Raw genomic sequence first — 72,089 nt, forward strand, 5'->3', positions numbered from 1 at the left:
CGCGCGACGGCCCCGGACCCCCTGGTCGGAGTACGGGCATGCACACTAGAAGGTCCGGGGGACACGTGGAGGTCCCGGACTCCTAAAGGGGGGAGGTCCAGGACTCCGTCCGTGTGTGCTGAGCGCCCCCTCTCAGAAGGACACGTGACATCGCCGGACCCCTCCCCCAGTGGGAGGCGGGTCCGGATGGTCGGTGTAGGCAGAAAAGTAACGGGAGCAGTGCCGAGCCTGTCTTGTCCCGCGTCGCAGGTCCCACAGTGCTGCTACAGCATCCGGGATGGCGGAGCGGTGACCGGAGTCAGCGGATGGCGGAGTGGCGGCCTAACGCCGCCTGTCCTTGGTGCCGTGGCGGAGTGGCCGGCCTTTAATGCCTTCGTACGGCGAGCGGTTGGGCGGCGGGGCCGTTTGTCCTTTGTGCCGAGGGGTGGCCTCGAGCGAGGCTGAGATGAGTCACTCACTCGAGGGTAGGTTCGCTACCCTCGAGCGAGGCGGAGATATGTTGTGCGGTCGAGGGTACCGAGGGGAGCCCTCGAGCGAGGCGGAGATGAGTCTCCCGCTCGAGGGTAGATCCGCTACCCTCGAGTGAGGCGGAGTTTGTCCAGCGGGCCCTAGAGGGACCCTCGAGCGAGGCGGAGATCGTTCCGCGGGTTCGAGGGGGATGCGAATGGGCCGCACGCTGGACTTCTTTGAGTCCTTTCCTTTCTTCCGGATGGGGAGCAGGCCGTGGGTCTTTGTGGGCCCAGTTGCTTTAACAGGTGTTTGCGTTTTAAAGTGATCTTAGTACCCCGATTAGGGTGTCCCTAATCGGGGTACCCGACATTTTTCTCCTATTTACCAACGCTACTTGAGGAGGCACGATGCTTCTTGTTTTCCCATTTACGAAGATCAATATACTTAGGATCTGTTGCTAATTTGTAGTCTTTACTGTAAAATGTGCCCCTTGGGTTGATCACTTCGTGCATAATGAAATGGCATAAATCGGCGACTACTTCTAGAAGTTCTTTCTCATGTAGTTGCCCCATGTTCTGTGGTGGATTGTTCTGCAATTAACGAGAATCCAGGGAAAAAGTAAGCACATGTTAGATTTACGCAAAAATAATGTAACACATGTAAATCTATCCCTAATAAAGAGTAGTCTCTTACACGTTCAGGATCAATTGTGTATCGCCCTTGCACCCTGAGATGCTCACACATGTAGTACCCGCAGTACACGGAACAAGCAGGTTGCTTGTGGCCCAGGAAGTTTGTGTGTATAGTCATTTTTTTTCTTGTCGAGGTTATGGACACCTTCTAATTTAATGTAGTGTTGGTAAGCCCTGTATGAAAAAGAAAGAGGTGAGAAGCCCTGTATAGAAAAGAAAGAGGTGACAAGCCCTGTATGAAAAAGAAAGAGGTGAGAAGTTAGTTTGTAAATGCATAATTTATATGGAAAGATTTGCATGAAATGTACATATGGAGGATAATAAGTTCACTAACATTCTGAGGATGAATAAGAAATCCTTGTAATTAAACGTCGGCCAATCTCCAAGGAGTCAAGTACGAGGATTCTTCCTCGCTTGGGTTGTAGCGCAAAAGCAATCCAGTGATTTATATAGTTTCGCCCTGGTTAGTGGTCAAATTTTTCCGAACCACGCCAAAATGAAAGTTGTAAGATATTTTCAGTAGATATCCAAGTTGTATTTATTTGCTGCATTTGGTTAAAAGCATCAAAAGATATTGTCAAAATAGTGAGCCTTGCAGCCGATAGACGAATATCTGGGTGACACCAGTTAGATTCGATTGTGGGATTAGTTCATGCTATCATAGTATAATTTATAGTCGTGTATCTTGTACTAGTTTATAAGTGTGGTTTACTCCACAGGTTGGTGTGTTATAGAGCCGAGAGCATTACGTCGGGTTTTCGCCAAGGTTAAGGCAAGTGCATGACGAACATATGCAATGATATGTTTGGTTGATTATTATTATTATCTGATATTTCTATGTTTCTGTTAATGGTATTCATGTCTCAATATTCCAGTTCAAGTTGTTCATTTACATTCCATTCATGTTCCGATGGATCCGGATGTGCAATTTGGTTCTTATATCCATGTTCATATGAGTAAGTGCTGGCCCCACTTGCGTAAACGCTAAAGATATTTCAGGTTGTGTCCGTTTCAGAGGGGAACTACTATTTCACTAGTGTTCATTCATTTATGTTTCATGAATCGTTGTCGTCATGTTCTTTCCGGTTCTATTTGTGCTTGCTGAGTATTTTTACTCAACCCTTGTTTTTATTTGGATTTTAGGTACCAAATGATTGCGGCATGCATGGGAATTGGAAGTAGCACGATCTTCAAGAGCACACACATTTATTTTTACCTGCGTAGTTTAAACCTTAATTAGTTCATAAAGTGTAATCGGTCAAACTTGTTCTCTTAGTTATTGTCTTGGTTGAGATGGCCTTGGGCTTGGTCGGGTTATTTTATTTTGTCGTCGGCTTGGACTGTGATGTTTTTTATCATTCATATGTTATTGGTTAATTTACATGGTTCTCCAGTATATCATACTTAAAGAGGAGACTGCCAAAATTTTGGATAATTTCTTGACTTGTGTGTTTTTTTAATGTTTTTGGTAGCCTCCAGGTTTTGAGAAAATCCTGGGTGTTAATGTGTTATAGCTTTGTTTTACACTTCTTGTTTCTTACATAGGGTACAGTGTACTCCCTCCGTCCTGAAATGTAAGACATCCTAGGAGTGTTTTACTGTGTCCAGATTTATAGAATATTCAATGAATCTGAACATACAGTTTGTCTAGATTCAGAGAATGTTCAATGAATCTGGTAAAATGCCAGGATGCCTTACATTTCAGGACGGAGGGAGTAGCTGCGCAGCCAGGTTTGCGACACATGCAACGAAGCTTCGGGAAGTTCTTGAAGTAGCAATCACCATCTTGATAGTTCTCTTGAATGCACTTCTTGTTGCACGCGTGCCTCATCTCCAATGAGGCGGAACAAGGCATCTGCTTATTTGGTGGGGTAAGGCATTCCGGATCAACTGCTGCAGCCTCCCAATCTAAAAATGTTGAAGGCCAAAATCATATCATATAAGAACCAATCTACGTGAAAATAAAAGAGATGGGAACCAAATTCATGAGAGAGAGAGAGAGATTACTTGATATTACCACCAGCAGTATGAGAACCATGAAGCACATATCTTTTTTTTTATTATAACCTATTCTTCAAGAAAAGGACATGACTATATACAGCCTAAAGATATGTCTATATATATATATATATATATATATATATATATTAGCAAGATATGTCTTATAGCCTAAACATAATGACCAAGATATTGTTTTCCAGATTAATAAAAAATGTGCAAAGTAGCAAGCATATTCATTTTTTTGCTTCAAGAAGATTATATATGAAATAAGAAAATATTGTGCATTTCGTTTCTTTGGATTGGATGAGGAAGGAAGATATATCATTATTGGCGGCAGGCGTACGTTCATTGCCGTGATGGGTTTTAGAAAATTTTTCATGCATAAGGTTCATGCGTTCCTGGTTGGACCGACCAGCAGCCCCACTCACGGACAGAATTGGCCCTACCTCTACCTGCTCAATAATGCTACTTATCAGTAGTACTGTCCCAGAGATTATCAAATCGTCATTGCCGTGGAGATTATCAAATCGTCCCAGAGATTATCAATTGGCCCTAGCTCTACCTGCTCAAGGATGAGCAGGGGCGAATGGAGGTAGTGGGGCTCATCTCCCTTCTCCTTCCTCCAGTCTCTCTTTTTCTCTTCATCTCACTCTTTTTTCTCTTTCTCTCCCTCCTTCCTCCCTCAAATTTCCATGGAGTTTTTGGGGGTAGGGGGGCTTGAGCCCCCGCCCCCCAGCCCCCACGCTGGCTCCGCTGCCGAGGCTGAGAAATGTGCAGACGCTGATGGAGAGTATGTTGCGAGCCGAGTCCGTGGAGGCCTCCACGTACAGTTGCCCTGTTGCATTCTTGTTGCTGACATCCACCTTGCATGCATCGTGTATGAGGAACACCTTGTTGACGGGCACCTTCACATAGGAGACTTTGCGACCACTTTGCCCGCCAGGTACAACTTCGAGGGTGACAAAAGTAGTGGAGTCAAGACCTTCATGTAGTGAAATCGATCAGCAGGATCGGAGTACAATTCATTCGCAGTAGGTACTAGGGCCAACTAGGGCCGTGAAGCCGAAAAGGCCCACCTTCCAGAAGTTAACTTCATGTTTCCTAAAGGAACCCCAGCTGCAGTACATCATGACCGCCAGCATTGCCAGTGTAGTGATCACCGAGGCGCGCAGGGAGACATGACCTACGGTAATATTAATTAAGCATCAATTAGCACAGTATAGTATATATAAGAAGTAATATATTGAATCTCAAGTGATTTTATTTTGAACCAAGGACATACACGTCCACGTTGTTGGAGACGAAGCAGAGATGAGGAAGTTTGGTTGTCATGTAGGGATTGTTCATGCCGCATCGGATGATCAGTGAGAAGGTCCAAGAGGCAATCATTGCCATGAAGTAAACGGGCCAGATGTACTTCCTCTCAAGATCCGCAGGTGGCACGAGAACAGCTAATGCTATGTCTAGTAAAGTTGTGAAGACGTTCGCAAACAGGTTTCTCAGGAAAGTGCAGTCCAGTGCGACAGTTTGCACCTACTCCACCACCTGAGTGATCTCATAAGCTGCAACACACGTACGACATGAATGAAAACATGGGCCATGCTAAGGGCCTGTTTGGTTCACTAGTTGAGCTAGTGGGGCACTCAAAAGTCAGGGGGGGGGGGGGGGTGCTGTTGGGATTAGCCCCCTAAACTGCATTTATTGGCTTGTATAAAAAGACCAAATTACCCCTAGTGGAGGGGAGGGGTGGCACGGGTGCAAGCGGAGGGGCAAGGAGTGTCCAAGAGGCTTTCTTTCTAGGGGCTTCTAGCCCACTTTCATCAGCTAGAGAAATGGAAAATTTAGGGGGCTTGGGGGGGGGGGGGGGGGGGGGGGGGGGGGGTTGGCTATTTGCTCCCAAGAAATCTTTAGAATTGCCCACTAGAATTTCTAGGGGCTGAACCAAACAGGCTCTATGATACTCTCTCTTACCTTCTAGGAGGTAAGAGATAAATACATCTGAACCATTGAATTTTAGCAATGGGAAAGTAATTATTAAAAATAAAAAATAGAAACTACCGGCTATAATTGGTCACCCTACACTTGGGGGGGGGGGGATTCATCTGCATGTCTGCATGTGGGCTTTTTTTGTCACATTTCTGATAGATCAATCTAGTATTCTAGTTAGAGGTATAGAGCTAGGAAATCCATGTATATATATTTTAAAAAATGTGTACATCATTCAAAAAAATATCGCGTGCACATAGTGTGTAATATTTCTATCAAATATTAGATATATCATTTGTCATTATGCCACGTTGCAGAAATAAAAAGTTATGAAATACCATGTCACATTTTTTAGCAGGCCATGTCACGTTTTTTAGTGTGCCATGTTACTTTTTTTTATGTGACGTTCACATGAGGGAGTTTCCTGGCCACGCACATTGTTTTCTATTCTAACAAATCCATGTGAACAGCTATGAGAGGAAAGAAAAAAATAAAGTTGAATCTAACACAATCAAGTTAGACCTAATAGGAAGATATTTTTCTATTTTTAGATTTCATAATATGTATAACAAAAAATTAAATCTATTACTCCATAGGAGGTAATATGTTATTAAATCTACGGTCCATGGTCATTTGGGACACAAGTACGTAGTACCAATATTGGCCGACAATGCAGTAGCTAACACGAGAGGAATAAAATACATACCAACAAGCAAGTTCATTATTAGAGATTTACTCCTTTTTAAGGTGACTTAGATCTTGTATTTGCATAAATCACAAATGTGGACCGTTGGATCCCATCCAGAATCGATCTGTATGTCTTGTTTTGTTTTTGTTTTTGTTTTTGTTTTGTTTTGTTTTGTTTTTGTTTTTTTTATCTTGTTTTTGTGTCTAGTGTTACAAGTGATTTACGGAATGCAATATCTAAATTACCTGGTGAGGAGCCAGATCCAATTAATGCAGCGCAGCAGGCGAATAAACATAATGATCCTGGTCTCATGCATGCATGTGGGATCAGCAATGCTTACGTTGTTCCTGGAAGAGTGGCAGAGCTAGCCCCGGTCCTCCTTTCAGTTTGCACCTGCTCCGGATCCGCCACCTCAGTGATCTCATCCGATGTTCCGGCTTCATCTTGGCCTGCCTCGCCTGATGACTTGCTGCCACAGCTTCATCTTGCTCTGCTCGGATTGGGGTTATACCAACCTCATCATCACGCGCTACCTCCTGATATGTTCAAATTGTTGAGGGTTTTTTTTTTTGGGGGGGGGGGGGGGGGGGGGGGGCTCCCTCACAATAATGATGATGGACACGAAAGGCTGCCGGCTAAGTTCGTTTTTTTTTAAAAAAAACAACCTGACTGAATCTAAGAAACCATTCAAACTTTCCAGGAAACTTTAGCCGTGATATAAGAAAAATCCAGGTCCCCTACGATACACTAATTAGCTAGAACCTGGAGCAGGAATCTGCAATACGTTGGAATTCACAAGCAGTTGCGCTTGTTGGACAAACGTTAAGTAGTATAGCATGCATGGCAAGCAACAAGAGAGCATCCCAGTTGCGCTGGTTTACTTATTTTGCCTTGTCATTTTAGTAATGTATATATGCATGTGTCAATCTATCTATCTATACTATAAAGATTCAAAAAAATTAAAATTAGCATTAACAAGACTAATCTAGTTATACCTCTCACAAATTATTTTTTTAGAGCTCACATGTAAGATGAAAAATTTGACAAAAAATGGAGTCGGGCACATTTCGTCGCCTATTTGTACGCCGCGCGCTCAATCCGCAAAATTTTTTTGCACCGCGCCCTTAGCTACCCTCCCGCCGTACCCGCCCGCCCATTGCGCATCGCGTGATCCCTTCCAAAAAAAAAAAAAACGCGGCGTCGCTCGCCAACCCGCCGCGCCGCGCACCGCTTATCCCCGCACCGGCGTCAATCTCGGATCCTCTCTCCCCACCCTTCCTTCCCGGCGCCCCTCGCTTCCTCTGCCGACGCCATCTCCATTTGCCTCCCCGCATGACCGCCCCTTCCATCCCCCCCTCCTAGCGCACCCTGGCGAGTCTCGGCGGCGGCGGCCCTTGGCACGGCGCGGCCTCCGAGCGAGCGTCGTGCGGCCCCTCTCACGAGCGCGAGGGGGGCGTGGAGTCCGCCCCCGATCCCGGGAGCTCCGGGTGCCACGCGCGGGGTTGTGGGAGCTCGCTGCCGGCGCCGCGCGTCAATTCCCCGCAGGTAAGCGCCCCAATCCCGCGGCCGCTTCGATCCGGCCCGGGTCTTCCCCCGCAGCTTCTCACCGCGTCGGGGCGGGCGGTGCTCTCTCTCTCTCTCCCTCTCTCTCAGATCCGGCGGGCGTGGGATCTAGCGGCGAGTACAACCGGCGTGGGAAGGGATCCGGCGGGGACGGGCAGGGATCCGGCCGTGTTGACTGCTGGTACGGGCGACGGACGGTGCGTGGTCGACCTCCGCAGGTACACCCTCTCTCTCTCTCCGCCGCCGCATCCACACTAAAGGCATGTTTGGTTTGCTACCTAAGGCGCCACGCCTAAGGTTAGCATGCTGCCACAGATGTGGCGCGCCTAAGCTGCCTTAATTGAAGTATGTGTTTGGTTCATTACTCCGCCTAACATTAGGCATCTTGTAAAAAAGTGTGGTAGCTGTTTGTTTTGCTACCACACATAAAACTAGCCACACAAATAAAAATAGAAAAATTAACATAACAAATTGATGAACATATCAAATAACAGAACCGCAATAGTTATAATCACAATCAATGGACATAACATATCCATATGCCCATATCAAATTGACAATGTCTCCACATCATGTCAATAACAACCTTAATTGGTTCACATTAGTTACATTATAGCAAAGTATGCATTAACAAAAGTGTGAAGCATCATCTAAGTGCTAAACAAATTGTTGTGAGCAACACCATCTATCTTCATAGCCATCATATATCAGCCTAGAAGAAGTGCAAAAGAATGAGCCTTCATTGACACCATCCATCTTCAGTTAAGTTCTTGGATGAGTCTACAATGCAAAACAACTCACTTTAGCAAAGTGCAAACAATGCAAGTAATAATTGACCAATTGCAACATATATCACCTGGGCACATAAACAAAAGCGGCCAACCACCTAGGGGAATTCACAGCCCCGTATCACTAAGAAATTTGAATACCCATGATTGAAATGTCACCTCAGCTGAACCAGATAGAAAACCACGCATACCCTTTTGATCTTTATGTGCTAGAAAGGTTCCTACCATCAACTTTTGATCGGTAGTTAGTGTCATGTTTTCAAGTCTTTGCCACAATATACCATTAGAATTAGGCATAGCAGGTGCAGGTGGCGCTGGCTTCTTGATTTCGTGTTGAAGGGTCACTAAAGTAGTTGCAATTGTATCTCCTATTTTTGACATACGGCTCTTTGGTCTCACATCTCTCTTAGCATGTTCAGTCGGAAACAGAGACTCCAGCTCGGGGTTAGGAGGTGTAGAGGAGGTGGAGTAGGGGAAATCCGACTCGTCGAAGACGACATGTCGGGAGATCAGGACGCGGCGAGTGGTGAGGTCAAAGCATCGGTACCCCTTGTGGTCAGGGGAGTAACCGAGGAACACACAACGAGTCGAGCGGGGCGCCAGCTTGTGAGGAGCGGTGGCGGAGGTGTTAGGGTAACACGCACACCCGAATACCCGTAGGTGGTCGTAGCGAGGAGGGGTACCGAAAAGAGCGTGGTGTGGAGTGGGAGCAGGAGAAGCAGTGGACGGAAGACGGTTGAGCAAGTAGGTGGCGGTGTGGAGGCTCTCAGCCCAGAAGCGCGGGGGGAGAGAAGCCTGGATCAGAAGGGTGCGCACGACGTCGTTCATCGTGCGAATCATCCGCTCGGCCTTGCCGTTCTGAGGAGAGGTATACGGACAAGACATACGCAGCTGAACACCCCGAGACAGGAAGAAAGACCGGGAGGTGGAGTTATCGAACTCCCGCCCGTTGTCGCACTGGACGGCCTTAACAGTGAGGCCGAACTGAGTGGACACCCAGGCAAAGAAGTGGAGGAGGGTGAAGAAGGTCCAATGTTCAAAAAGGCGCTAGGCGGTTTCTAGGCGGAGGGTCACCGCCTAGAGCTTAGTCGAGCTTAGTCGAGCCTAGGCGTTTCAAGGCGATTTGCTAGGCGGTAGCATATACACACATATACATACATATCTTACCCTATACATACATATATCTCCAAAAAAAAGAGAAAATAAGAAGCTGATGGGCCTAACTTGGGATAAAAGCCCATTAAAACAGCCCAGCCCAAATGAACAGAACATGTTCCCCTTATCCACTCACGGACTCACCCGTCGCCGCCACAGCTTCTTCTTCCTCCGCCGCCCGCCTTCCCCTGCCTCCTCTTCCTCTTTCTCCGCCCGCTCACCCGCCCCTGCCTCCTCTTCCTCCGCCCGCTCGCCTGCCCCTGTCTCCTCTTCCTCCTCCTCCTCCGCCGCCAGCCCTTGCCTCCTCCACTGCCCGCACGGCGGCACCCGTCCCCTGCCTCTTCCACCGTCGCATGGCGGCGCCCGTCCCCTGCCTCCTTCTCCGCCGCCCATCCCTGCCTCCGCCGCGCCCATCCCTGCCTCCGCCGCCACCACAGGCCGCCTAGGGGACCGCCTACCCCCATAGGCCAGGCGGGACCCCCTCGCCTAGCGCTTAAGCGCGCCTAGGCGGCCGCCTAATTCCGCCTTCTTGAACACTGGGAAGGTCTCAGACTTGGCACGCAAAGGAAACGTCCAAAAGTAATGCGAGAAGTCATCGACCACCACCAGATAGTACTTGTAGCCAGAGAGGCTGAGTACATGGGAGGTCCACAGGTCACAGTGAACAAGGTCGAATGCATGCGTCGCATGCGAGGAAGAAGAGGAAAAAGGAAGTCGAACATGACGACCGAGCTGGCACGCATGGCAGAGGGGCTGAGCAGGAGCCCTAGTACCAGGAACATCGGTACTACGACCGAGCTGAGCCAGAACGTCGCGGCCAGGGTGACCAAGACGACGGTGCCAAGTGGTGGAAGACGGCGTCGCGGCAAAAGCGGCAGACCAAGACGGCCAGGGCGAGGAAGAAGACGAGAGTGGTGCAGCGGTAGAAGGAAGGCGAAGGGTGTAAAGGGGCCCCGTGCTGTCACACCGGAGTAGCGGACGCCGGGAGGCCGAATCCTTTACAGTGAGGCCAGAAGAATCAAACTCGATGGAACAGGAATTGTCAGCTGTGAACTGACGAATGGAAAGAAGGTTATGAACCATCTGAGGAGCAACAAGGACATTGGGAAGGAGAAAAGAACTAGGAGCAGAACCCACGGCGGTGACAGGAAGGCAAGACCCGTCACCAATCATGATGGAAGGACAAGAGGGGTGTGGGGGTCGGACAGAAGAGAGGATACCGACATCTGGGGTGGTGTGGAAGGAGGCACCCGAGTCGGCGATCCACTCGGTGCTGACCGGCGTCGTCCGCCCCATGGCGCTGAAGGATTGCGCGAACGGGGTGCAGCTCCGGCAGTAGCAGCACCGGCGGCGATCGGCTGCCTGCTGAAAGCGTTGGCGGCGAACGGCGCGGCCGCGGGGGGCATCCCGAACGCAGGCCTCGCGGCGGCGAGGGAGGCAGTGGCCCGCGCGGAGTCCCTGGGCGCAACGGCCTGCGCGGCGTGCGCGGCGGCGAGGGAGGCGGCGGGATCCTGCAGGGGCGGGGTGGGAACCGGCGGCGGCACGTGCAGGGCTAGGGCCGCGGCGGCGGAAGCCAGAGCCGGGCTGCCCAGGCCCTGGCCCGGGCCTACCCCCCAGTCCGAGGCCCATGGGCCTACATCTGGGTCGGGAGGGGCGGCCCAGTGGAGGGTGCAGGGCAGGGGAGGGGCGCCGCCCAGGGGAGCAGCAGCGCAGGGGCCTGGGCAGCGCCCCTGGGCGGCGGCGGCGCAGGAAGTGCGCCAGGTGGAGAGGGGAGCGGCGGAGCGACGACCACGCGAGCAGGGGAGCTAGCGGCCGGCCCGGCAGGAGGAAGCAGTGGCGTCCACGCGCGGCCAGGCAGGGGCGCCGCGGCCGGCTGCAGCGCGCGCCAAGGGGCGGCGGCAGGGGCGGCGGTCGCGCCTCCCGCTTCCTGGGCGCCAGAGGAGGGTGCCCGGGCCGCACCCCTCGCGCCAGCCGCGCCCGCGCGCACGCCAGCGGCGGCGGCTTCGGCGGCGGCAGCAGGTGGATCCGGGGTCCCCGCGCCCGCCACGCCCCCCGCGCCCCCCGTGCGCACGCCGGCGGCGGCGGCGGCGCGGGGGCCCCCGATGCTCAGGAGCAGAGGAGGGAGCGGCTGCGGTCCAGGCGGCGCTCGGAGCAGAGGCAGCGGCCCAGGTGGTGCTTGGAGCAGAAGGAAAGGAAGAGAGGGGAGGGAAGGAGGAGAGGGAAGGGAAGGGCGGCGCCGGCGGCCGGCGGCCAGCCATGGAGGCCGGCGGCGGCGGCTGCAGGGTAGGGAGGAAAAATCTAGCCTGATACCATGTAGGAGGATAATAGTTGTTGTATTCATCCAACCCTAGAAGAGTGGGTATATATATAGTACCTACACATGGGCCTCTAGATGGGTCTCTATACACATGGGCTCAATATACTCCAACACTTATTTCTGGTTACCTGCAGCAAGTCTTACTGCTGTTTCTACGTCCGTCTGAAGCAGCTGTTTGAGAAGCTGGGAGCAAGCTTTAAGGCCATTGAGATGGATGTGGAAAGTGAGTGCACCTAATTTTGTTTGTTCCTTTCACGGTTCAGTGTGCAATTATTAGTTGGACCGTGAGCATGATGAATATTACTTACTGCTGAAGGCTAGCTTGGCATGTGGATAAATTTGGGAAGTTGGGATGTTTCTTTTGTATGATTTTGCTGAGTTATAAAATGGTTACTGGGATCAGGGACGGGGTTTTATATATGAAGGGAGTAGTACAGCAGCACTATCATTTGATTTTTTTAATGAAACTTGATGCTGTGGCTGGTCCTTCTTGGTATAAGAATATAAGATTGTGTGGCTAGATGGTAGTGAAACATTGGTTATGGCAATTGGCAGATAACTAAGAAAAAAGCTGCTAAGTGGTAAGTTTGTAACCATATCAGATTAATTGATATCTCTGTTGTGTGTTCCATTTGTTTGAGCATAATATATTTCGCACCCAAATATTAGGCTTAGTTTAAGTGCAAATGAGTCCCCTTAGTTGATATTTCAGACTGCATGTCAATGTTCACCATGGGGTTTGGGGGCAAACACACTCTTGCTGAATCGATCTTTTTTACTTCAGGTGATGGATGTGAGATGCTCTCAAGGAATGGGGTAGACAGAGGACCGTCCTGAAGCAGCTGCAGAAGCAGGTACTTTGGTTCGTAAATTGAATTATCTTTTTTTATGGAAATTGACTTACCTATAAGGATCCTAAACAATTGAAATTAATATGTACCTAGAAAATTCACACCCATCCCTCTCAGTGTCCCCACCTGTCGGGAAGGTGAACAATGAAAGTATGGCGATGAGGGAAAAAACCACTCTTTCTAAAATGTTTCCCGTGATTTGGCTCTCTTTTTTTTCACCATGGAGCCATCTACCCGCCCACCGTACCCGCTTCCAATCCCGCGCCGCCGATCACGCTTTCCAGCACCCTTCCTTGCGGCTCGTCGGCCCACAAATCATGCCTACCTTTCCTTCTCTCCCATCTCTTATTCAGCCCGTACCGCGCTTCCCAGGTGCCTCCCAATGCGCCGTCATCCCTCCGAGGCCAGTCTTGCAATCTCCTCCCTTCCCCATCCCCTCCACCGAAATGATCGGGCCTCAAGCGGTGGTAGTGGCGGCAGGCGGCTGGGCTGAGCTGAAAAGCGTTGCTGGAGGCGCTCGCCGAGCGGCAGGCTGGGCTCCCTGCGGAGCATAGGCCCGGGAGGAAGAGGGGGAGGGAGGTGGCGTGGAACGGATCGCCGCCGCCCCGGAAGGCAAGAGAGATGCTGCTGGGCCACCCTCTGCTCCGCACCTCGCGGCTTCGGAGGAGGCCGCCACCTTCGCTGGGGGTCCTGGGCGCTGCTCGTGAGCGGCCGTTTCTCGGGAGATGTTAGTCCATAAATAAAATAGCAGAGGTATAGAATAATGCTTGAAAATCCTTTGACAGTATGTTAGTCTAATTAACCAAATTTTGTGATTGATGTTATAAAGAAACCAATTGAAGTGTCTGTATGCTATACTATAAGATATTAAGCAACATCTATGTTTGGTTTTTGCAAGTTGGCATTGGACTTGTAGAATTAGTGAATGGAGATGCTTGGCTTACAACCAAGGTTTTGGGATTCAATTTGGGGGAAAAAATCGGTCCCAACCGAAATGGACAAAAAGAGACCATCATAATGCATACCATTTTATCAAACAAAATTCTCAAACACATAATTCATTTCAACATTGTCGTGTCCTAATTCTTATCTTTTGTACTCTTACCCTTTTCCAACACGCTTGTGTTAACATCTCTATGTGGATGCAGTAAACTGGCGAGGGGCGCAGGAGACCCAGCCGGTCCAGCAGCTTCACTGGCCACTGCAGAGGCAGAGTCGGCGGCGGGGGCAAGGGCGGCGGGCTGGGGCTCCTCGAGCCAGCCTCTCCTCTCATCTAATCGCAGATATTTCCTAATCTTTTGTAGTTCTTCCTGGATGTGTTCTATGGAGAGCTCATGCCTCTATAGTTGAACAAGTTGGTTCAATAGATTGCCTGATGGGTTATTTAGACTTATTAGATTGCCATAATTATTGAGTTACCAACATTATTTTCTGCAATGCAAACACTTATTAGATAATGCCAAGTTTTACTTCATCTGTGCTGATACTAATATTCGTATCCTGTATCGATGCTGCATAGCTGAAAAAGTGATGCAAGCAATGTATATGATTCTAGCAAAAGAGAATGCCCAATTTGTCTTCCTGTTTGATCTCCCTCGAATTAGGACGCCATGGGACTCTCAAAGGATGTCAGGTTACACAGGATATGCCACTTTAAAAATACGGAGTTGACTAGATTAGTTACCTTTCCTAAAGCAATCAGTGACTGTAGTCTATGTTTTTTTTTTATTTTTGTACCCAGTTATGTGTTTCCTTGGGGATTTCCATAGGGTCAAGAACGTGTAGAATTGAGACAAGGTCTGGAGCTACTGCCAAGACAAAATATTAGATTACAGAATGCTTACTAAGTTACTATTTAATTACAGTTAATGGTGGGAGAAGGTTGGATCCCAGTATTCCAGTATGACCCCTTTATTATGTTTGGCAGCCTGCCACCTTATGTATGGTGCTTTTTTGTTGCCACTAAAAGGTGATGGCTGTAATTTGAATTGGAGATGCCACTTCATTGTGTTTTCAGCTTTTTTCAGACTCACTCGAAAATATTACATATTAGTAGGATTGGATATATATAATCTTTCTGCAAATTACAATGGAAGGAAACACTGGTCTATGAAAGCAAGGAATTTATGGAGTTTTTGAAGTACATTGGGGCGAGAGAGGAGCACGACAAGCACAAAAAGCTGTTCACTAAGCTCTGTACCTAAAGAATGACAACTGCATTTGAGTCTTGAGATGTGCGGATTCACCTGTTGCCAAGTTTGAGAACTGCTAAATTGTGAATGCACTGAGTTTTTAATTTATTTCTCCGTGTAAAGCTATCAAAATTCTATCCGTATTTGTATTTTAGGAAGAGGGTGTTCCTTCAAGATGAAGGTGATGATATATAGAGGGAGGTGACGATGACTATGTGGAAATATAGATGATTGGAATGCCTATTGAAGCATCTGATGGAGGACAGCATTAGTAATTTAGTATGCATGGTGTTGGATAACTATGAAGGAAATATCAATTGCTTCTAGCTACTTTTTTGTGAAAGTATATTAGAATTTCCATATTGTTTGCTACATACAGATACTTGGATATAAACAGAAGATATAAACATGCATGTAGCTTGCTCTCTATGTTTGGGGAAAGAAATAAGATACATGGGAAAAACTCATATGGTAGTTGATTTAGAGCCTTTTAAGAGATGGTAATTGATTGCCTCTATATTTACAAAATAAATAAAAATAAACAATTATTAGTAATTGAATAATTGAGCAACTATATTTTTTTTATGGGTCAATCAATAGGGTGTTACCATATGAATCATGATTGAGAGGGGCTTAGTTTCGTATGAGATATTGATTGTATTTTAAAAATTCTTTAATTACAATGTGTACATCTTTGCTACAATAAGAAAACTATTATCTATTAACTTTTTATCAATGTAAAAATTTTTAATGAATTTTTAAAACATGTGCATGCCGCACATGGGCATCTCTGCAAATGTTCAGAGTGTCATGCGTTAGTTATAGGAAGAATCCTCGGATTCATTATCTTCAGTTTTTCTGTATTTGCCATCTTGAAGATCACTACAGCACTGCTCACCAGTATTATTTAGGAATGGTTGCCTCTATGACTGAAAGCTAGCTGTTTTCATCAAATTGACCATGTTTTGAAGAAAAGGGGGTATGACTTTACAAGCTGCAAGCACATGAAGGAGAATTGAACCAGATGGGAGGAGGTATGCTCTGTTCATTGTGATCACCGATATGCTAATTGTTGAATTAACAAGCATGCTATGGTTGTAAGAGGAGTTCACGGTATGTCTAATGCTCCTTTCTGTTCCAATCAGATTTAGAGAGCAGGACTGAGGTGCTTGACAAGAAGAAAAAAAAGAACACTTTGGGAGCAAGGTAAATCACATAATCAAGCTAACATTAATTCTAGCTCTTCTCTCTTTTCTTCTTTTCCGATTTGTTTACTATTTATTTTTAGATTTTGGCATTGTATTCTGTCAACAGCAAGATCAAGACCGATGGCAAAATGCAAGATGGAAGAATCACGAGATGATGTCATGAAGAGACATCAAACTCCAATGGTGAGCTAGCATATCATGTTTTCCCTTCGATTTAGGTTTTTGCATTTGATTTGACAATCATTTCAATCACCATTGGATAGTGCTTGAAGGAACTTGTGGCAGGGCACTTGAAGGAGGAATCACCAGACAACAATTGAAATGAGATGAAGGTGAAGGATGCGGACACAAAGTCTATTAGCTGGGCGACCATCAATATTCATGACAAGGTTGCAAAGCTCCCATCAGAGCACTTGCCAAGAAGGTTAATCCATTATCTATTTTTTCTGTTTATAGAAATTCGATCGTCTGTCTTTAGTGATGTGAGCTACTTTAAAAAATTTACATTGCATCATAGTCAGCACATTTTATGTGATCTATACAATTGTGAAATTGTTTTATTTCTATACTGCATGAATGCTTATTGATATTTCTATAGTTGAATTCCTTTTTTCGACAATTGAGATTTTTGTTTATAACAGGGTTCTCCGAAAGTTGGTCTTGCAGCATTCCCTTGTTTATTGACGTTCAGTTCTACTAAATTCTATTTTGGTCAGCATGGTTGGTTAATCATATTTGTTTAAGCTGTTGTTCATTCTTATGCTGCTCTGCTGTGTCAAAAAAAAAAAACTCAAAGTCCCTCTCCAAGCATACCATGTTGAATAAAATAGGAACGAAATACCTCGCTTTCTTTTTTTGTTCTTGAATATTGCCATTAGGTTCGCTTTGGATAGTCATAATCTGCGTCTCTTTGTGATGCTGCGCAGATTTATGATAGCTAGGTTTTGCACATATGACTTAGATCTGCATTCTGGTTGCTTTCTATGTCAGGCAATTGAACTTTTAAGTTGCTATAGGCCCTTGGTATGCTAAACTGGTAACCTTGCATCTGCATGCTTTCAGCACTCTTCTCATTTTTCTAGAAAGAGAGGAAGTTTTTGTTGACACCGTTTTTTGACACGTGTCAAGGAAGGTGATTTTTGTGAAGGGAAGGTGGCCGATTTGGAAGAAACCAAAAGATACACAGGGTTGGAATCGGCTGATGGAGCTCGTCCGATGTGCCAGAGGAATATTCTGTGAAGATGCGGATCCGCCAGCTCTGGTGCTCGGCCGATGGAGAGTTGCCGATAAAGTCAAGGAAGGAGAAGAGAATCCGGACTCTACGAAAATCTTGATGATTCGGTTGTAATATTTTAAGTAGTTTATCTTTTAGATAATCTTTTCTTTAGGGTCAAGTAATGTTTGCCGTAATCGGCTAGGACTTGATAGCGCTAGGCTATATATATCAGTTGTAAGGGACCGGAAAAATTTGATACACATCCAATACAACAAACTTTACAATTCCTTTGCATTTTTTCGGCGACTTCGCCTTTTCTTTTTTTTTCGACGAGTTCTTTCAAATTGATCAAGGACGCCTCACATTCGAGCGACTTGATTTGCTGGTGAGTTTTCGTTTTACCGAGTATATTTGAGCTTTAGCTACCGGGCGCATCGCTGTGGCTTCGTTCAAATTTATTCAAAAGTTATCGAGTTTATCTAGGCTTTGACTTCCGGGCGCATCGCTGTCGTCTCGTCTAGATTTATTCACCAATTATCGATATCGGCTAGATTTGTAGGTTTTTCTATGCTTTTTGGCCATTATCATATCTAAAAACATATTAGATCGGCTTTAGGTTTTGGAGTAACACTTTTGTTGTCTCAAGAGCCGGTTTAGATCTGTTTTTAGCTTCACATCATCTGAGCTACACATTCGTAGCTTAGATCTTGTCATACATACACGATCGGCTGTTCAAAGCCGGTTTTGTCGTTTAGTGTATCGGCTGATCCTGCCGATATGCTCGTTTATTATGCGTTTGCATTTAATATCTTTTTGTCGTCTATAGTATCGGCAAAGCTTGCCGATACGCCCATCTGAGAGATATTCGGAATCCCAGCCGATACGCTCTCGAATTTGACTTTGTTTTCTCCCTTGTCAATTTCATGTTAAATTGACTGGCACACTTGGTTGACTTTCCGTGACTCGGCGAACACTTGCCCTCGGATTCTAGTGTGTTGATTTTTGCGTCAACACATCTTTTGGCACGCCCAGTGGGACTGAAAGCTTCAACATGGTGGACATTACTAATAAATCTGCGGTCAATGAAGAGAACCAGATTTCTGTTCCTGAAGATAAGCTCAAAGAAGAACAAAAGAAGGAATATGAAGAGCTGGTGGAGAAATTCAAACGTGAATGCCTCAAGTCGTACAATGTCAACAGATCTGGTGAGGTGATCAAGAAGTTTAATATTCCATCTTTCCAGCCATTGACAGAGGCTCAACGTGAAAACAAGATAATAGACGCAGTTGGTCAAGCTATGGCACAAGCCTTCATCAAGAGTGCAACAGTCATGGACAACACGGTGCACAATGTAGTGGTCAAGACTTTTGCTGAAGGCACGTTACCAAGGTGCATGGGTCCTTGCTATATACAACCAGATCAGATGCAATATACTCCTTTGGAGGTGTCTATGGCAGCAGCCCTGTCGGCTCAAGATAGCCAGGCAGAAACAAGCAACAGTCAAACTCCACCCCAGATGACTACTGCGGCATCGGCGGGTACAACAGATCCTATCTACTCAACCACGCCGACGATTGCTACAACTGTGCAAGATGGATCTGCGTCTGTATTTCCTAAAGGGTGGAATCCTGCTACTGGGTATGGTATGCATCCGGATTTCTTTTCTACGCCACCCAAAATACTGTTTAGTGCGTCGGCTTCTCAGCCGATAGCCTCTCAGCCTGATCCATCGGCCTTTCAGCCGATGGGTGCACAGCAGGGTGCATCGGCAACACAGCTGAATGCACAAGGCGCATGGAGTCCACAACAGATGGCACAAGCTAATGCATCGGCGCCACCGCCGATGACCCCACAGCAGCGTCTTGCTATCCTGCTCCAACCCCAGTCTCCTTCAGAAGTGTTGTTGTCGCAATCTCCGCATCAGAAGGGAGTCAACTGGGTATTCCACAATCAAGCAATCGGACAGATACGGTATGTCAATGTGCCGTATATGGATATTACTGGTCAACAATCGGCTAACCCATCAGCTACACAGCCGACAATGACTCAGCAAACACCTAATCGGATAGCACAGCAGACACATCAGATGCAATCGGCTGGACAACCGATGAACCATGTAGCTCAACAACTTGCGATGATGACCAATGCAGCGAGTACGGTTTCCCCTCAGCAAATGCCAATAGTTGAACCGCAAGTTGATTGGAGCACAAAAATAGCTGAAGTGATGTGGGAGCAGTTTGGTTTGAGGCCAAAGCAACAATCCGTCATGTACAAGACTCCCTATCCTCCGGCTTATAATCAGATTCCTCTCCCACACAAGTACAAGATGCCTGACTTCAGGAAGTTCTCAGGGCAGGGGGAAGTTTCTACGATGGAACATGTTAATAGATTCCTTCTACAGTTGGGAGAAGCGGGCAATCATGATGCACTCAGAGTCCGTTTGTTCTCCTTGTCTTTGTCTGGATCGGCCTTTGCTTGGTTCACCACTTTGCCGGCAAACTTCATATTATATTGGGTCGATCTAGAGAGACAATTTTATCAGTTCTTCTATGGGATTACTGAGTTAAAGTTGACCGATTTGACCGGCTTGAGACAAAGAAACGATGAGTCGGTTGCTGCTTTTATCCAAAGGTTTAGAGATGTCAAGAATCGATGTTACAGTTTGGTTCTGTCCGATCAGCAGTTGGCCGATGCAGCATTCAATGGGCTCTTGCTGCACATTAAAGATAAATATGCATCGCAGGAGTTTGAAAGTATTAGCCAGATCGCGAGTCGGATGACAGGAGAGACTCGATCCTACGAGTCCAAGAAGTCTTTTCAGAAGAAGATCAACTATGTGGAGTATTCTACCAATGATGAGTCTGAAGCGGAGCAAGAAACGGTAAAAAGCAGGTGACGTGTCCGTTTGGGAAGAAAGAGCCTGAGTCGTATGGGTTAGACATCACCAAAGCCGACAAGATCTTTGACTTGTTATTGTCGGAAGGGTTGATCAAGTTGAAGCCATATCACAAGATTCCATCGGAGGACGAGCTCAAAAATATAAAGTACTGCAAATGGCACAACGCCACGTCGCATGACACAAATGAGTGCAAGGTCTTCCGACAGCAGATTCAGATGGCTTTCGAACAAGGGAGATTGAAATTTGTGGCTCCCAAGAAGATGATGAAGATCGACGGACATCCTTTCGCCACGAACATGGTTGATGTGGCCAGAGATGAAGGTTCTCCTCAAGTTAAGATTCTAACGTCATCATCGGCCGAGAAATCTGGAGCTGTTGATCCTAAAGCGCAGATAGTGGCCGATAAGGTCAAAGGAAAGTGTCCGATGAAGGATGCTGAACGTTCATCGGCACCACGTAGACGTGTAACGTCTCAAATGCTGTTGAACAAGTTTCAGCGTGATCGTGAAAGGCGACAGCGTAGAGAAGAAGAGGAACGACGAGAGCAAGATCATTGGAGGTGTCCTTTCTTTGTCTACTGCTGGGAAGAAGGGTTGACATTGCCATCGGCATATGATTGTCCCAAATGCAATGGTCAAGGCAGCCGATCATATGAAAGGTCACGTCATGAGCCCTATCGGCGTGAGCGCACTCCTATGCATGATCGGCTAGGAAAAAGGGTATCAGTGCATGATCGTCTGGGGGGCAGGACAATGCTACGTGATCCTGCTGGGAGAAGAGTGCTTGTACACGATCGGCTAGAACAGGTGGCCGATGACAGAGTACAAGATGATCAGTCGATGCGGAGAAATCCAGAACGTGAACCCGATCGCACGGATCAATCTCAATGGTGTCCAGGGGGTTTGACCAAGTCTCAGAAGCGACGTGTTCAGAGGTTACGCCAGCTAGAGATTATTGAGGAAGAGTGAGAACAGATTCTGCGCAAGAAAGGGATCAGATCACAAGTCTGGCGTGTCAAGGCTAAGGCCGATGGTGAGTCGGTTCTTCAGAAAGTGCCTAATGGATGAGTTCCTAGAAGAAGAAGGAAAATTGGGACAGGGATTTACGTCGGCCGATTTGTTAGAAGAAATTGATATTGGAGATGGTGATAAACCAATGCCGATGTTTATTAGTGCCAATTTGGATCCCAAATACAAATAGGAATTGAAGAGTTTATTAAGAGAATACAAAGATTGTTTTGCTTGGGAATATTATAAGATGCCTGGCTTGGATAGATCTATTGTGGAACATCATTTGCCTATAAAACCGGGATATCGGCCATATCAATAAGGAGCGAGGCGATATAATCCTAAGATTTTGCCAGATATAAAGGCCGAGATTACACGGTTAATTGAAGCTAATTTTATTCGGCAGTGTCGTTACGCCGAATGGATTTCTAATGTGGTTCCTGTTTACAAGAAGAATGGCAAACTACGAGTGTGCATTGATTTCAGGGATCTCAACAAAGCTACGTCGATAGATGGTTACCCTATGCCGATAGCTAATATGTTGGTAGATGCTGCTGCTGGGCACAAAGTGATTAGTTTTATGGATGGCAATGCTGGATATAATCAGATTTTTATGGTTGAAGAAGACATCCACAAGACTGTGTTCAGATGTCCAGGACATCTCGGTTTATTCGAGTGGGTAGTCATGGCTTTCGGATTAAAAAATGCCGGTGCTACGTACTAGAGTGCCATGAATTATATCTTTCATGAACTCATCATCAAAATTATGGAGATATACATTGATGACGTGGTTGTGAAGTCAAAGGGGCACCAAGAACATTTAGCCGATCTGCGTACAGCTCTGGAATGCACCAGAAGGCATGGTTTAAAGATGAATCCAAACAAGTGCGCTTTTGGTGTATCAGCTAGCCAATTCTTGGGTTTTATGGTACATGAACGAGGGATTGAAATTAGTCAGAAGACTATATCAGCTATCGACAAAGTTGAAGCCCCTACGACGAAGGTTGAACTTCAGTCATTGATCGGCAAGATTAATTTCATTCGAAGATTTATATCTAATCTGTCGGGAAAAATTCAGCCGTTCAGTTCTTTACTGAAGTTGAAGGCCGATCAGGAATTTGTATGGAGAGAGGAACATCAGAAGGCATTGGATGAAATTAAACATTATCTGGTAAAGCCTCCGGTATTGGTTTCTCCCCAAAAGCACAAGCCGTTTAAATTGTATTTATCGACTGATGAGCGTGCTATCGGATCGGCCCTTATTCAAGAATTTGAAGAAAAATAAAGAGCTATTTATTTTGTGAGTAGAAGGTTGCTGGATGCTGAAACTAGGCATTCTCCTGTCGAGAGATTGTGTCTTTGCTTATACTTCTCATGTACCAAGCTTAGACATTATTTATTATCGGTTAATGTGTTGTTGTGAGCAAAGATGATGTTATTAGATATATGCTCTCATTGCCGATTTTAAAAGGGAGAATAGGGAAATGGATTTTGGTATTGTCAGAATGTGATTTGAGATATGAATCGGCTAAAGCAGTTAAGGGTCAAGCTGTAGCCGATTTTGTTGTGCAACATTGTGGACCAGAGCTGAACATGGTAGATCCTATTTCTTGGCTTTATTCTTTGATGGATCTTTGTGTGGGAACGGTTCTGGAATTGGTGTGGTGCTGATTTCCCCTCGGGGGGCAAATTTTGAGTTCTCATTTTCGATTGAAGCCTCTGCAACCAATAATCAAGCTGAGTATCGTGCTATTCTCAAGGGAATTCAATTATTTCGAGAGATCAAAGCCGATGCTGTTGAGATTTTTGGAGATTCTATGCTGGTGATTAATCAGTTAGTTGGGGAGTATGAATGCAAAGATGATATTTTGCAATTATATCATGAAGAATGTCTCCGGCTGCTGAAAGAAATCAAGAAGGTAACCATCGAGCATGTTCCCAAATTTTATAACAGTGATGCGAATCGGCTGGCTCAGTATGTTTCAGGATATCGGCCAATGGAAGGAATAATGGCCTTGGAATTAACAGTCGATGATTGGAGGAAAGAGATTATTGATTATTTGAAAGATCCAACCAAAAAAGTGAACAGAAAATTCAGATTCCAGACAATCAAGTATGTATTGTTGGAGGAAGATTTATATTATCGTGCAATTGATGGGGTTTTGCTCAAATGCATTGATAAAGAAGAAGCAAATGTGTTAATGGGTGAAATTCACGAAGGTATCTGTGGATCCCATCAATCGGCCTTTAAGATGAAATGGGTGATCAGGAGGAACGGATATTTTTGGCCGACGATGTTGGAAGATTGCTTCACATATTACAGAGATTGCCAAGAATGTCAGAAGTTTGGGAGCGTGCAAAGAGTTCCTGCGTCAGCCATGAATCCCATAATCAAGCCGTGGCCATTTAGAGGATGGGGAATTGATTTGATCGGCTAGATATATCCTCCATCCAGTAAAAATCATAAGTTTATCTTGGTGGCCACTGATTATTTCACCAAGTGGGTTGAAGCAATTCCTCTGAAAAATGTTACATCAAAAGAGATGATTGAATTTGTCAAAAAATATATTATCTATCGGTTTGGTATTCCACAGACCATTACGACCGATTAGAGTACTATGTTTACGTCAGATGAATTTGAGGAATTTGCTACTGGAATGGGGATTAAATTGATGAATTCTTCTCCATATTATGTCCAAGCTAACGGTCAGGCAGAAGCATCTAATAAAGAGGTCATCAAATTGATCAAGAGAAAGATTGATAAATATCCTAGAAAGTGGCATACTGTGCTTCATGAAGATTTATGGGCATACAGAATGGCTTTTCATGGCGCTACAAAGTTATCTCCATATCATTTGGTATACGGACATGAAGCTGTTCTCCCATGGGAGTTGAAACTTGATTCATGGCGTATCACGTTTCAGAATCAATTGACGGCCAATGAATATTCTGCTCTGATGAAAGATGAATTAGAGGATCTGGCTGGTCATCGGCTGAAGGCTCTTATAAATGTTGAGGCAAATAAAGCCAGAGTTAGCCGATGGTATGATTAAAAGGTAAAAGCCAAAACTTTTGAGCAAGGGGAATTGGTTTGGAAGTTGATACTGCCGATAGGAACAAAGAGTTCAAAATTTGGCAAATGGTCGCCAACGTGGGAAGGACCATTCAGAATAAACAGATGTGTTCCTGGCAATGCTTATATTTTACAGACACTCGAAGGGGAAGAGTATTCTAGAGCTCTTAACGGAAAATATTTGAAGAAGTATTACCCTAGCGTTTGGATGGATGGATAGCCGATTAATTGAGTTATCGGTTGAATTGTCATGGCCGATACGATATGTGTCGCCCTTAGTGTAAAAAATCCAACTTAGCGTCCAATGGCCATGGAAAACCGTGTCCGGCCATTGGACGCTAAGTTGGATGATCTGTTTGATATACCTAGGGGGGTCCGGAGCCGCCACGTGTCCACAGGCGCAGGCACACGCGCACGGCCACGAAGTTTCCCCGGGAAGACTCGCCCACCTACTGCATTCAATGCGGGAGGCGTAAGTGCGCTCTGCCACAGCAGAGCCCGAGGTGACTTTTGCCAGGCTGTACTATTGACCGCGCGTTACCAAGGCGCACAGTGCAGCCTCTGGCACCGCCCACGCCACGCGCGTCAGACTGCAATGCCAGTTAGACACGACAGCTCAGCGACGGAGTATCATAACGCCTACGCGGTAGACCCAACAGTCTACGCCGCAACCTACACCGCCTCAACGGGCGCCTCGCCGATGGGACAGGTAAAGACACCCCTCGGTCAGAGAGTCTACAGTGCGATGAAGCGTATCCGGCGAAGAGGTTCTCAACCACTGTAGCACCATTAATGTCTTTTTCATAATATTCTATACATCCTTGTTGGGCCCACCTGTCGGGGTCCAACGCATGTGTACGCGTCCTCCTTGCGCTATAAAAGGGGGACGCCCGCTAGAGAAAGACCCAAGTCGAAATAGGGGACTTGGAGGCAGAGGGTAGACTCATCCACAAACACAAGAGCTATACAACTCTCAGTGGACGTAGGGTATTACGCTCCGGCGGCCCGAACCACTCTAAATCCTCGAGTGTTCTTGTGTGCTTATTTCATGAGTAGATCTGAGATATCGCTTGCACTTCCCCGAGTAACCACTCTCAGGGATTAGGCGGGTGCTCTACGCCACCCGGCTGTGGCCCTCCTTCTAGAGCCACGACAATATCTTAGGAGTGGGGGTGTGGTACCCGCACCTACTTCTCGCAACTATAATAAAAATAGATTAACAGGGACGGGTAACGTGCCTGTTCCCACAAATTCATTTGTAGGGGGGCAGATTCCCTAAAAATCAATTTCCAGAAAATGGATACGACATATGGTATACTTTTATATTAACTCTAAAATCAATTTGTAGGGGTGGGTGACGCCATTACCTGCCCTTAAAAATATTTTTCTATTTTTTCTCAAAAACTTATTTAAATCTTTAAATATAACTGAACAATGAAAAATGGAACTTCTACACTATGGTTATTATGAACTATAGATATTGTATATATAAAGATTAAGATTGTGGAAACTTGAAAATATAACTTGAGTTGAATGAGATATGATGACATAGTCATAGCCGTATGTAGGGTACAACTAGTAAATCATCATGTGATCCAAATTGATCTTAAATGAATAATTTATAAAATACAAATTTTAGAACTTGCCAATATTACTTTGATATAGAACTACTCTATTTTCGAGATTGTTTGAAAAGAAATCAAAACTTATAGATTTTGGAACTAGAGAACTTATAATAATTTTTGGACTATTGAATGACCTTAAATGAAAAAAAAAATCAACAGTAACTTTTAGATCACGTCCAGCGGGCCAACGCCCCTTGGCGAGTGGCACGCAAGCTGTGCTTCGGAAGGCAAGGATAGGCGGTGCGAGATCCGGTGGCAAGCGACGGGCGGAAGAAGACAAGGTGGGGAAAAGAAAGAAATAAAAGAGGATAGCATGTGTGGGGTTTTGGATGAAAGATAGGGTCTACTAAGCACTTTTGCTAACGAACTTATCTCACCACAACCAAGTATTATAAGCGGTCATCCCATCCAGAAAAAACTATGATATTCCTTCAAAAAAAGAAAAAACTATGATATACGGAGTACTCCATAAAACGGTCCCATCTCACTTCATCTTGGAACAAACACGTATGCTTTGGGAATCTGGTGGGATGAGAACGGATCACATCCCGGCCCGCGGCAAATATTAGGAGTTACACATTTGACTAGTAGTCAAATATCATATAGGTGATTTTTTTTGTTGCGGAGTAATTCGACTGAATCACATATATGGATAGGTTTTGTTAAGCCAGTTTTAGACCCAAAACACAGAATTTTATGAGGATGGGCTACTTCGACAGCTCCACATAGCTGTCGTTATGCGCTGGGCTTCGGCCCAGAATAACATTGTTGCTCGTGCCTGCCACAAGCCCACAAGCTACAGCTGCTAGCGAGCCCTATGTCTATTCTACTGTTAGGAACTTATACGAGTGTGACAGTTTGGGAGCCTGGGGGAGAGAATATTCTCGTGGCAACATATAAAGCATAAAGTGTTCCTTTCTCAGTTTGGGAGCTTGGGGGGAGAGAACATTCTCATCGCAACATATAAAGCATAAAGTGTTCCTTTCTCAACATCACAAGCAATCTCAACATCACAAGTAATCTCACACTATAAAACAGACCATATATACACTTGTAACTTAGCTTGTATTAGAATGGAGAGGTGAGTGGAGGACGTCCAGGATGCCAGCAGCTTTCAATCTTACTAGAACATTAGGCGCGATGCACGCCCTACCATTTAAATAATCAAATATCAGTAAATTGAAGTAATAAAAATGTGCAATTAAATATAAATAAAATCCGCACCCCTATAGCAAAGAGGCCTCAATCTGCTGTGGTCCTCCTGACATGCATACAAGGTCAAGCTGAATCAATGATTCGCAGAAGAAAGAGAAAAAAAATACTTGGGTTGTTATCAACATCACTGAACTGCCTCAATCTGCTGTAATCTGATCACGCTCACCTGCTGTGTCCCAGAGGCCCGAGTTGACAGTGCTCCCATCCACCGAGACATTGGCACTGAAGACAGTGGGGATGTAATCCTGCAAAAGCACATAGAAAACCACACGCCCTTCATCGAGGGAGCACTGTCAACCTGGGAAATGTTGATCATGCAACTGAAGCTTTTCAACTCTTGAGAAATGTTGATCAGCTTAGCTACAAATTTTCAAATACATCCATTATGCTTGCATTATGTATCTAGTGTAGCAGTGGTTGATATAGCATGTATTTGATTAACACCAATTTTATTTTGTCCATTGTGATAGAACCAAGGTCGAGACAATAATAGTAGAGGCGATGCGTGGTAGGAACATTGTTTGAGTAAACCTGATCAAATACACAAAGGCAAAGCGCAGGCTGTGTATATGTATGTAACAAAAGATAGTCCAGAAAACTATACCTCGTTTTTTAGATTGTGTAGCTCTTAGGATTAAAGTTAGGATTTGTGGTCACGGTCAATCTACTTAGGTAAGCTGAAGCTGTGAGCTCTGTCCATATATATAACCACCTAAACAAAGCATAGGTTAAAGTTAATAGTAGAAAAAAAGAAGATGCAAGAGGACACGTGAAATTGTAAAAAGAAATTGATCCACTGGTCATCTCAGTTTTTTTACACTGTTTCTTTGATATATCAATCTTTTATGCTTCTGTGACATGCAAAACACAGTTATTGAGCACAACTGTGTGTAGCACTGAGTTTGTGCCCTACAAATTATCTATTATACCTCAAAATTAAGAGTCGACAGATATAATTCATTAAGTATCAAATGCATGGTATTTTTGCTTGAAAAAGTTACTGCTTGAGGAAAAAAGAAAATTCATTTTTTTTCAGATAACATGGTTACCTTAGCTAAGCACAGTAGTTCATTTTCTCTTCTTCTCCATCTCTGTTTTCCTTCTATCATCAAAACAAAGTGCTTTCTGATGAGCTTCAGGTAGTTACATATCTTGATTAATGGCAAGGATTCTTTGTTCTGCAGAAACATGAGCATAGTTATTTGATTAGTTTGTTGAAATCAGCTATCATTCTTGCATAGATATACCATCGAGGACATGTTATCCATCCCATTCCCGTGCAGCAAGAGAGATAAAGAAATAAATTGGCAATTGGTTAACTCAACATTGTTACAGCATGCTCTTGATGAAAATAATCAGATGGATTCTGAAAACCGAAACAAAACAAGCAATCTGACTATCAACAACAGAAGTAAAAGAATGGGAATGTAGTAAATCCAACGCCACCTTTGCTCATGCAAATCCAATCAAGACTGGTACTGAATCTGCATTCCATTTTCTTGAAACCAGAGCTACCCAAATCCAAATCATATCAAGAGGAATCAAAATGCAGGAATAAAGGGGCGCAGATAAAGAATCGAAGATTGGAGTAAAATGGAGTGGATGGGGAGTCAGTATTAGCACCCTAACCGTGGGGAACTTGCAGGGGCAGCAGATGAGCATGTAGGTCTTCCCCATGGCGCCGTCGGAGGAACGCCTCCATCCGGAACCCGGAAGCGGCGGCGGCGGCCACAGGGTCAAGCACCCATGGCCGGACGGCCGAGGCCACGGCGGCCCCACCACGCCAGATCCCTCTGCTCCTCACGCCGGCATCCATGGTGCTGCACACCGGATCTTGCGGGGAGGAGAGGAGGGGAGGGGACACCGCCGCCGCCGATGAGAGAGATGCGAAGACTGGCAGCTAGGGTGTGGATGGATGGGACGGGGATTTCGGGAGGGGGGAGGCGGCGGCGGGGAGGCAGAGAGCAGAGAGGGAGAGAGAGTGAGGCGGCGGCGGGGAGCAGGAGGGAGGGAGAAGGGCGGCGGGGAGCCGGGACTCGGGGAGGAGAGCGAGCGAGGGGGTTTAGGGTTCGCAGGTGCGGGAGGGGGTTAATGGAAAATTGCCCGTGGGGTTTTTTTGCAAATACGATGGCATTATCGAATTTCTCCTTCTTCAGGTGGAAATAAACGTTAGTTTAAGGTTTTATGTGAAAAATTTACAAACGCGGTTGCTGTGTGGGCTGGCTAATCTGAGTCTAGCTATGATTTTTAGAAAATTGGAGGACTTTTTTGCAAAAAATGCCGAACACTGTGGGAGATCGACACGCGTCCTGTTTTCCCCGTGGGACGCAGAGAGCAGCTCAAACAGGGGTAGGTTTTAATCAACCTGATTTTTAAATGTTTGACGTTGATTGGTTTAACATTATATTATACAAAGATGAACATTTAGGGACGGAGGTAATCGCTATATATTTTTTGTATCTTCTTATTTGTTCATAATTTATCCATTGGTCCCTTGAATAGACTAGCATAATTAATTGTTGTTCTATATGTCTTGTTATTACTCTGTGTTGCTGGAGGTGATATATATTTCCACCATAGACCCAATCCCCACAAACTATTGAACCAGAGGTGAAATCGAACAATATAAAACCTCTTGTCCCCTTCGTCTCCACCCCGACGCCCACCATTTATTTCACTATTATTGTGGCCATTTTTCACCAAAGTGGTCATTGAGGTCCCCAGTATTTGAATAATACACATGACCCGCTTGTTCTAAGGTTGAGTCAGAATTAACCTTGAATTAAAAAAATTTCCCTTATCGAATAAATGGGTATGAATGGGTGTACTCTAACCTAGTTTGCGGTACTCAGGTGTGACTTAGGCTGACCAATTTTGGTTTGGTAGGCGTCAAAACTCAATTTATTGAGAGAAAAGGAAGAGAATGCTTACAAAGTGGGAAAACACAAGTACAACCATGTTTATCGTGGAGAGTCACAAATATTACATTTTTTATATGGAAACCCCTAAAATTGGAACAATGTAGGGGCCAAATAATGAAAGTTCCCCTATTATATAATTTATGAATCTGGTTTTGCATGAAAAATATAATGTACGTTGGCAATATTATTTCAGATTAAGTAAATGCGTAGGGCTGTTTGGACATTATTGGTGGTCTCGAAAAATTATTCAATCTGGTTTCCTTGGTTTCTCTGATAGAAAAATTAAGAAAAAGTTTTATAGCAAACAGTATGTATTAATATTATATGTTATAGCAAAATTTACAAACAGAAAACATCATTATCTTAATTTTGAGAGTGATATACCTGTATTACATGATCTTTGAGCAGCGGATGACCAAAAGCCGGCTGTTGATTTATATTAACGCATACAAAGACATCTCCATCTTCAGTCTGTATTATTTAAGTTCACATTGTAATCAGTTAGCCATCGTGCGAATTTATATTTCACTATGGGATTAATATGCAAATGTTTGGGAATTGCTCCAGGAATATTTATCTGAGCTAGAATTGGGATTTGGATCCCAATAACTCCTATCCAAATTAGCATGCCCAAAATCCTACTCAAAAGAAAACAGTTAATACAATATATATGTACGCATACCTGAATGGTTTTGTTTACACTTCCGTATGGGGCACGTGAAGCAACATTTTCTCCATGCTTTGCTCCTTCCTTTGCTCCAATGGCTAGGTAAAAGCATAAAAGTATAACCAACTTATGTTCCATGGTAGGAGTTCCAAGTGGGTGATGGTTGTGCCCTCGCTCATATGTCCAAATTTATAGACTTCATGGAGCCATAATAGAGGACAGAACCTATTGCTCCATATCCAAATAAGTAACGCTATGAATATGAGCTAAGAATATCTTTCAAAATCTACAAGCACTAAATTTAAAATTGGATATGGACTCGTACACTTTTAATACATAACTATTGGGATTTATCAGAAATGACTGCATCTGCATGCATCCGCAGACTACTCAATATCTAATATTAATGCTTATTGAATGGTTATATCAAACTGGGATAAGAATATCTTTCAAAATTAAATCCACAAGCACTAATTGTTGATGCGAAAGATCAACACACCAAGCTCGAGAGCACCGTTCGCCAAGCTCAGATTGTAAACGCTTTCAAACCGAGGCGTGCCAATCAATTTGACCTGTAAATTGATAAGGAATAGGCAAACATTAAATTCGAGAGTGTATCGGCTGGATTTCCGAATAACTCTCACACAGCGTATCGGCAAGACGCCGCCGATACAGAAAACGACAGATCGATTGGGATAAACTGTTTTTAAAGTGATTTGAGGGGATCGGCAAGGGCTGCCAATGCGGGTAGCGACAATCGGCTGGATCTAACCGATACGTGCCAAAAGCAGTGCACAAGACTACGAATGTGTAGATTTGAACACAGCCACGTTCAAAATAGATCTAATCGGCTTTACGAGATTTGGAGCATAAAACAAGGGATTTTACAGCCGATCAAACATACTCTGAGCAAGATAGGTTTGATAAAAGCTAAAACGATAGGAAAAACCTATAGATCTAGCAAATACCGATAAATTGTGAATAAATCTAAATGAAGCAACAACGATGCTCCGGTTGAACTAAAACTTAGATTTTAATTGGTAAAAATAAAAACTTTCCAGCAAACCAAGTCGCTCGAATGTGAGACGTCATTGGTCAGCTCGAAAGAAGCCCCAGAAAAAGGGGTGGCGAAGTTATTCCTTTGCAGACCAGCAAGGTGCTCTCATCTTCTGTAACCTGCTGGCTGCCCTGCTGTGACGGCCGCCAATGCGAGGTGTGAGCAAGCCACCCAAGTGAATGGAATCGAGTCTTCTGTTTGTGAATTGATTTTCCTCCATCGTGAGCAAGTTGTGCTGCCTGGGATGGTCATTGGGCTTGGTGAAAGGAACCAGCTGGTTGCTCTCGACATGTCACAGCTTGTCTGCCTCGGACTGGAGGGTGCAAAGACTTCGGGCAGGGGGGTGCAGACGTGGTGAAAAATCAACCATGATAACTGATTTTGTGTTTGGGTCTGGGTGCAGCCGCACCCACAGTGGCCAACGTGGCTCCGCCCCTAGCTCTATATCGAAAAAGCTTCAATGTTATGAAATGGTTATATCAATATGAGATAAGAATATCTTCGAAACCCACAAGAATTAAATTTTAAGTTGGACATGGACTCGTACACATTTTATACAAAAATCATATATTGGAGTTTATTAAAAGTGATTGCATGCATCCATGGATTGCTCTATATCCAAATAACATTAGTGCTGATGGAATTGTTGTATCAATACGAGATAAGAATATCTTTGAAAAACTACAAGCATTTATTTTAAATTGAACATTGGCTTGTACACTTTTAATACAAAATTCCTATATTGGGATTTATTAAAGGTGACTGCATCCGTCCACTATCCACAAATATGTGTGTGTGGTGTGTCCGTGTGCGCGCGCGCGTGTAAATATGGCTTGATATGCAACTAGTTGGTGATATAAACCAATAGCTACACATTTCCTCCCTCCTGAAAAGGAAAAGGTTTTGCTGATCTAGGTACTTTATAAAGTATGTTTTTGCAATTGTATATGAACCAAAGTAAAATTCTACTTGTTGCCAAATTAATTTTGAGGTTTACTGCAATAATTCATATGCAAGATGATGTAGGTTGTCATCGGTGTTGCATTCTTTCATGATTGTGTAGTCAGTAATTCATCTGCATATATGCATGGCCTCCTAGCTCTACTTTTTTACAAGTGTACTGGAAGAGTTTTCATTGTTCTAGGAGGTTGTTCTAGCAAGATTTAGACGATGATCCTCTAGTTCATAACATTATATATGGTTTTGCTCTAAACAACATCATTATAGTATGCTTGTGGCAGAATTAGGTGGTTTTTCATCAAGACTAGTGGAGTGCCCCTGTGTTTCAATAGATTTAATATCTTGTGCTCAGTATCTTCTTTCTAATTGGGCGAATTAAAACATGATTACGGAGATAGTAAGTGCACAAATCACAAATGCCCTATACTAGATTACAATTTCCTGATTGGTATATGATGAACGCTTCACATTTTAAAGAATGATATAGAAACAAAGCATTCTTCCATGTTTCACCACCTTAATGTGATCCTACAAGATACCCTTAAAGAAAAGTGATCCTACAAGAGAGTTAGGAAAATCATGTCCAGTGTGTAAAAAATTCGTTTCAATATTCAGGTTTGGTATACAGAACCCAATAGTAATCTTACATGTAACAAATGATATTTCGTAAGGATAGAGAAGATTACAACATTGAATTTACATTGCTGAACTATTAGCATGCCATGAGAAGGATAAGAACCCTCTCTTTGAACATGTGCTCGAGATCAATAAATTCTGATGACCAAAACAGAGCCTTGCTCTGACATAAAACCTGATATGCTAAAAAGAACAAAAGGGCAACAAAGGGAGAGAGAAGACTCAAACACAGATCTTTCGACAATGCTGTTGTATCCATCCCCTTCTTTATTACTAAATGATTCTACAGACTAATTACTTCATAAGCACATTTTTACCATTTTAAGATCTCCTGCAAAAGAAGAAAGTAATTGATAATGAGATTTCAAAGACAGACAGTCTTGAGACAACATTAAGCCATCCTGAAAATAGATGGAGCATTTTACGTTTCTGGAAACTACACAAACCCATTATTCAAGTACCCAGTATCTGACGAGTATTTGGTGCACTAAGTCAATAAGCCATCGAAAACGAAACACACTATACAGCAACTAACTCCCAAATGGTTTCATTTATCTAAAAGAGTCACTTTAGATAATGATGCCCACACTTGATTTACATGGTAACCTCCATGTGCAAGAACAAAGGAACATAATTAACAAAAGGAAAATGATAGATCCGTGCAAAGCATAGTAGTTCAGCAAAATTTGATATATGCAACCCTGTTCAGTATCAGAATAATTCAGAGTACGACGTACATATAGTCAGGCTTGTAAATAAATTCAAATTTTTGATGAGGTCAACTCAGCCCAACGAACTTATTAATGTTTCATTCTGCACATAATAGCAATAGTTGAGAGGTAGGGAAAATGTAGCCATGGGCAAAACATGCAGCTGATGATATATTAGATGTCCACGAGGGGGCACATGACGCAGGACAAGACTGTGATGCATGTGTGCTTATTTAGCTAGTAGACCCCGCACAGTGCGGGAGCCTACAGCACTGGGTACGTCTTTTTTTATAGAGACGAGGAGAAGAAATAGGCACGTACAAAAATTGTAGTCGGAAATGAGTCAACCAAGATGCATGGTTAATATGAACAACAACCACACCTCGTCACGTCTCAGCCCAAACCTCGTCACTGCCCACCCAACTAACCAATTAAGCTAGACGACTCACTCCTGTAAAAGGTATAAAGCCCAACTGACACGTTATACTTGTTTGTGGAATTGTGGTATCCAATTGTGAACTTCTTATTTTTATTAACAGCAATTCACCAATAAAGAAGTTCATGAGTAGCTAGCCAACATTTAATTTACATAGTAGAAGAGAAGATAAATCTAGCTAGCAGTCCTGGCCTGCAATCTCTTTTCTTGTCTCGCTGTGTCACACGTACGCTTCAACTTCAAGCCTTCAACTCCAAACGTTGTGTATTCATTCACTCCTGCAGGTAGAAGCTAGTGCAATATCATGCATGATGAGTTACATTCACCAACTTGTGCATGGTAAAGTTACACCAACTGACACTATGTTCTCTCGTACGAAGGAACGTATGTAATCAACAAATAGCGATCAATGCGTATCGTGTTCTACACACACACACACACACACACACACACTGATGACTGCGTTGCATTCGTAAGAATGATGATGAAGAACTGTTCGTTCAAAAAAAAAAGAATGAAGAACTGGTGGAACAAGCAGTTGTACCTGGGCACCTGGCCTGATCATGGTAAGACAAAAGATCATCTGATCATGGCATCTCGATGGCCGCTGCAAGCTCGGCATCATCCACAGGCCGGACGCGTGCAAGCTTCCGCGCCGCCCTCCACTCCGCCAGGACACGCCGAACCTCACGACCCACCACGAAGACTGTCCACCCACAGATGATCGAGAAGAGAAGGATGAAGAAGATCTCCAACGCTCCTACAGGAACGTGAATCTTGTTGGAGAGGTCCCGGAGAACCTCCCAGTCGGAATCGTTGCTCCCACTCCCAGCCGCCGCCGTCGCCATGAGAGAGAGAGAGAGAGAGAGAGAGAGAGAGAGAGAGAGAGAGAGAGAGAGACGTGCGCAGGGAGGGAGGTGATCAGGTGACAGAGAGAGGAGAGAGGGGGGTTGCTGTGTATGTTTGGGCTTACTTATTGAGGTTTACTACTTGTAAGTTGATTATGAGTTTATCTATGCATGAGATCAATCTGTGTACAAACCTGTTACCGAGCCGGGATGATAGGGTGGTAAAGAGCTTTTTAATATAGATAATCTAAGAGCCGGTATCTAACATTATACAATTTCAAGGTAAAAATATATAAGAGCATCTTCAAGAGACTCTGTAAAACAAACTGGATAGCTAAAAACAGCAAAATTAGGGTAAAAATTGAATTCAACAGTCTCTCTTTTTTCCCCTCCTTGCGATCCCACTAGCTAGATCCACTCCCCTATGCTAGGCAAAATTACCGAGTTACTCCCACTCGCAATCCGCTCCCGCACTCGTCGCCCGCCCTCCAATGCTCGTCGCCCCGCCAACCTGCGCTCGTCTCAGACTCCTTCATCGACGCGGGCGAGGAGGGAGAAGACCGACGTGGTGGCATGCAGGAGCAGCCACACCCACGCCAGTGTGCTCTCCATCTTCCACCGCTTCACTGCCACCCTCATACCACCAGGGTGAGCGGCTGCTGTCCTTCAGTGACTTCGCTATCAACGACAGTGACCGGCCCACCGCCTCCGAGTCCGGCCGGCTATGTGGAGGTGAGCTAGCTCTGCGGTGGCGGCAGCAAGGGCGAACCTAGTAGCGAACAGAATGTAACATCCCGGATCTTTTCAAAATGTTAAAAAGTCAAAAAAATGTGAATTTCAAAAAAATTATAGTAATACTGTAGTTAATCACACTTAAGTATGAATTATACCTTCTAAAGTTCCTAGCAATTAAAAATTATTAATTAATTTAAGCATTATTAAACTGCTAGTGTGAAATATTTCGAGTTATTTGGATTTATTTGATCTACCTTGTCTATTCGAATTTCTTCAGATTTATTTTTGGTTGCTAGAAATTGTGAGGAATTTAAATTGAAGTGTGCCCCTCAATTTAAATTCAAGCTAACCGAAGCCGGAAACCCAAACTTGGCGTTCAAAACAATCCAAAACCTACCTAGGCTCGGATCCAGCCCAACCCAGGATCAAACCTTGACCTACTGCCCAAACCTTGGCTTGACACAAGCCAAAACCCAATAGCAACTCTAACCCAACAAAACCCAACCCAGCCAACCCAGCCCAATCGACCCTTTCAGCCTGTTTACTCTCGCACCACCGAACCCGCTGTTGGCCTGCTACGAATGGCCTGATGCCGGCCCAGCTAGCGCCCGCAAGCCCAGCTCACAGACCGCCGCCTCCCTCCCCCCTTTTCCCTTCCCCGCTGTCGCTGACCTCCTGGCCCCACTTGTCAGCGGACCCTGTTCGCTTTTTCCCTTCCTCCAGACACTACCTCCACGTCGCCTCTACTTTACTGCCGCCTGCGCGTCCCTTTCTCACCTGCTCCCGCACCCGCGCCACGTCGCGCCTACACCGCTTCGCGATAGGAAATGAGACCGGTTGCTACTCGCTTTTGACCAGCCGCGCGTGTTCCAAACCCTAGCGCCCGCCACGCTGCACCTCCTGATGCTGCCACGCGTCCGTGGCATGGATGACGACAATGGCCCCGTCCCTATGCCCTAGTGTTGACGGTCCTTAATTCCTAAAATCGACTGTCAACTCCTGCAGCATTTTAGAACTTTTCAACACCAAACTTAGATATAGGGCTTATAGCTAACAAATTTCATAAGTTTTGGTAAATTGTGATATGTAAGCACACATAGCTGCATTTTGGAAGAAACACAAGTGAACATACGAAGAAATGAACAGAAGATCTCTATCCAAGTGTGTCACTTACAAGGAGGGCCCACAAATCAGGGCAAATAGGCGCGCCAAAGCTTATGTACCCAATGGATAAGATCAGGGTCCACTTGTCAGCGTCCCAGAGGAAGGCAGGCCCGAGGGAGGGCCACCTAGGGTCGGCAGAGCCCAGGGGTTGGCAGGCCGAGCCTGGCCAGGATGTCGTCCAAATGCCTTTGATGTGGCGTGCCCCCTACCCTACCCGATCACTTTCCATATGTGCATTTGGCGGAACCGACCCCAACAGTATAAATAGGACCTCCTCTCTCTCCCTCCAGGTGATTCACCATCCATTCAACAACCATTTCTCATGTGAAGGAGTAGAGTAGAGAGGCTCCACACTTTTATCCTTAGCTTAGGGAGTGTGTGAGGAAGGAGTTCGGAGAAGGGCCGAACTTGTCGGCTACTCTTCAGCTTTGTACCTCGACGGATACGGTACGTTTTGAGTACTTGTCCGGTTCTTCTTTCGGTGAGTTCTAGTTAAAGTTATTGTTGGGCATATTAGTGTCATGAATAAATCTGCAAGCGCACTGATATTGTTGTAGCTTTCACCTCCGAGTATTCCAGGACTCATCAAATCCACAGGGAATGTGTGTGCACTAACTCCTATTCTTGTCGATCCAAGAACACACCAAGGTAGGTGACAAGGGTAGAGAGAATTCCTAAGATAGCACTATAGCTGAGTTAAAGGTCGATCTCTCAAGCACAATACTCGCTTCGGGCATCGGCTTACACCTAGTCTGCTAGGCGACTCCGGCCAACAGCTTGTAACATCCCGAGTTTTTCCGGAATGTTAAAAAAATCAAAAAAATGTGAATTTCAAAAACAATTCGTGGTTGTGCTATAATAAATCCACTTGAGTAGAATTTATCCCTTCTAAAAATCCTAGTAATTAAAATTTTAATTTAAATTAAGGAGTAATAATTTGATTGTGTGAAAATATTTGGATTTAATTGGATCTCTTGGCTCTACCTTGTTTATTCAAATTTGTTTTCGGTATATTTTTCTCTTGCTTGAAATTGTGTGGGAATTTATTTGAAATGGGACATTCAAATAAATTCCAAATGCTAACACTAACATTGGGCTCAGACCCAAACTCTAACCTAACCCTAACCCGGGATCAACCCGTATCCGGATCAAGACCCTAATCATCCAGTGCCGGTTATGTGGAGAAACTCACACGACCAAGAAGAGGATCATGGGGGTGAACTAGCAGCATCTGTTGGAGAAGATCCTGGGACCCCAATGATCAGCTACTCGATCTTTGACTGCCACTTCAAGCAGGCTCTGTGTGACCTTGGAGCAAGTATCAACATTATGCCCAAGGTATCATTTGAGAAATTAAGTTATCCTGCTCTTTTCCCTACAATGATGTGTGTGCAGTTGGATGACTCCACCATACAGTATCCCGAGGGAATCGTTGAGAATTTATTGGTACTACCTTCATACTCGCAGATTTTATGGTCCTCGACATGGAGAGCGATATGGGGATATCTCTCATTCTTGGACGACCATTCTTGAGAGATGCCAAGGCCAGAATTGATCTAGGAACTGGAAATATCAATTCTCTCATCATAGGAAAGAACATGAAATTCAGAATCCAAAACAAGAAAAAAGAATTGCTCCTGGTTTACGAGGATAACGAAGAAAAAGGGTTTTGTGCTGAACCTGGCCGGGAAGACCGGGAGATCCATGACCCTCCAACGGAACCATCCTGGGAGGATTGAGAAATTCATGAACCTCCAACAAAGCCAGCATAGGAAGATTGGGAAATACACAGCCTAACGCCGAGGATCCCTCTCCTGTGCCACCTACAACATCCAAGAAGACCAAGAAGGTGTGGCGCAAGAAGAAGACGTCATCGTCCACTACTACTTCTCCAGGTACTGACGATTCGACCTTAACCTGATCAAGTATGAAGAAAGATCCTGCTCATCGAACCCTAAACCAAGAGCTAGTTTGGGGGAGATCCCTTCCCCTAGATCAATTGTATCCTTTATTTATTTTCTTAGTAGTAATAAAATAAAATCAATAAAAATATTTTATCTGCTTTATTCCCTATGTCGTATGCTTTGTAAGAATGTCTAAATTTCTCTAGTATTGAGAGGATGAAAAGTTGCTCTGTTCTGCTTAGTTTGTCAGTTTAGTTTATAGCTTAGTGTTCTCTTAAGTTTGAGTTGGTTGGCTTGATAAACCATTTTGTCATAAACCTAAAAGTCTTGTTGGTTGCAATGCTTAATTCAAGTCAAGGTTGTTGTCAATATAGATATAATGAATAAAGCAATATGATCTTTTTCTAAGTGATGCTTCAAATCTGGAGTTTTGATTTCTAAAATAAAAAAAAGAAAGACAAATTCCTCAATGATGATGATAAATACCTATCAAAGCCATATGAGTACTTTATTGCAAAACCATTTACATATACTGCTTGCCTTTTCATTGAGTGTTGTCAAACTGTGTGACCCTAGTGAGAATCTTTTCATACTGTTGTGATCAAGACCACGTACACATCCACCTTCATTTGCAAAACTCCTACACTAGGAATTAGCATCAACCACCATCCACAAAATAAATACTCCTTGTGTTGACAATCTCTCTCTTCAGAAATAATACCCCTAAGTTATATATGTCATGGTTAGCCCGAGAAAAGAGAAAAGAAGGCATGCCAAGAAGCATGATCCAACAAAAAAGAAAGGGAAGAATAAAGGAGAGAGTGAGTCAATCAGGAGCAAGCCATACCACCATTTATCCCATTCACACACACATGCACATCTTGATCACATTCGTATGATTTGTTTCTCCACGGATTCATTTTTTGTCTTTACAATATATGAAATGCAAGTATGCCTAGTTCCTTTATCCTACCTTGAGCTCCACAAAAGCCTTGAGGCAGAAATTGCACTGGTAAGGTTTTATACACATTAAGTGATTTGAGAAAATCATTTGAGGAACTTAGCTTTGTTTTTTGAAAACTTTTCAAGAAAAACCTCCAGATGGATTGTTGACCTAGAAATAAGTGAATGTAGCTCTATACACTGTTCTGACTCTCAACAACTCAAGACAAGGAGAAGACTAAAAGCCCCATGATGAATATGGAGTAAGGCAAAGGTACGTAGGCCAACTTATGCAAATTCCTAGACGAACTACTTTGTTATAAATTATGACATGACAGGCGAGTATGACCCAAGTCTCTTTGGAGAAACTAACTTTTTGATGAAAGGAATAAATGAGCACTATAGGAACTAATTAAAAAGACCACAGAAAATGTCAACCCTTCAAAATGCAACTTACAGCATTAGATGAACGATTTATGGATGATCAGGTGTTTGCATGCAGTAAGCTGCAAAACCTCATAAGAGTGCAGGACCTAAGTTTCTTTGGAGAAACTAACTTTTTGAAGAAAGGAATAAATGAGCACTATACAAACTAATTAAAAAGACCGCAAAAAATAACAAAGAAACTATGTATGAAGTCAGTTGGGCATTTTGATGAGCATAAGTATTAATATGAGAAAATAGAGAAGCTATATACTCCCTCCGTCATGAAATATAGGGGCATTTTAAAGTTCAAATTTTGTACTCGAATGTAAGACATTCTAGGTTGAGAGTGGATCAAACCATCTTAAATGTACATCGTTTTCAAGTCTTTCCTAATAAAAAAAACATGCATGTAGCCATGTAGGGGGAGGTGCATGCGGGAAAGAGCATAGTACTTTAATTAGCACACATTTAATTACTCAAATAGAGTCCCAATGATTAATAATTAGAGATAGAAGAGTATTTTCTCAATCTCCATAATCTGTTGGAAAAATCCTAGAATGACCTACATTTCAAGACGGAGGGAGTATGATGTCAAGGTAAAAGATAACAATGTACAGGGGCACCAGGTTTCATTGTTTTTCTTGGCAAGAGCAAACTAATATGGATGATCTCTAATTCCATTGCCCCCACAAATCCCTAATTCCGAACCTAGTTTACTTAAAACAGCTATATCAAAATAAATTTCCTTGCAATAAACAGTTAACAGCGAATTTACCAAGCTAGGATGATCTCTTTTAAAGTTTCCAGAAACCACATATTTCATGGATATATTATTGAAAACTAGCTGAAGCTTAAGCAACAGAAGATTATAGAATTAAGAAATACCATGGCCCAAGAACCAAGACACCGTCAGTCTATATCGTAGTCCACAGGCTAGTGCACCAGCTATAGATTAACTTCTCGACATTTCAACAGTCGAAAAAATACAACACACAATTAAGTCTTCAATTAGTCTTCCTATAAACAAGGGTGATGCTACAATCTAGTGATACAACAGAGAACTCAAAGAATATGTGAGACACTGAGAAAAATAGTAAAGCAGTGAATACATGATCATATGACTAATCTGGAGGCCGCTGCTAAAAGATTTTTCAAATGGAAATATGTTGAAGAGATCTAAACAGCAAGAACACAGTATACAATAGCTATTTAAAGTGAACCACAACAAAGGTATTCTTCAAAATCATATTCCCTAGACTGGCAGTATTATTTATATATATTCCAACACAAGCAAGGCAGACAAGCAGAGCAACAGTTGAATGGAAGACAAAAACTAAAATGAGGCTGGTGTTATACGAGCCCTGTGACCTTCTAATTACCTTGTGGTTGGTTCAGGTATCTAGGGATATCACAGCGAAGCCAGGGCACCAAGGGCAAGAAGTTATTGTGTTCCTTATTATCAATAGCATCTCTTTGGCAGACAATCTGTTCATTGTTATGCAGGACACATATGACAAACGACAGCTGCTTCAGGTCAACATGAATTATCCAAGTCCTCCCCGAAAACCTGTCTTCCCTCAGCACACAGCACAGTACATCCAGGTCATTCTTGCTCAGGACAGGGAGCTCAGGAATGAGGGGCGCCGGCAGATCCAGATCCTTGTGGCCACAATCCGCCCATAGGTCATCGAGGTTGATCTTATGTTGGATCTCCCAGCTCCAGCAATTACCCGTCATCATCAGATTCCAAACAGTGATTGCCCGGTCACTTGTTTGGAGGTCCTGCCAGTCGTTGTCGATGTTAACGAAACGTATCATGCCTTGGCTGACAGACACATTCCGGAATGACTCTGGGCAGTACCTCTCGATCAGCCTCTTGTCCGAAATTTTCTGGTTGCCAGGGACAGGTGTGCAATGGAGCACAGGTGAGTCCTCATCGGAGAAGTCACAGAACACTATACCGCTGTAGAAGTCTACCCAGCACAGGAAACGACCGGCGAAGGGGACCACCCTGTCGCAGTACCAGAGGTAAGGGAACTGGCCCTGGCCATGCAGCTGCGGAGCAAGCATCTCTTTGGTCGTCCAATGCCCCTTCTTGGAGGAGAATGTACAGAGCGCGGCAAACATCTCAGGCGGGTTGGTGGTGAAGTCGTGTTCGCCGGGAAAGCTCCTTTCTTTACAGGACACGACGAGGTCTGCCACCACGTAGTTGTTTGGGTCGCCGCCGCGGCACAGGATCCCAAGGTTGGTGTCCACCTTCAAGAACATTCTCCCGCAAGCCAAGTCCTTCGTCATCTCCGTGCACGCTGGGAGGCGCCGCACCGATGGTGGGGGAGACGAGGGGCCGAACGTGTAGACGAACAGATCTGGGGCGCCAAACCTGTGATTCATCCTGGCAGAGGCGATGCGGAGAAGAACGAGGTTCTCGTGGGAGCTCACGGCAGAAGGATATGCGGGAAAGGGTGCGTCGACCGGAGACTCGGGTATGCCGTACGGCCAGTGCAGATCGAGGTAGGATACCTTCCACGGAGGCCTCAGCGTGAAGGAGATGTAGCCAGACTCGTTGGTGGAAGTATCAACTGCGACGGCGGTGGTGTCGTCTGCCACGGCCGCGGCCGCGGCGTCGGCGTCGTCGTAGTAGTGGACGCGGCCCGATCGGAACAGGAACACACAGTCGGCAAACAACTCCGGCTTCGTCGGCGAGCGGGGGATCGCGTCGGCCATCTCGCTCTTCTTCTTTTTTGAAGGAAATGCCCATAAAGGCTTTTATTCATATACATGAAACCATACAGAGTTTAGCCCAACTAGGCCATTTACAAAATTTATCTTCAAAGGGACAAGCACCAATGTGACTGACATTAGAACATCTGAATTCAAATGTGCCAATTTCAGAGATACCGGCATTCCTAGCTAAAGAATCCGCGACAATGTTTGATTCCCTAGGAATGTGATGGCATGAACCATGAATTTGATTCTTGATGTTCTTTATGTCTCAATGATAGGCCTTGCTGTCCATTCTGGTACATCATCTCCGGTAGTATTTATGCATTGAGCAAGAGGCAAACAATCTGTGAAGAAAACACAGTCCTCTACCTGCAAAATAGAAGCAAGGAGCATTCCAAGATAGAGGCTAAGGGCCTCAGCATGCAAAGGAGAAGCAGCACATGTGGTTTTTGCTTGGATTTGCAATGCCCAAGGAGATTGGTCGCTTGTATTAGCAAAGTAGATACCCAAGCCAGTCTCCTGGTTATGATGAAAAGATGCATCTGTTTTACAATGACAGTTGTCATCAAGAAAAAGATTATCTTCAACCTGTCCAGAGGGTGCAGGATCATTGTTGACTTGATCGTTGAACAAAAATTGTTCAATATTGTAGGCACTATATTGTGCTTTAAGGTCCCCTTTGGCACGAATAATCACAGAATGGATCGAGCAAGATTTATTTTGGAACTTTAGATCATTCCTTGCTTTCCAGATATGCCAAAGGATATAACAAGCAAGATCAACATTTTCTGAAAGATTCATGTGAGAGAAAATAAAATTAACAATATAAGCACATGAACCTTGAAGGTTATCTGTCCTTATGCCAAGAGAAGAAGCAAACCACACAGCTCTAGAGAAGTTGCAATGAAAGAAAAGATGCTCATCGTTTTCTACCTGGTTGCATCTTGAACAAGTGGCAGGGATTTTGTTGATCCTTCTATTCACTCTTTGCGCATTAGCTATGTTTTTTTGTCATAAGTCTCCATATGAACATTTGAACTCTAGGGAGAATCTTTTTATTCTTCCAAATTTGATCAATAACAGCTTTGGCCTCCAAAGATAAATTAACCTTACTTACTGTTTTTTGTATTGCACCTTCATGGATAAGCTTGTAGGCACTCTGAGCAGTCCATCTCCCAGATTTGCAATATATGATTGGCAAAATTTGGTCCAAAAAGATGATTAATAAGAGGAATATTCCATCTTTTAGGTTCTCGGAGCCAGAGCTCGGAGACTTTAATCGGAAGGTTAGAGCACATGGCTTCATTTGTTATGAAGTTATAGATGTTCTCCCACATGGGGCACCAAGGCTCATTCCAGATTGAAACATTACCATCGAAAAGCTGCCAATGAATTGTGTTAATCAAGTGCTTTCTTACCTTTAAAATCGATTCCCAAGTCCATGATTTAGATCCTTGAGTGTTTGCTCTCCAAAAGGAGGTATGAGGAAAATACTTACCTTTCAGAATTCTTGCCCAGAGTGTTAGGCTCATCAAGCATCCTCCAAGCCAAGCCTGTGATTAAAGCTTCATTCACAATAGCTAAGTCCCTAATACCTAGGCCACCAACTCCTTTAGGAATGCATAAATTGTCCCAGGAGGAAAGGCAAAGAGGTTTTTTACTATTGTCAGGATTATTACCTTTCCACCAGAAATGTCTGATAATGCGGGTAAGCTCATCAGTAAAGGTTTTGGGAAAAAGAATGTGAGACATATAATAAATAGGGATAGAAGAAAAAACAGATTTTATAAGGGTGGTTCGTCCTGGATGGGAGATATTGTCAGCCTTCCAGTCACTAAGTTTAGCTTTGAATTTATTTTTCAAGAAGGCATAAACTTTGGACTTAGGGATGTGAGAAGTGAAAAGGGGATGGCCTAGGTGAGTTGAGTTGTGATCCATCAAGGGAACTTGAAAGAGGCTTTTGATATTTTCACAAGTGACCATAAGAGTGTTTGTGCTAAAAAGAATTGAGGATTTACTCCAGTTAGGAACCTGCCCAGAATCATTGCAAAAGGAAATTAAAATGTCTTTAATTACTTGAGCCTCCTGCATCATCTCGCTCTTCTTGATTTGGGGTCCGGGCCGCAACCAAGACCTAATCGCCGCAGAAGGTCGAGAGAGGAGGATGGAGAGGACGAAGGGCGAGGGGGGGGGGGATTTTCTATCTGTTTCCGGAGGTAGTAATTCATAAAACGAATCGGAAAATTTCGAAAAGTCATTCCAGCGGTGCGTCGCAATTTTATAATGGCAAAATAGTGAAATTCAATTGGGCGATGACGAAATGGCAAAGCCCACTTCTGATTATGGCAAAATTCCAAATTTCTCCGGGACCGCCCCCGGGCCTTGCTCCAACCCCTGCTTGTGCTTGCGCCTCCTGTTCTTGCATCAGTCTTTTTTTTATTTTTGAGGGAAAACGCCCAAAAGGGCAGAAATATTATTAAAGGCATTGAAATTTACAACAGTTAACCCAAGGTGGCATATTACATAGATTATTGATAACGTTACATCCGTGCTGATGGAAACAATTTCCACAACTAGCCTCAAAAGAAACATTTAGACAGTGAGCATTCTTTGCTAGAGCATCAGCAATTTCATTGTGGCTCCTGGATATATGATGGAAGGATGAATTAATCTTGTAACTAATGGCGCCTTGATGTCCTCGCCCACTTGACGGCTGCGCCAATCTGGAGCTTCATGATTGTTGTTTAGCCATTCTATTAGCGTAACGTTATCTCCGTAACAAGGACAATTATGAACCTGCAAAGATGATAACACATGCATTGCAAAAAGAAGGCTCAAAGCCTCAGCATGGAGTGGTGAGGTAGCGGAAACATTGCTCTGTGCATCGCAGTCTTGAACAACGGTCGTGATGGAGTGAGGGCTTCAAAGATTTGTCCTTTTTGGCTGGTTCAAGGATGCGGTTGCTCTGTTCTTGCTGATATGACTGAGGAACTCTGCTTCTTGGTTTGTTTTGCGCTTGTGCAATTCGAGTGGGCGTAGCAGCACCCCATAGAGTCCCTCGCCGTGCACAAGCCCGCCGCCGAGTTCAAGTCGCTTGGCGGCATCCGCAACAAGGTTAAGCTTGCCTACACCATGCTCAACCTCCCCTCATGGAAAAAGTAAGAAAACGACACCTCCCCCAATGTGCTCCCGAAGATCCTCTGCCACTCCTTGCCCATCAAGGGACCCCCCGCCGGCCCAACCCTCCCTCTCCGCGTCCTCGCGCTGGGAGATCCCATCGGGCACCACCGCGGCCGCGAGCGTCCACCCTGACGCTCTCAACCTGCTCCTTTACTACGTCTCTCTGCTGCAGGCCACCTTCGGCTCAAAAAGGTATTAGCCTCTCCCAGTCTTTCTCCCAATTGTCTTGCGTACAAAGATATAGTTCACACTTCACAGTGGACCCGTAGTTCTCAATTTTGTGCCGTGGAGCGCGTTGGTTAATTTTTGTACCGTATCGTTCATACTTCATGCTTTTATTTGAAGATATCCGCAAGTGATTCTGCAATTGTGCACTTGTGAATACTGAATACGTGAGATGCATGTCTTGACCAGAGCAAATAATTTCCAGCAGGCGTGAAGTGAAAAAAATAAATCACATACCAATTTACATGTACACTATAGTGGCACACATTTGTGTTGGTGGATGGATTCACTGTCATATGAAAATGATTCTCAGGTCCATTCATGTTCATTGATGTATTCATCAGGTCCAATGATGATTTTCGTGTTCTACAGTTTGTGCGAAGGTGGTCCACCTCCAAGGTTTGTAAGAGATGATGGTTGGCAATAAACGGTTGACGAATCCAAGGAAGTGGATGAAACCCTCTATGAGCAGACCGCTTTAGTGTTCCATTCTTTGATAACCAATAAAAGTGTTGTTTCCTTATTTGCATTATTTTCTGACCTGAATTCAATTTGATCTTAGGTATGAGTTCAAAATGGCACGAGTCTTCTAATGGAAATGCAGTGATGGTCTTTCCAAATATGAGTAGACTAAGCTACAATTCTTTCCAAAGCAAAGTTATCTACTCTGTCCTAAGATTTTGCATTTTAGTGAGGACCACCTAGACATTCAGGTTAATTGGATGCCTAACTAAACAATGTTTTTTTCTGTTCAAATGATCGATATCACTATTTTATGTGTTAGTTGGGTTCATTTTCTTCTATGACATTAAAATGCTCATATAATGACTAGGTGTCTGTGAAAATCCTCTATAGTCACTGATCCTCTTGAAGCGATTTGAGGAGGAGGGGCGCTCTAACGGTCATGGAGGGGGGCACCCCAAGCCGCCGAGTTGTTTGATTGGCGGCAGCCGATCTCGGCTCGAATGGCTTATTCAGAGTTTTTGGAAGATCTTTGCAAGCAGGTGAGATGCTTAAACTGGTTGTTAACTCCATATTATATTATGCTATTTTGATTCTATCTGAGTTTCAGGTATAATGACTTGTGCCATTTGATACTTAAAATAGATGCTAAGGAAAATTAGGTACTTGATCGCTTAACAAAACTAGGTACTTGATTATCATGAAGTAAAAAGAACATATATACACACACACAAAATTACAAAATGTTCAAATTTATTTGGTTGCTTTATTACTTTATTAAAAAAACTCGGCCGGGTGGGGAAAGACCGCCCCACCGATATTGACTTTCTAGAAGAAGCCTCGGCTTCCCCGACCGAGAAAATCCCCGAACCCTGGCCCCGCCCTGACACTGGGGGCCGTAGCCCATGGGAACCCTGCCTGGGCCATGTAAGGGTCCTCAGGCCGACCTGGTGGGCCATCCACACCAGTGCATTGGCACCGGGGCCAGCGAGGGGATTTTTTTAACCTCAGCCTGAAATTCGCTCCCACGGGGAGTCGAACCCAGGACCTGAGGAGTGCCGCTGGATTCCTCTGACCAACTCAGCTAGAGGCCCTTTGGCGCTTTATTACTTTATTACGGGTGTACTATTGTGGTGTTGCCTCCTGGATGTTTGTAATTCTTTGTCGGTGATTCTATAATGATACTCTGTGTTACTGCATTCTGTTAAGTACACTCCTACAAACTATAGTGTTTCCAAACGCATTTCAAGTAATTGCAGTAAAACCTGACCTGTGGATCTTTTTGCTTTTCCAGCGATGTGTACATATCTAAGTAATTGGTGTTCTGTCAGACCATAATGAAAACGCAATTTCTGTTTTTCTTGAAGACGAATACGATATTGCTCTTTTTTCCTAGAATGGAATTTCTTTTTCTGATTACTTCCGGATTTAGACCTTTAGACCTTTTTCTAGTGAGTCCTGGTAAAGCTCCCAGACTGTGTATTTTTTTTAAACAAGGCCCTCGATAACGGGACATGAAGACTCCTTTTTTATTGAAATTTCATTATACACAATAAATTTCATTCTATTTACATTACAGAATACATTGAATTTAAACTAAATTAAACTGAAGGATAAGCAGAGTAAAATCTACTAAAAGTACCCCCAAAAATGGAATTTCATCAACATCTGGATTTTTTGTGTATATATATTAGGATGCATTTATTGAAAAAGTTGACCCGTTGTTTGAACCGGTGATTGACATGCATTGAACATTAGTTTTCAGTATGTTCTGGTTCCTTCCTTCTTTATGTTAATCTATTATGAGACAAGAGAAAGACAACTTATTATAGAGGTTGTTTGTTAAGTCATCTCAATACTTGTTATTGCATAAAACCGCCTATTAGACAGCTTTAATATAATATAATACCTCTGGACAAAAATGTTGAAGTTGAGTGTATTGAAAAGATGGTGATATGAAGTTGCAGCCAATTTTAACATTGGAGATATATTGTATGGTTGTATATAAGATATGCTTAAATACTAAAGTCGATGTACATATAAGAAGTTCAAGTTACAAACATGAGAGAAATGAAGAGGTAGGCCAGAAGGTGAATGAAGGGGTGCTTCTTTCATCGTGGTGGATCAATGAGGTTTGAGAGAAATATAAATTAACGTTTTCTAGTGGGATGCATCATTATTAGAAGATAGAAGACGGTAGGAAACGAATTGTTTGTATTTTTTGTAACAAATGTGAATATTTATTAATATTAAATAGACTAATATCTAATTGATAAATAAAAATAACGTTCATGAGGCAATAATAAAAGGAAATAAATTGATAAATGAAAATGACGTTCATGAGGCAATAATAAGGAAATAAAGAGAGGGAATTTTAACTCTTGTATGTTAGAGTAATATTTAATTGATAAATAAGAAGTTTGGCAGCTGGGCTTCTGCTTAATTTATTTATACTTTTGATAAACCGTAGCATAGTGGAAATATATGAAAATATGATCGAGAAAAATAGAAATTATGATACTTAGTGGGTTGATGATGTAGCAGCATAACACTTAATGGGTTGATGATGTGGCAGCATAACACTTAGGCTAATCTCAGTGGAGAGTTCATGTTGATGTTTCCAAGATAGCCATGTAAGTAAGAAGACTGAAATAATGTTTGAAACTATCTATCCCAATGCATAATTTCATATTGTGGTTTCATAGGATCTATATTGTATTTAATTTCAAGACTCATAGAGTGTTGGTATTCGTGTAGGTGAGTTTCATATAGATGAAACTAATTTCTTCTCTTTCTTCTTAAATTCTATGTCATGTCACCATATAATCCTATATGATATGTTAATTAATATGCATAAAATTCCTATGAAACTCTCACTGGGAATAGCCTTAGTGGGTTGATAACATGGCAGCATAGGATTGAGAGAAATACAATTATGACACTTAGTGGATTGCATCTATTTAGGTTATATAGATTGACTAATGGTGAGTACACACTACGCACAGGCGGGAAATACGTTTCAGGGGAGGAACCAAAATGGGGGCATTAAGCTGCCCCAGAAGGCCCAGATAAACACTCTGTCCATTCAATCCGCCATAAAACGCCCCGTTGTAACTCCCAATAGCACAATAAAACAAGGGCAGGGCGCCACCGCTCCTGCCTCTTGTTTAACGCACGCTGCAGCTTCACATCTCTCAGCGTTCCCACTCTGCTACCGCGCTACGTTCCGATTCTCAGAGAGAGTGGTGGAAATGGAAGATGAGAGGAAGAGAACCAGGCTGCGCAAATCCTTGCAGCTCTACCTGTGCAGGACGCTCAGGAAGATCCCTCCGATGCACATCCCCAGCTCAGCCATTCCGGCGAACATCGCCGGTGCGCGCCTCCTCTCCACCTGCAGGTTCCCGAGAACCGCGTCGGTGGACATGGACGGCGATCGCACCGTCGCCACGGCCGCCGCCGCAGACGAGAACAGCAAGGACCAGGCGGCGACGCTCTCCGACGTCGACCGCTTCCTCTTCGACAACTTCCGGTCCCTCTACATCCATGACGACGACACCAACAACCATCCATGCTTCCCATCGTCGTCGCCAGGCACATCCACATCGCTCGTCGACGAGACACAACCGAAGGCAGAGACGTCATCTTCCTCGGAGTCGGTCACCGAGGACGTCATCAAGGAAGCCAGGCCAGGTGAGGAGAGCGGCGACAACACGGCCATAGTGTTCTCCATGGACCTGTGACGGAACCGCCAAATTTGTAACACCCTAATTCCAATTTCAGTATTTAATAATAAATTTAATTGGCCTCATTTAATTTTCTAGGATTTAATTTGTTTAGCCTTGCATTTATAATTTATTTTTGCTTCATAAAGTAATTAAAATTTATTTTAGGGCTAAAAGGTGTGTGCATTCATGCTGGTGCATAATTTTATTTGTTTGAGTGTGGTTTGAATTCAAATTTGAATTCAAATGGGATTAGTTTGGTTTGAATTAGAAATAGAAAAGCAAGGGAAATAGAAAAGAGATAGGAAACCCGAAACCAGCCCAAACCCGCAAGCAACCCAGCCCAGCTCAGCCCGCTCACCCCTCTTTTTCCTTCTCACCCGGCCGGCCCACTTCTCCCTCTACCCAGCCAGCCCAGGCAGTCCAGCACTCGGCCCGCGTTTAGCGCTCGGCCCAGCTCCACCCCGCCTCCCTCCGCGATTGTAGCAGCACCGTCCAAATTAAACCGGCTTAAATGCACTAACCATCATCTTAATACTTAATCAAGTTACTGTGCATTTAAAACGGTGTAACCTGACAGACTGTCGGGTAAAATCCCGATTAAACTACTGTACTCCAGGATCACAATTGCACTTAGACCCGTACGAAGACGAGCACAGGTGTTACCAGCACACAGAAATCTTCAAATTAATTTACAACACCGGTTTTACATAAAAGGTTTAAGTACAAACAACAGAGTTCAAACGCACAGCGGAAGTTTAAAACTGAGTTCGAAATACAATACGATAACTACGACGACGATAAAAGGTGAGCTTCACATCCTGCCCACCGATGTGACGCCAACCTGCCCAAACTTCACGGGGAAGACGGGGCCCACTCGACGGTCCAACCCGGAGGAAGCGGCTGCCCAATCCAGGACGCACAGATCTCCTCGAAGCCAGCGGGGACACAACCTGCTTAAAAAGGTTCAACAACAACCCTGAGTATACTAATACTCAGCAAGGCTTACCCGACTCTGGGTATACTTAGCCCATTACCTAGACATGCAAAGCTTTTTGGCTCTGGAGTTCTTTTGCTGAAAGGCTGCTAGAAGTGAATCCTTGCTTTCAATATTTTAGCTCCATTTAGTACAGCGAGCGTTAACTAAATTCGCCTAACATCTAGAGCACACAAGGTAGAGCAGATTATTCTTCAGAACAACAGATACAACATTTCATTGCTACCTTTCAATACTTATTCCACTTCTTACTACGATGTGACGCAGTGACCAAGGTTCTCTTAACCGAGAGAGACGGCGAATCGATCCGATTTAACCTTGCAAGGTGGACCTAACCAACACGACACATGTAAGTCCCGTCGGGCCATGCGCGTCAACTGTTTCCACATTACCACGGCATCTGAACTACGCCTGCTAAAACCCAGGTGATGGGCCCCTCGCAGTGAACTCCCGGAGAACCCGGAGGCGGCATCCTATCCAACACCCACCAACTTCCACGCCCTGCGTAGCATGACGGAATTCAAATCACCGCTGTAACGTGGTACACAGCTTACCGGTTTCGACTACCTCCTACTTCCGGTATGTGGTTAGTACTGTTCAAACTCGGTCATCAGGGCCAACAACGGTACGGTCCTCAATCGACACAGACGGGAGTTCATTTTCTCATCTATTCCAACTCATTCCCGCCCGGTCTCCAATTCTTTTTACTCATCAACGCAAATCCAAGCCAAAGCTAAGGGATCAAGATCCTAAACTCGCGAGTGACAGCAATCACTCGACTTCTACCGAAATCCTATTTAGCAAAGCATTTCTATCGACACCTGCATACTAGTATAGGCCCACGGTACCTAGGAAAAACATGCATACTATGGTTCCATTCAACTCCTAGAACATAAATGCACAATACTTAATTAAACATTGAATAATTTAAATTATGGTTATGCTCCGGGGCTTGCCTTGCAGGTCAGCGGGGTTAACAAAGTCTGCTGGAGCGTGCTCAACGGCGTTCTCCAGCTGCTTTTCTGCTCGTGGCTCCTGGACCGGCTCAGCAACTAGCTCGTGGACAGCTGCGTTCGCGGCGTCTACACGAATAAAAATATGCCACGCAACCGTTAGGACACAGAGCAATGCATATGCTTATGATGCGAAAACCAAAGTTCAAACATTTAGCCTGAAGTGTTTCCTTCCAAAACCACTACTAACAACCTTTCTAAAAAGAAAAGAGTAAAGCTAGGGCAATTTAAAAGTAAAAACCTATCTTAGTACAATCTAGTAACACAATTAACCAGCTCAAGCGGAAACAGTACAGCATGCCTCCCAAAATTTTCCAACAAAAGCTGCTGCTAACAAAGCAATTAACTAACCCTAGCAAGGAAAAAGGAACATAATTAGATCTACACAAAAGTGCATAGCAACAGGTCATGAAACTTTTACAGTGGGCTACACAAGAAATGAGTAAGCCACTACGAATTTTCCAAAAATTTTAGAGCCAAGGAATTACCGACAATAAATAAACTAGGTTTAACACAAATGGAATTTTCAGCAGAGCAAAAGTGATAAAATGCCTGCTTAAGTATTTTTCCTCTAAAGATCAAGATTTTAGAAACCTAAAAAAATTGGTTAGGCATTTTTCGCATTTTTCTGAGAATTTCTAGGCAATTATGAATCTTCAGCCGGGATAAAGGAAATAAACACAAAAGATTAAAATGGGGGGGGGGCGCTGATAGCCGGGGCCCACTGGTCAGCGAGCCCGGCCCAGCTCCCAGGCGCACCCCCCTCCCCTGCTTTTGCCCGCACAGGCCAGGCCGCAGCACGGCGGCGGCAGAGGCGGCGCTACCGCCGGCGGAGCCCGGCCGGCGGAGCGGCGCGGCCCGGTCTGGCCAAGGCAGGGCGGGGCGGTGAGGCAAGCGCAGGGCGGGGCGCGCAGAGGGAAGGCGCAGAGGGGAGGGCACGCGCGCGCGGCGGCTCACGGAGGCGCATGGCCACGGGCGGCGGCGGCGGCTGCGTTCCGGCGGCGGCAAGGCCAACCGGCGGCAAGGCGGGGCGGGGCGAGCACCAGGGAGGTCAAGCGGCGGCGGGGCGCGCGGCGTTGGCCCGCGGGCGGGCACAGGGAGGCCCGGCGGCGCACGCGGGCAGCGGGCGGCTCGTTCCGCGGTGGCGCGGCTTCGATTCGTCGGCGGCGCCGCCGATTCAGGTGGGGAATAGGTCGGGGAGCGAGAGGGGGTCGTAGGGGAGCTCACCACGGTTCAATTTGAGGCGGAGGATGGCCGGAAGATGGAGCTCGACGTGGGGGGGCGAAGCTCGGGGCGACGGCAATGGTGGCCATGGTCTGGAGCTCGACTTCGGCCCGGGTAGGGCACGGCCGCGCTCGTGGAGGGATGGAGGAGCTTCGGGGCGAGGTCGCGCAGCTCGGAGTGCGACGAATTGAGGTGGGGCGGCGAGGGTTGGCCGGAGCGACGAGCGACGGCGATTTCGCTCGGTTCTGCTCGCTCGAGCTCGACCTAGCTCAGAGGAAGGAGGAAGGAGGATTGGGACAGCACGGGAAGCTTTGAGGCGTCCGTGAGAGGAGAAGAGCGGCGTCGGGCGCGATTGCCGACGCGTGGACGCGCTCGCCGGCGACCACGGCGGCGGTATGGGTGTCGGGGCACAGTGTCGAGCACAGGAGGGGCACTGTTTGCTCGTTTAAATGATTTTAGCCCGAGTTTGACCAGTTGAAACTCAATTTTTCATATAGGAACTTGAAATTTGGCCAAAATAAAAGTTGTAGAGGATTAAAAGATCTACAACTTTCGTTTTGGGCGGAAGTTGATTTGGAGCTCAGATCAAAGACAAAAACGAGATCGAACATGGCTAACTAGATGTTTACTAAGGGAATACGATTAGCGTTAACGACGAATTTGAGTCCACGATTAGCGAGTTAACTCATGATTAGCGAGACGATTAACACAGGGGTGTTACAGCCTTCCCCCCTTAAAGGAATCTCGTCCCGAGATTCAGGCACGAGAGAAATTTAAACCGGCGGAAAGGTTCGAAGATGTAGTACCTGGATGAGCGTTTAAAAACTCTGGATACTTGGATTTCAGAAATTCCTCCTTCTCCCACGTAGCTTCATCTTCGGAGTGATTACTCCATTGAACTTTGTAGAATCGGTTGGTTGTGCGACGAGTAACTCGATCCTTGCGATCAATAATCTTGATAGGATGCTCAGAATATGTGAGATCGGACTCTAATTGAATCGAGTCACTTTCAACAGCTTCCGTCGGAACTCTAAGGCACAATCTGAGTTGTGATACGTGGAAAATGTTATGAACTGCAGAAAGATTCGCTGGAAGATTCAACCGATAAGCCACAGGACCGCATCGTTCCACAATTGGATATGGACCGATGTAGCGGGGAGCTAACTTCCTTTTTATTCCAAATCTTTGCATGCCTTTCCAAGGTGATACTTTCAGATAGACGTGTTCACCCACCTTAAAGACGAGGGGATCTCTTCTTTTATCCGCATAGCTCTTCTGCCGAGACTGTGCGATCTTCAAGTTGGCTTGGATAAGACGAACTTGTTCTTCGGCCTCTTGAACCATGTCGGGCCCAAAGATAGTTCTCTCTCCGGTTTCTGACCAATTGAGAGGTGTACGACATCGACGACCATACAGTGCTTCGAATGGTGCCATTTTGATGCTTTCTTGATAACTATTGTTATAAGAAAATTCAGCTAATGGCAAACATTGATCCCATTTCTGTGGATAGGTCAAGACGCAAGCACGGAGCATATCCTCCAAAACTTGATTTATTGTCTCAGTTTGGCCATCTGTTTGAGGGTGGTAAGCAAAACTGCGAATCACACGAGTTCCTAAGCAAGTATGCAATTGTTCCCAAAAGCGAGCAGTGAATTGGCTACCACGATCAGAGATGATAGTCTTGGGTATACCATGCAGGCATAAGATACGCTCAACATATAACTCAGCATATCTTTTTGTGGAATAACGAGTACTGACTGGAAGAAAATGTGCTGACTTGGTTAGCCTGTCGACAACAACCCAAACAGAATCGTAACCCTTTTGAGTTCGAGGTAGGCCAACTATAAAGTCCATACTAATGTCTTCCCATTTCCATTCAGGAATACTCAAGGGTTGAAGTGTCCCAGCGGGTCTGAGATGACTGGCTTTAACCCTCCGACATATATCACACTCTGACACATACTTGGCTATTTCCCTTTTCATCCGAGTCCACCAAAATCGTTGCTTCAGGTCTTGGTACATCTTGTTGCTACCCGAATGAATTGTTAACCGTGAAGTATGGGCTTCGTCAAGAATTTGTTTTCTGAGTTCAAAATTTTTAGGCACCACTAATCGGTTCTTGAACCACAATACATTCTCAGTATCCTGGTGGAAGCAATTCACTTTTGGGTCTCCTTCTGATAGTCTTCTCTGAATTTCTTTCACCCCTTTATCTTGCTTTTGTGCCGTGATGATAAGGTCACGAAGAGTAGGAGTAAGCTCTAAATGAGCCAATGTGCCATGTGGTACAATACTTAAATTCAGCTTTTCCATTTCATAGCAAAGAGACTCACTTAATGGTATAGCTGAAATGCAATGACAGTGAACTTTGCGACTCAGCGCATCGGCAACTACATTTGCCTTGCCTGGATGATAATGCACTTCGAGCTCATAATCTTTAATCAACTCAAGCCATCTCCTTTGATGCATGTTCAAATTAGCTTGAGTGAAAAGATATTTGAGACTCTTGTGATCCGTATAGATGTTGCACAATGAACCTAAAAGATAGTGTCGCCAGATCTTCAGAGCATGGACCACAGCTGCTAATTCGAGATCATGAGTGGGATAGTTTTCTTCATGCCTCTTGAGTGATCGAGAAGCATAAGCAATCACTCGGTTTTCTTGCATCAGAACACAGCCAAGTCCTGTGCCTGAGGCATCACAGTAGACATCAAAAGGTTTTGTAGTGTCGGGCTGGGCCAAAATTGGAGCTGAAGTGAGAAGTGTTTTCAATTTCTGGAAAGCTTCTTCACATTGGGCACTCCAATAGAATTTGACACCCTTCTTAAGAAGTTCAGTCATAGGCTTCGCAATTCTGGAGAATTCTGGGATAAATCGGCGATAATACCCAGCTAAGCCCAAGAAACTGCGGATTTCAGGAACTGAAGTGGGGGCTTCCCAATCGAGTACATCTTGTACTTTACTGGGATCCACAGAGATGCCCTCAGCAGATATGACATGACCGAGGAATGGCACTTCCTTCAGCCAGAAGTCACACTTGCTGAATTTGGCATAAAGCTGGTGCTCTCTCAGACGCTGAAGTACTATGTGAAGATGATGAGCATGTTCTTCCTTATTCTTGGAGTAGATCAAGATATCATCAATGAAGACCACGACGAACTTGTCTAACTCCGGCATGAATACCGAATTCATGAGGTACATGAAATAAGCGGGTGCATTGGTTAATCCGAAGGACATCACCAAATACTCGTATAAACAATAACGAGTAGAGAAAGTTGTTTTTGGTATATCCACCGGTCTGATTTTGATTTGATCATAACCAGAGCGTAGATCTATTTTTGAGAATACCTTAGCTCTAGCTAGTTGATCAAAAAGAATATCAATACGGGGAAGTGGATATTTGTTTTTGATGGTGACTGCATTCAGAGGTCGATAATCCACACATAGCCTCAGTCCGTGATCTTTTTTCTTTACGAACAGAGCCGGGCAACCCCAAGGTGAGGTGCTCGGTCGAATATAGCCTTTATCCAGCAACTCTTGTAACTGGATTTTCAATTCAGCTAACTCACTGGGAGTCATTCTATACGGCCTTCGAGATATGGGCGCTGTGCCAGGCTGTAACACAATGACAAACTCAATATCCCGATCGGGAGGCATACCTGGCAAGTCCTCCGGAAACACATCGGGGTATTCACAAACCACCGGAATTAATTCTAGAATTTTCCCCTCAAGATGGTATATGACAGTGGCTGGAATTGCATGCTGGGAAAGATGAATATCCATAGAACCATACATGGAAGAGTTGAACTGAAGAATACGAGAAGAGGTATTGATGATAACGCCATGCTTCTTCATCCAATTCATTCCAAGTATGATATCTATCCCTTGACTTGGAAGAATAATGGGAGTAAGTGGAAAATTTTTCCCACCCAAGGTAAGGGGAACATTTCGAACTACTTGGCCAGCATTTAACCGAGTGCCAGGTGTCTGAATAATATATGGTTTCTCTAGACATGTTACTTGTAAGTGAAGTCGTGCCACACATGCTTCACTGATAAAGTTATGAGATGCTCCCGAATCAAATAGCACAGTAACAGGGCAGTGATTAACGGAGAACGTACCCGCCATCACTTGGGTGCCCTCCGGGACTTCCTCCAGAGTGGTGTAGTTCACACGACCAGTCTTGGCAGGTTCAACCTTCCTTTTCTGATCCTTCTGGCTGGAACCTTGACTCAGTGCTGGAGTCTTGTAGTTATTCTGCCGAGATGGCAGACGACAGTCACGTGCAAAGTGCCCCAGGTTACCACAATTGTAACATGGGTAGTTGTTGGGGCGTGGAGCTTGTAGCATTAGGGGCCTCTGCTGCTGCGTCGGGAAACGAGGTGCCCACTGCTGTTGTTGCTGTGGTGGTCTAGCGATCCAACGGCCCTGCTGTGAAGGACGGTTTGAAGTCTGCTGATTCCCTGTCTGAACCAGCTTGTATCTCTGGGGTGCATTGCTGGAGGATCCAGCAGGTGCCTTTCTCTTTTTGTCAGCCTTGTGCGCCAGCGTGGCATCTTCCTGCGTGATGGCCTTATTAACCAGATCAGTAAAGTTGTTGCATGTGGTGAGAGCTAGCTTGTCCTGAAGCTTTGTGCTAAGCCCCCTTCTGAAGCAATCTTGCTTCTTCTCATCAGTGTCCACATGAAAACCACCATACTGAGATAGCTGGTTGAAGGTCTGAGCATATTGGAGCACAGTGTTGTTCCCTTGCTTCAGAGCTAGGAACTCTGCCATCTTTCTCCTCATCAAACTTGTAGGGATGTGGTGGGCTTTAAAAGCTGCCACAAACTCATCCCAGGTGAGACGTGTACCAGCGGGAAGTAGAGCCTTGTGATTGACCCACCATATTTTCGCAGGTCCTCGCAGCTGTTGCGCTGTAAAGGCGGCTTTGTCCATTTCTGTGCAATTGAGGATACTGAACTTATCCTCAATGGTGCGGATCCAAGCATCTGCCTCCAGGGGATCATCGGCCTTGTGGAATAGAGGTGGCTGGGTGGCCAGAAAACCGACATAGTCAGTTTCTGCTGGTGCTAGCGGGGGAGCGTGTCGACCTCTGCCAGCATTTGCTTGGGCTTGCACCAGTTGCCTTATCAACTCCATCTGCTCCTTGCGGTCAGCGATAAGAGCTGCAACAGCTTGAGCCAAAGAGGGAGGTTGTTGGGGCAGTGCTTCGTGATTCTCATTGTCATGATTATCACCCATCTGCAAAAATAATCATTCCCCTGGTTAGCCATTTCGCTAGCAAGACTAATCCATGCAAGTAAAGAATGTGCATATATAATATGAACACACGGCATGAATCATTTCTCTCGCGATATGGTTCACCAAGGGAATTAAAATGGCTTGCTTCGATTGACACCGCCTCAACTCAACAAGTTTCGTCCAGAGTAGTTCTAACGTATGCAATACTAAACATCGATCAACAAAATTTCAGAATTGAAGACGGTCAAAGCGCAACTCAAAGCTGAAATTCCACACACTGACAGAAAAGCTCATTACGGGAGTAAAATTTACATTAAGCAGCCACGATGCTTAAGCTGGAACAAGGGCTATTACATAACCAAAGCCCTGCTGCAAACCAACTAACATTAGAGAAGGGTTCACAAACGACTCGAGAACACACCACTACTAAAAGAAGGGTCTTGCATGACCCGGCTACACACCACACTAGCAAGGGGTTATCCTACATGACTCGAACTACCGAGCCACAAAAGAATTCCCAACCCAAGGTTAGCCTAGAGTACTATGTTCGTCATCCTACCCAACTATCCTACAGTTAGGCTACACTGCAAGGGGAGAATCAACACTATCCCGCTGCGTCCTCACGGAGTCCCAGGTCCCGACTCGACTCCAGACACTCCCTCGATCTCCTCAGGGTCCTCTTCCTCTTCTTCCTCTTCTTCTGGCTCCTCCTCGGCTGCCTCGGCCTGCATGTCTGCTGCTGCCTGCACCTGAGCCTGGGCATCCTCAATCCACTCCTGGGCCTGCTGAAGCTGCCCCTCAAGGTGCTGCACAATCTGAGTCCTGTTCTCCAGCTCCTCCTGCAACTCCTGAATTCTGATCTTCCTCGCTCTGGACTTGGCCTTCAGGGTCTTGATCTTGTCCTGAGTACCAATCATGTGCTGCTCATGGAGGTGAGCCTCTCGAGCCTTGCTCCTGCATATCGCATTTTCCTCGCGAAGCTGCTCATACATGTTGCTCAAAGCTGAGGAGTAGCTGAACGAGAGTGCTGTCCTGACGCTGTAGTCGGGCATCATGATGTTCAGGTTGCGGTTAACCCGATCTGCATAGGCCTGAGTGGTCTCATCCCTCAGAAGAAACACACTGTAAGGAGTATCTATCACCTCTGCATTATGCTTCTTTGAGAACTCCTCAATGGCCCTCCTAGCTGCAATCTTCCAGGAGTCTGCCAGCTTCCTACCATAGACAGTGAGCTGCCACGAGTCCCATTCCAAGCGAGCGGGGCACGCAGGAATCTTCACGATCATCTGACAACGCTCGGTGCCCAGCAAACTAGACTCGTGTCCGGAGTACTGTGGGGGCTCAGTGTAGTCAAACTCCCTGAGCATCTGCCACAGCAGACGAGGAAAGCGGCCAGTGTGGAGGGCATTGGAGTGCGCCCAACCCTCAGCGTCCACGATCACGTGCGTGAAGCTAGCCATAGCAAAAACATGGTGATCCAAAAAAATTTTTGTGAAGCGCAACCATAAGCAACAAAACAACAACTCAGGAATGCAAGATGCATGCCACGTTCTAGCGTTTCTCACCCAAGCAAGTACCAAAATATGGTATACGAGAACAATCGGTGGCACAATTACGTACTCTCCCTACATATAGACTAGTCATTCCTACGATCAAGGATTTTATAACGCGCTTACGTGGTTAGTTTCCTGCAGACAAACCAAGACAACAAGAGAGATATAATTATCCATTTCTGGACCCTTCGTGCCAGCACACACGAACGGCCCCCATGTGTCCTACGCCACACGGGTAACGCATATGCAGTTTCCCACATATTCACACATACATTACCATCCACTATAGAGATGGCACCCAGACGTTCGACGCTGAATGGGCAGCGCTGCATACGTCATAACAACGTATTCACTTCCCGTACACTCGCCTTACGGGACATCCAAGAGTAGACGTGTCCCAAGGGTCACGGTCATGACCAACCGCATGACAGGTTTACATCTCGTAACATTGCCTTACGAAATGGCCGTGATCACAATCACACGGCATGAAATCCGCACTCCATATCAGGCGGCAGATAGCGACAGGCTCGTTTGAATTGAGCCTTATCACCTCCTCATATGCTCATCATACGGGACCCGCGCACGTATGAAACACGTGGGCTATTCTAAGGACTACCAGAATGCTTACCTTGCTTACCTCAGCGTAGGTGCGTCGTTACCGAAGTAAGGTTTAACAAAAAGTAAAAGCTGGAAGTGCTGGAATAAAATAGATACTTAGTTGCCACCTAACTTATAAAACATAATTAGGGCATACGAACTATCTATTCTATTCCTTAGCGCATCTAGCGTCAACTTTTTGAAAAACCCAAAATCGTTGCAAGGTAACCACCCCAGTGCAATTTAGAGCTCTGATGCCAGCTGTATAACAACCCTGAGTATACTAATACTCAGCAAGCCTTACCCGACTCTGGGTATACTTAGCCCATTACCTAGACATGCAAAGCTTTTTGGCTCTGGAGTTCTTTTGCTGAAAGGCTGCTAGAAGTGAATCCTTGCTTTCAATATTTTAGCTCCATTTAGTACAGCGAGCGTTAACTAAATTCGCCTAACATCTAGAGCACACAAGGTAGAGCAGATTATTCTTCAGAACAACAGATACAACATTTCATTGCTACCTTTCAATACTTATTCCACTTCTTACTACGATGTGATAAAGTGACCAAGGTTCTCTTAACCGAGAGAGACGGCGAATCGATCCGATTTAACCTTGCAAGGTGGACCTAACCAACACGACACATGTAAGCCCCGTCGGGCCATGCGCGTCAACTGTTTCCACATTACCACGGCATCTGAACTACGCCTGCTAAAACCCAGGTGATGGGCCCCTCGCAGTGAACTCCCGGAGAACCCGGAGGCGGCATCCTATCCAACACCCGCCAACTTCCACGCCCAGCGTAGCATGACGGAATTCAAATCACCGCTGTAACGTGGTACACAGCTTACCGGTTTCGACTACCTCCTACTTCCGGTATGTGGTTAGTACTGTTCAAACTCGGTCATCAGGGCCAACAACGGTACGGTCCTCAGTCGACACAGGCGGGAGTTCATTTTCTCATCTATTCCAACTCATTCCCGCCCGGTCTCCAATTCTTTTTACTCATCAACGCAAATCCAAGCCAAAGCTAAGGGATCAAGACCCTAAACTCGCGAGTGACAGCAATCACTCGACTTCTACCGAAATCCTATTTAGCAAAGCATTTCTATCGACACCTGCATACTAGTATAGGCCCACGGTACCTAGGGAAAACATGCATACTATGGTTCCATTCAACTCCTAGAACATAAATGCACAATACTTAATCAAACATTGAATAATTTAAATTATGGTTATGCTCCGGGGCTTGCCTTGCAGGTCAGCGGGGTTAACAAAGTCTGTTGGAGCGTGCTCAACGGCGTTCTCCAGCTACTCTTCTGCTCGTGGCTCCTGGACCGGCTCTGCAACTAGCTCGTGGATAGCTGCGTTCGCGGCGTCTACACGAATAAAATATGCCACGCAACCGTTAGGACACAGAGCAATGCATATGCTTACGATGCGAAAACCAAAGTTCAAACATTTAGCCTGAAGTGTTTCCTTACAAAACCACTACTAACAACCTTTCTAAAAAGAAAAGAGTAAAGCTAGGGCAATTTAAAAGTAAAAACCTATCTTAGTACAATCTAGTAACACAATTAACCAGCTCAAGCGGAAACAGTACAGCATGCCTCACAAAATTTTCCAACAAAAGCTGCTGCTAACAAAGCAATTAACTAACCCTAGCAAGCAAAAAGGAACATAATTAGATCTACACAAAAGTGCATAGCAACAGGTCATGAAACTTTTATAGTGGGCTACACATGAAATGAGTAAGCCACTACGAATTTTCCAAAAAATTTAGAGCCAAGGAATTACCGACAATAAATAAACTAGGTTTAACACAAATGGAATTTTCAGCAGAGCAAAAGTGATAAAATGCCTGCTTAAGTATTTTTCCTCTGAAGATCAAGATTTTAGAAACCTAACAAAATTGGTTTGGCATTTTTTGCATTTTTCTGAGAATTTCTAGGCAATTATGAATCTTCAGCCGGGATAAAGGAAATAAACACAAAAGATTAAAAGGGGGGCGCTGACAGCCGGGGCCCACTGGTCAGGGAGCCCGGCCCAGCTCCCAGGCGCACCCCCCTCCCCTGCTTTTGCCCGCACAGGCCAGGCCGCGGCACGGCGGCGGCGGAGGCGGCGCTACCGCCGGCGGAGCGGCGCGGCCCGGTCTGGCCAGGGCAGGGCGGGGCGGTGAGGCAGGCGCAGGGCGGGGCGCGTAGAGGGAAGGCGCAGAGGGGAGGGAGGGCGCGGCGGCTCACGGCGGCGCATGGCCACGGGCGGCGGCGGCGGCTGCGTTCCGGCGGCAAGGCGGGGCGCGCGGCGTTGGCCCGCGGGCGGGCACAGGGAGGCCCGGCGGCGCACGCGGGCAGCGGGCGGCGCGTTCCGCGGCGGCGCGGCTTCGATTCGACGGCGGCGGCGCCGATTCAGGTGGGGAATAGGTCGGGGAGCGAGAGGGGGTCGTAGGGGAGCTCACCACGGTTCAATTTGAGGCGGAGGATGGCCGGAAGATGGAGCTCGACGTGGGGGGGGCGAAGCTCGGGGCAACGGCAATGGTGGCCACGGTCTGGAGCTCGACTTCGGCCGGGGTAGGGCACGGCCGCGCTCGTGGAGGGATGGAGGAGCTTCGGGGCGAGGTCGCGCAGCTCGGAGTGCGACGGATTGAGGTGGGGCGGCGAGGGTTGGCCGTAGCGACGAGCGACGGCGATTTCGCTCGGTTCTGCTCGCTCGAGCTCGACCTAGCTCAGAGGAAGGAGGAAGGAGGATTGGGACGGCACGGGAAGCTTCGAGGCGTCCGTGAGAGGAGAAGAGCGGCGTCGGGCGCGATTGCTGACGCGTGGACGTGCTCGCCGGCGACCACGGCGGCGGTATGGGCGTCGGGGCACAGTGTCGAGCACAGGAGGGGCACTGTTTGCTCGTTTAAATGATTTTAGCCCGAGTTTGACCAGTTGAAACTCAATTTTTCATATAGAAACTTGAAATTTGGCCAAAATAAAAGTTGTAGAGGATTAAAAGATCTACAACTTTTGTTTTGGCCGGAAGTTGATTTGGAGCTCAGATCAAAGACAAAAACGAGATCGAACACGGCTAACTAGATGTTTACTAAGCGAACGCGATTAGCGTTAACGACGAATTTGAGTCCACGATTAGCGAGTTAACTCGTTATTAGCGAGACAATTAACACAGGGGTGTTACAGCGATGGCCCAGCCGCGCGCACGGCCCACGCCTGCAGACCCCGCGTCACCAGCCTGCACGCGTTCTCCCTCCCCTCGCTGACCGAGCGACCCCACGCGTCAGCTCTTTCTTCCCCGCACGACTCTGCTCCGCCCACTCCGTCGTGAAACCCTGGTCATCCCGCCTGCCAGTGGACCGCCCGACCCCGTAGGACACACCGCCCAGCCTCACCGGAGCCCCTCCCTTCTAGAAACCTCCTCACCCGAGCCCGGAATCACGCGGAGCAACGGCTCGATCTGTTTTCCCCGTGCGGAGCCATCCTCGCTGCGATTCTCACTGGTTTCCAAATCCGCGGCAAACACACCCAAATCCTTGGCTCCTCCCTTTAAACGCCAGCCCGGGCCTTCTCTATCTCCCCATCCTCCACGCCAGCCACGCCCGAAACCTAGCCACGCCTTCCGCTCTTCCTCGCCGGCGCAGAAGCTCTGCGCCACCACGGACCCGCCCCTCCACTGCACTCCGAGTCTCCGCGACCCCCGCTTTAGCTTCACCCCCGTCCAGTGGAACTCCTCGAGACCTCGGCACCGAGCCTGCGCCGCTGCATCACCGGAATTCCACCCGAACCGCCGCAGCAGGTAGTTCGGTCCGCCGCCGCGATTTCACGCCGCCGGCGAAGCCCAGGCCCTTATGACCCCTTGTATACCTTCACAGGGCCCGTGCGGACTTCCTCCGTGGATCAACAGGCCCGGCGCACCCCTTCAGCGGCCACCTCCGCGAGCGCCGCCCGCGACCCGCCTCTCGACGTCGTCGCCGTCCGCCCTGCACGGCCGCACCAGCCCGTTCCGACCCTCGGTGAGCATCACAACGACCCGCCCTTTCTTTTGCGCTGGTAATTAGGACACGTTGGCCACCTTGGCGTGCGGAACGCCGCTCGCCGGCGCTCCGTCGACGCCCGTCATGCTGGCCGCCGTAGCTAGCCCTCTGCGGTGCGGCTAGAACCCTGCTCTAGCCTCCCCTAGCTCCGCATGGGTGAGCCCTACGCGCCTCTTTCAGAGCCACTCCAGCATGGGTGAGCCCTGCGCGCGAACTCCAGTGAGATCTCGCCGCCCAGAGCCGCCATCGCCGTCGAGCACCATGCCCCGAGCCCCAATCCATCGTTCTGTCGCCTCAGGTAGATCACATGTGTCGCGTAGATCATGCCCGACCCAAAACCCGCTCGGTTTGACCCCTGGGACGCCGGGATGGCTTCCTCCGGCGATCCCCCGACGCGGAGCAGAGCTCCGGCGGCGGCGCCGCCGCCACGTTCCCGTGCGCCCAACTATCCTGGCCGCCCGATCCATCTCTGACGCTCAAGATTAGAACGCCATAACGGTTTGATCCAGACCGCCAAATCGCAATCCAACGGCCCAGATCTAAACATACCCCTTCGCCCTGGACATTTTGCTAAATAGCCCCTGCGCTTTTTGAGATTCAACCCGCGGTCCACCTTTATTCAAAAATAATTCTAGTTTGGCCCAGAATCTTGCACAAACCCCCCCCCCCCCACGCTTTCTAGAAATGGAACCCGCAGTCCAGAGCCGGCGGTTTTGCATGTTAGACCCCCAGAGTTAATGTTTAATTACATTTAGGTCCTCGGTTTTTGCAGAAAACCCCCAGAAACTTAGTTTTTCTTGCAGAAAAGCCCCTAGACCTTGTTTTTGCTCTAGTTTCGCGTTCTAGCTCCGTTTTAGGCAATTTGAATTTGAATTCAAACCACACTCAAACAAATAAAATTATGCACCAGCATGAATGCACACACCTTTTAGCCCTAAAATAAATTTTAATTACTTTATGAAGCAAAAATAAATTATAAATGCAAGGCTAAACAAATTAAATCCTAGAAAATTAAATGAAGCCAATTAAATTTATTATTAAATACTGAAATTGGAATTAGGGTGTTACAAATCCTACCCCCTTACAGGAATCTCGTCCCGAGATTCTGGGCTGGCTAGCAAAGAGATTAGGATATGTCTTCATCAGCTCCTCTTCCTTCTTCTGGCAAGTCTTCCGGAAAGACGTCTGGGAATTCAAACACCACGCAAATACCACCCGTGGGTCTAGCCTCCATCTGATGAAGAAAACCAGAAGGCTCTGTAGCACTGACTGTCACCTCTTGACCATTAGATGCTAACAAGTGAACTGACCGCTGAGCACAATCAATTCTGACTCCCCACTTGGCAAGAGTATCTATTCCCAGAATCACATCAATACCCTTGGTGTCTATCACCATCAGATTTGTACTGAACTTTACTCTCCCTATGGAAACATTGACTCTAGGGCAGGAGATATGAGACCTCAATTGTCCTCCAGGTGAAGATACTAACATGCACTTCTTTAATGTGTTAGTACGAATACCATGATGCTCGACAAAAGACTGTGCAATAAAGGAATGCGTAGCACCAGTATCGAACAGCACCATAGCTGGATGGGAGTTGACCATGAACGTACCAATAACCACGTTAGGAGCCTCGGCCGCTGACTCGGCCGTCACGTGGTTCACTCTGCCCTGAAGTGGCGCCCTGGGCTGAGTTGGGCGCCCCTGCTGTCATGCTTGTCGTGGAGCCGGTGAAAGGCATTTCTGTGGACAACTTTTGGCATAATGACCTTTTTGCCCGCATTGGTAGCACATGCGGTGGTGGTGAATGGCGCTACTTGGTTGACCTCCCTGTGAACTTATCATCACATCTTGCATTATTTCTTCTGCTTGCTTTTTGGACTCCTTGCGACCGCGTGGCTGAATCACATTCATAGTGATAGTCAACCCATCCACATAATCATGGAGAGCTTGATTCTCGACCTGTGTATCTCTAGAGCACTTAGGATCCTTTCTCTTCTGGATGGTCTGTAGCTCTTCGACCGATGGACCGTCGAGGAAAAGGGAATCCTCTGCTAGCTGCTCTTGATGAGACATCTTTCTCTTTGTACCGGAGAACAACCTCTGGTTCCTCCTAGTTGTGGCTTCATCTTCAGTCACACGAACTTGACGACAAGGAATGCCATAGAATTGGCAACACGGGCAAGCCTTCTCACCATTCTTCGGGTGGTATGTTGTTTGCGAAGACTGATCTTGTATCATCATCGGCTGCTTCACGGAAACTGTTGCTTGAACACCATCACCCATTGCACGGTCTCCAAGGTCTTTTTGTTCCGCTGCCATCTGAGCTGGGGTAAAGAGGAAACACAGATTGGTAAGGTCAAGGAAGGGAGAAAATAACTCACTATGTAAGGGTCTATCTTATTTAGACAACACTTCACATGCATCATTGCTGCTAACTCCAGATAGATGTCACATAAACCCGAAAAAGAGAACTATAGAATAACTCTTCTGCCTCATCTGAGAGATTTTCAAATTCTCCAGTGCTATCTGTAGGCCGGGGTGTAATGGCCGTCATTTGAACACATCGGGTGCATTAGCTTAACGGCTTAATTTGGCGATCCTTTCGCAACCCACGGCCCGATCGAAACAACACCGGTAGTCCCCCACGAAGGAGGGCGCAGATGGTACAAGCACAATACGATACTTAAAAATTACATACACTATAGGAGTACGAAACATTAGGTTTTACAACCCGAGTCCACATATACGAATAATTTACAAGATTTGCATAATTTACAAACTTTACATCCGATGCCCGGAAGTTTTACTAGACTATATCTTACAACTACACTAGCCTGCATAAGCCCTGATTAACCATGACTGGTTAGTCACAAAAATTGAGGAGTTGCACACTTTGCCCTAAAGTGTGCAACCGACCACTCCCTAACCCAGGGGTCTCAGTCTCGCTCCACCACCTCCCACCCCTCTGCATCCCGGCGGATGAACTTGATACAGCAGGGGCAAAAGTCAACTTCTGTCTGTCCTGAAAATAATGGTGGCAACAAACCCTGAGTATACTAATACTCAGCAAGGCTTACCCGACCATTGGGTATACTTAGCCCACATAACTAGACATGCAAAGCTTTTTGGCCGGTGGTTGGTTTTGCGGAAAAATGCAACTACAAGTGAGTCCTTATTTCCATGTTTTAGTTTCAATATAAAGTAATCAATTTACTAAGTTTCAATGTTTTGCAAATCTACAACAATCATGGTGAGCAAACCATTAGTTTAGATAATAGCAATCCACATCTCATCTCAATTTATTCCAATTCCTTACTACGATGTGACCAAGAGATCAGGGCCCTCATGACCGCGAGACACGGCGAATCGATCCGATTTAACCTTGCAAGGAGAACCTAACCAACACGGCACGCAAAAGCCCCATCGGACCCCACACACCAACCTTTCCCCTCCCCGCCTCGAACTACAGAACCGCCCCACCTACATATAGTCAGTCGAGCTCAACGTGAGACCACCAAAAGTAAATATATGCATCCCATTTCTCCGCGACTACTCGACTCGCCCTAAGGGGTGGTGATGAAGTTCTGTACTTTCGAAGCAAGGCAGTACTCGGCTTGCCGGTTTCGACTACCTCCTACTCCCGGCATGCGGTTAGTACAATTCAATCCCCGATCAGCACAGCCGACAACGGAACTGTCCTTAATCAACACAGATGGGGCTATACCTTCCCCCATCCGGTCTCCCATCCCTTACCTTCCATCTTGAATATAATAAAGCACATACTGTAATATAAGGACATCCTATATCTCGCGAGTGACAGAATTATCACTCGACTTCTATCGAGCCCTATTAAGCATAGCAGTGCTAACGACCTATTCATACTAGTATGAGGCCCAGGAAAAACTAGGAATCATGCAACTAGGTTTCAACCAATTCCTAAACCTAATGCACAAATATTAGAGACATATACATAGATGACATAATTTAAAATATTAGGATGTGCACCGGGGCTTGCCTTGAGTCTGCGGCTCAGTGCTAGGGTGAGATGGGCCTTGGACTTGCTCCCCACGATCCTCCTGCTGTGGGGCTTGCCCCTGCGGCTCCTGTGGCTCCGCAACCACCTCGTATACGACTCCTTCAACGGCGGCGTCTATACGTATGCATATGATATGAGAATGTATGCAATATACTTTGAAACTTTGAAATAAACCTTAACCGATTACAAATACTACTAACCACACAACTCGACGTTCATAACTCTGCAAAACTGGAATATCCGGATTCCCAAATCCGGAGTCTCCGGGCCTAAAACCGGAGTTTCCGGGACGACATTTCCGGAGTATCTGGGATAATACTCGGAGTTTCCGGGTTTGACACAACTTTCGCCCCCAAAACTGAAACTTTGATTGAGGCAAAACCAACCCACAAAATTCGAAACCCTTCTAGACCCTAGTAGAGTGATTCATAAGAAGATGATTGACCCAAAGGAAATCGCTTAACACATCCTAAAACGATCAAACCACTTAGCCCTAGCTTGGGTACCTTGAGGAAGCTTCCCTTGCAAGAAAAACTCGAAAACGAAACCACCCCCAAGGTGGAATACCTGGAGGAGATGATTCCCCACACCGATAGAGGTTCCCTTTGCCTTGGAATTAACTTGAAATGGAAGATCTTGGGGTCTAGGGCTTAGGGAGGAAGGAGGACTAGTGAGGGAGAGAGAGAGCACGGGAGAGAGTGAGTAATGTTTTGTAACGTTTGGGAACAGCAAAATGACCAAAACATGAGATATAAAGTTCCAGGTCCGGAGTATCCGGAAGAATATCCGGAGTATCCGGGTAAATCCGGAATTTCCGGATTCATACCCGGAGTATCCGGGTTCCGTTGGCTCCAGGATTTGAAATCGAGTTTTGAGTCGATTTGTGACTCAACTTGTAACCGAGAGAATTTGGTCACTAGTTAGCTAGTTAAACCCAAGTTTAACACATGGGTGTTACAGACCCGTACGCATACTTCCGGAGATCCATGCAGAACATGATAAAGACGCACCATGGCCGCGTATCTCAGCCATTGGACTGGGACTTCCTTGAGGAGCTACTCTTTTACTACCTGCAGCTCAATGATCAAGCTGTGCACAAGCATATTCTCAAGGCCTTTGCTGACCTGACTGCCGGACCTCATCAAAAGGGCAGTTCAGTTTCAGCCCTCGGAAAAGCCCGGTGGGCTCACAAGAGCGTTAGAAGTAGGAAACAGTAGGATGGTAACTGTTGCTTCAGAAAATTGTACAAGGATACATTCAGGGTGTTTTGTGCTTGCTATTCAAGGATACAGATATGAAACAGCATGCAACATGCTGCATTTCACTCTTCAAGTTTCCAAACTTCATCTGCAGATGTTAAAGGTGATCGCACACTCAGTTAACCTTATCATACTACAAAAGATAATCAATTTGGGGACGAATCAAGTTTCAGACTATTTACTGTTTGAGCAACATATATACAGATAAAAAGAGTATGCCAAATTAACACTCGTAACAGCTTTACAGCACACCTCAAGAATACTTTAATTCATGATTTAATCATCAGACGGAATTCTGCCTCATGGTATTCTACGTTTAACAACAAACTAAAGAAAAAAAGAACTCGACCCTGGAGACTCCCCCAGGCTTTGTTTTAAGTAGTTGCCATGCTTCGAACCTGGCTCAGGACGGGAGTTTCAGAGTTTCAAGGACTCCTGGAATTCAACAAGGTCCACCGCGTGAAGCTTGGCCGTTTAACAACAAAGCATCAAAGGATGTATGTTGTTGCTTGAGTGACATCAAAAAGCATAATTCTGTTACCCGGAAGGCATAATACAAATTGTAAAGAGAGGAAAATACAACCACAAATAAGTAATATATTAAAACAAATATAGCACTGGTTCTGAAAAATTATTTCCTGTATTCAATAAGCTAAACCTGGCCAATCGGAAGTTGATCGTATGAATAAATATACATGCAATTGTATGCAATTCATCTTGACAAAAAAAAAAAGAGGCCAATTTTTTATAAGAAAAAACAGGACGACTTTTGTTGAAGGGACTTGATAGACTTTCATAATTCAGGAAAATAAGGGGGCAATTAAATTTCATGGGGGCATAGACATGAAGGATGATAAACAGTCTGGAGCGTTGCCAGGCCAACGGCAACTAAAAGTCTAACCAGGAAAGGTATAGGAGGCCTGCGCATTATATTTGAAAAAGGTCAATGGATACTCTTCTTATGTGCTTAACATGCTTTTGGCATGTCCTCTTCTTGTCCTCAGATTCCAGAACTGCCATATCACCTTCTAAAAACAAATTGCATGCACCTCAAGAATGTGAGCATAAGTTGTGTTCATCACAACCAGCACTGCAGTTATTACTAATAAAATTATAGCACATAAGCAACAGAAGTGTCTTTAAACATGAGCAGAAGAGGTTGTTATGATGTACTACAAACACTATATTTTCGAAGAAGCTGCTCATATAGCGGAAGATGGCTCTTTGGAACAAAAACCCTGAACCTGTAAAGGAAATGAGAACGACGTCGGGTATAAACAAAAGTGCAATAGCATAAGGGAACAAACAGCAAAGGAAGAGACAATAACAAATGGAAGCACCAAGAAGTCTAAGTTACCCTTCAAGAAGTGGAAGTCTTCCTGGAGAGGAGAAAAGCTTTGCTATTTCTTCAAGTGAATCTTTGATATGCATAGTCTTCAATTTTAAGGCCTTCATATATTCAACAAATTCTCTGTACTCTGCGCCACTAAGC

The 72,089-nt window shown here is 45.5% G+C and overlaps 1 protein-coding gene and 2 long non-coding RNA genes across 7 annotated transcripts in view; 1 reads left to right on the forward strand and 2 right to left on the reverse strand.

Annotated features, from left to right (window-relative positions):
• Window positions 1-6,973: 6,973 nt before the first annotated feature.
• Window positions 6,974-17,394, forward strand: LOC120672762. 4 transcript variants are annotated; one of them, XR_005674292.1, is made up of 9 exons: window positions 6,974-7,362; window positions 7,471-7,598; window positions 11,775-11,863; window positions 12,425-12,494; window positions 13,640-15,717; window positions 15,829-15,889; window positions 15,998-16,074; window positions 16,155-16,315; window positions 17,020-17,394. It is a non-coding gene; the product is annotated as an uncharacterized LOC120672762 (long non-coding RNA). The 4 variants fall into 4 exon arrangements; XR_005674293.1 differs by lacking the exon at window positions 17,020-17,394 and adding an exon at window positions 16,533-17,001; XR_005674296.1 differs by lacking the exon at window positions 17,020-17,394 and having other exon boundaries at window positions 15,972-16,074; window positions 16,155-17,004.
• Window positions 17,395-26,608: 9,214 nt separating this feature from the next.
• Window positions 26,609-29,059, reverse strand: LOC120672763. Of its 2 annotated transcripts, none has more exons than XR_005674297.1 (5): window positions 28,556-29,059; window positions 27,976-28,104; window positions 27,093-27,638; window positions 26,936-26,972; window positions 26,609-26,860 (listed from the first exon to the last, which is right to left on the reverse strand). It is a non-coding gene; the product is annotated as an uncharacterized LOC120672763 (long non-coding RNA). The 2 variants fall into 2 exon arrangements; XR_005674298.1 differs by lacking the exon at window positions 28,556-29,059 and adding an exon at window positions 28,373-28,549.
• A 42,435-nt stretch (window positions 29,060-71,494) lies between these two features.
• Window positions 71,495-72,089, reverse strand: part of LOC120672764 (regulator of telomere elongation helicase 1 homolog) — an 8,919-nt gene continuing 8,324 nt past the window's right edge. Inside the window, exons 22-23 of the mRNA XM_039953334.1 lie at window positions 71,955-72,089; window positions 71,495-71,841 (exon numbers count right to left, since the gene is read on the reverse strand). The exon at window positions 71,955-72,089 is cut by the window's right edge and continues 11 nt beyond it. Coding sequence (XP_039809268.1) covers window positions 71,760-71,841; window positions 71,955-72,089 — 217 coding nt within the window. The 3' untranslated portion in view covers window positions 71,495-71,759. The remainder of the gene's footprint in view (window positions 71,842-71,954) is intronic.

Source organism: Panicum virgatum, chromosome 5N (assembly GCF_016808335.1).
Source record: "Panicum virgatum strain AP13 chromosome 5N, P.virgatum_v5, whole genome shotgun sequence".
Classification (NCBI taxonomy): Eukaryota; Viridiplantae; Streptophyta; class Magnoliopsida; order Poales; family Poaceae; genus Panicum; species Panicum virgatum.